At 29.8% G+C, this 72089-nt stretch overlaps 5 protein-coding genes across 5 annotated transcripts; 2 read left to right on the forward strand and 3 right to left on the reverse strand.

Moving 5' to 3' along the window:
- Positions 1-4339: 4339 nt before the first annotated feature.
- On the reverse strand, positions 4340-14164 carry LOC135958831 (aminoacylase-1B). Its single transcript, XM_065509744.1, has 6 exons — positions 13835-14164; positions 7612-7956; positions 7398-7544; positions 4911-5194; positions 4702-4835; positions 4340-4632 (listed from the first exon to the last, which is right to left on the reverse strand). The coding sequence occupies exons 1-6, from the start codon at positions 13920-13922 to the stop codon at positions 4428-4430; spliced, it is 1203 nt and encodes a 400-aa protein (XP_065365816.1). The 5' UTR covers positions 13923-14164; the 3' UTR covers positions 4340-4427.
- An 18235-nt stretch (positions 14165-32399) lies between these two features.
- LOC135958183 (aminoacylase-1-like) lies at positions 32400-42276 on the forward strand. The gene is made up of 7 exons (XM_065509061.1): positions 32400-32454; positions 32730-32822; positions 39582-39926; positions 40922-41068; positions 41369-41652; positions 41731-41867; positions 41940-42276. Exons 2-7 carry the CDS (start codon positions 32738-32740, stop codon positions 42142-42144), a joined length of 1203 nt encoding a protein of 400 aa, XP_065365133.1. The 5' UTR covers positions 32400-32454; positions 32730-32737; the 3' UTR covers positions 42145-42276.
- A 4802-nt stretch (positions 42277-47078) lies between these two features.
- LOC135956779 (band 7 protein AGAP004871-like) lies at positions 47079-48454 on the forward strand. Its single transcript, XM_065507351.1, has 6 exons — positions 47079-47173; positions 47235-47382; positions 47445-47810; positions 47870-48035; positions 48096-48231; positions 48313-48454. Exons 1-6 carry the CDS (start codon positions 47107-47109, stop codon positions 48405-48407), a joined length of 978 nt encoding a protein of 325 aa, XP_065363423.1. The 5' UTR covers positions 47079-47106; the 3' UTR covers positions 48408-48454.
- LOC135956778 (aminoacylase-1-like) lies at positions 48429-54956 on the reverse strand. Its single transcript, XM_065507350.1, has 4 exons — positions 54827-54956; positions 54026-54520; positions 48728-49145; positions 48429-48661 (listed from the first exon to the last, which is right to left on the reverse strand). The coding sequence occupies exons 1-4, from the start codon at positions 54909-54911 to the stop codon at positions 48457-48459; spliced, it is 1203 nt and encodes a 400-aa protein (XP_065363422.1). The 5' UTR covers positions 54912-54956; the 3' UTR covers positions 48429-48456.
- Positions 54957-56652: 1696 nt separating this feature from the next.
- LOC135958610 (aminoacylase-1-like) lies at positions 56653-58080 on the reverse strand. The gene is made up of 4 exons (XM_065509506.1): positions 57996-58080; positions 57427-57921; positions 56932-57349; positions 56653-56857 (listed from the first exon to the last, which is right to left on the reverse strand). Exons 1-4 carry the CDS (start codon positions 58078-58080, stop codon positions 56653-56655), a joined length of 1203 nt encoding a protein of 400 aa, XP_065365578.1.
- Positions 58081-72089: the final 14009 nt, after the last annotated feature.

Raw genomic sequence — 72089 nt, forward strand, 5'->3', positions numbered from 1 at the left:
AATTTGAATCCGCATAAAAAAATCCCCATAAAACGAGACCTGAGTGTATATGAGATTTTTTGTTAACGTGTTAAGCACAAATTTTATAGAATCCATGTACTTAGGCCCTAATTTTGTAAATCACTTTACAAAGTGATATTTATATGAAAAGCAAAAACAAAATTTCAAAAATTTTAAAAATTTGTTTTTGTTTTATATACAAATTCTTAACAGAACAAACGCACCAAAATTCAAACGTTGATTTGCCTTTCATAATTTGAAAATTTTGTATATAAAACAAAAACAAATTTTTAAAATTTTTGAAATTTTGTTTCTGCTTTCCATATAAATATCACTTTGGTGACGTGATTTACAAAATTAGGGCCTTAGTAAACAAATTAAAAAACTTTTGCTAACTTGATTGTTTCTGGATGATTTCAACCCTTATATTATAAAAATACAAAAAAACAATTTGTCAAAAAATGCAAAAAAATACCTTTTTTCTAGAATCTAGAGCTTTTTGCAGCTTTAACGTTTAATGTTGTCATACTGCGTGTTATCAACATTGTTGATAAGTAGAAGTTTTTAATGTTGGAAATGTTTATAAACATGATGAATGTTGCAAGCAGTCGTTACAGACCGTTAAATTCAAATTGATAGTGGAATTTCGTAAGTATAAAATTGAATTTAACAGTCTGTAAGGATTGCTTGCGGAATTCATCATGTTTATAAACATTTCCATCAGTAGAAACTTCTACTTATCAATAATATCGATAACACGCAGTTATTAGCATTATTTGTAAGTATAGCATCATTAAATGTTAAAGCTGCTAACATTAACATTGAAGCTGCTAAAAGCTTTAGAAATAGAACATTATAGTTTTTATCCGTTAAGATAATTCATGGAACAGCTGGAAGATGGCTGTTCCATGAATTATCTTAACGTATAAATAGTGGCAGCAGTTGCAGTCAGGTTTTAGGTTGTCACAACCGCTGTTAAAATTAACATCAACTGCATTATCAGTATATTCATTACATTATAAAGTGTGTAATTTAAGGGTGTATATTAATGTGAATTATAAACGTGTATCTGTATACAGACACTAAGTGACTATTTAAACTGTTGTTACAGTTTTAAACTACTATTCTGCTATTATTTGCAATCAAAAGTATCCGGTTTATTTAAAGGAAATAAAAAAGTGTTTACAAAAGGCAAAAACGTAACAATATATTTGAAGTTTTTTTAATATTCTTCGATATATTAGAAATTGTTACTAAATTTTTATTAAATGAATATCCTCCTATGGCCTCCTCTAAATAGTATATGTGTTACTAGCTGACCCGGTGCGCTTCGCCACCCCAATTAGAAGAAAGAAATAGTACTATTAAGTCTCCCTTTGTGAATCTAATTGTAAATGTAAAATTTCATATTACTGGGTCCATTATTATAGAAAATGCAAAAGAAAGTTACCACTAAAATCATTCACATTCATGTGTGCCTAATTTTATATGTTTAAGTTTATTACTATCAAATATTCAAAAAGTACCATTGCAATAAACAAATAGTTCAATTGATTATCACTATTGAATTCGCATTCACTAAACCATAACCCGTCAAGTTCGAAAATTAAATTTATATAGTATTTCCTATATTATCAATTAATTTTGTTTCTATAAAAATTAATATTTAATAAATTATCACAAAACCAAAACTGATCGGTTTTCAATTTTTAAAACCAAATATTATTATAGAAAACTCAAAAAAGTACCCATGAGAATAAAGAAAAAGTACCATGAAGTATGTCCTTGAATTTTAACTCACTTGGGACCATAAATTCAAAAAGTACCATTAGAATATATAAAAAGTACCAAAAAGCCCCCACTTGTGGTTTTCCACTCACTCGGGTCCATATAAGCTTAATTTCATGTTTTTAGGTTCATTGGTGAAGAAATTACAAAAAGTATCATTTGAATTATGAAAAAGTACCAAAAAGTCTTCCCCTAGAATTCTCACTGACTTAGGACCATGTATGCTTAATTTCATGTTTATAGGTACATTGTTATAGAAAATAGTTCTGTTATCGCATTTTGGTACCTAAATATTATCCCCTATTCCTAACACTAACTTCACTCAGATGCATATCAGCTAACTTTAATGTCGATAAGTGAAATAGTTTAAAATATTAAAAAAGTACCATTAGGATAAAAGTACCAATTTCCCTTTTCCTCCTTGAACACCGCTCAAATTTGAAATTTAAAAATATTTCATTTTGCCAAAATTGTTTATGCTACAGACATGTCTCAAACGATTAAAATCTGTATTAAAGTGCCCAAGAAAAAATATGTTTTAAACAAGTAAGAGTGCTATATTCGGCTATGCCGAATCTATATATATACCCTTCACCTTTGTTGTGGATGCATTATTATTTTTTATAATTAGTATATATATATATATATATATGTATGTACATTGCCCACTTTCAGCGTACAGCATCCTAAATTTATCAAGAACACAAAAAACAACAACAACGCCAAACGAAACAAAACACCAAAAGAAAAAAAAACAAAATACGCAAGGCAATGAAACCAACACACATCCAAACATACGTTTAATTGTATAAAAAACAACAGCAACGCTAAAAGAAACAAAACACAAAAGAAAAACAAAAAAACGCAAAGCATGCACATCCAAACATACGATTTGTTGTTTTTTTGTCAAAAAAACCAACACACAACCAAACTAAACTTTAGTTGTATAAAAAACAACAACAACGCCAAAAGAAACAAAACACAAAAAAAACAAAATACACAAAGCTTGCACATCCAAGCATACGTTTTGTTGTTTTTTTTGTCAAAGCATGCAATACATTGTGTTTTTTGATGAAATTTTCAGAGGTTGTCTCGGATTTTTGCTCATATCTCCGTTATTTATGGACGGATTTTGCTGATTTTAAATAGCAAAATTCTCGAAAGTATGTCTGACAGAATTGTTGAAGATTTGGATCCCGGAGATATCTGGGGCCTTCAGAAAATTGATTTCAACAGACAGACATACAGACGGACAGACAGACGGACAGACAGACAGACAGACAGACAGACAGACAGACAGACAGACAGACAGACAGACAGACAGACAGACAGACAGACAGACAGACAGACAGACAGACAGACAGACAGACAGACAGACAGACAGACAGACAGACAGACAGACAGACAGACAGACAGACAGACAGACAGACAGACAGACAGACAGACAGACAGACAGACAGACAGACAGACAGACAGACAGACAGGACGGACATGGCTTAATCGACTCCGCTATCTATAAGGATCCAGAATATATATACTTTATAGGGTCGGAAATGAAAAATGTAGAAATTACAAACGGAATGACAAACTTATATGTATATACCCTTCTCACGAAGCTGAAGGGTATAAAAAAGTACCAAACTGTTTACCCGGATTTGGCCCAATATAAACCAACCGAGTTCCAAATAACAACCTATTAGTTAATTTTTGTATGAATCCAGGAACCAATGTTAAAAAAATTATTGAAATTGGCTTAATAATTTCAAATAAAATGTATTTTCCCGATTTTATCCTCTTTTTGGAACATTTTTTATCCCCATTGCGTGGTAAAATTTTATTCAAATAAATTTCTGTATCGTGGTGGAATAAAATATTCGTATGTCTATAACAAATTATAGAAAAACTTATTTTATGAAAAAGTACCAAAAATAAACACAATTTTTATCCCTTAAGGGTTCGAATTTCCAAAAAGTACCAAACTTATACTTTTTATTTTTTGATATGTAAAAAATACGATTTAAAATTTGTTTATTGGTTTAAAAGATACATAGGGTGCCAGAAAAGTACAAAATACAGTTTCTACCCGTTTTCTCCCCTAAAAGGTTCGAATTTCGAAAAAGTACGAAACACCTGTCAGCTTATTTTTTAAATGGAGTAACATGCAATTTTAAATTTTTTTGTATCTTTATTAGTTTTGAAAATATAAGGTTAACGAATTTACCCGTTTTTAACCTTTTTACTCCCTAATCGTTCGAATTTCCAAAAATCCCTTCTTATCATTTTGGGGTGGGATTAACTCACAGTTAAAATTTCGTGATTCTAGCTTCAGGGCTTCTAGCTGTTTGGGCTGTATAGATTACTCTTTTATATGTATAGATTAACCATACAGTGGCTTATAATTGAGTAAATTTTTTAGATAGTAAAGATGACTTTTTTGAGATATCCTTTGTTCATGGAAATTTTTTTTGGTTTTTCATGTCCTGTGTTCAAAAGAAAAGTATATTGAAACTAGTTGAATTTGAATGATTTCTGTATACTAATTTTTAACAAATTTGGAAGGGGTAAAGTCTTATTTGTTTTATTTTAAAAAACTAGTTTTAAAAACTGTACAACATTGCATAAAACACTTTAAACTAAAATCAGGCATTTGCCAAATTTGAAATAATTTTCTTATAAATTTCAATGCCCTGCAAATACGTATCAGTGCGTATGAATTCGTCGTGGTCGTGCAACAATACTGGAGTATTATTCATTGGTGAAAAGCCTAAAGCAGGAATACCAACTTGGCGTATGTAACGACTATCAGTGCCACCAGTAAATATTTGACGTTCAATCTTGAGACCCCTAAAATGTAAATAAAATGATACGTGTATTCATTTTAAACGGAATTAGTACCATGGAAGGTTTGCTTACATTTCATCGGTGGCTTTTTTGAAGGCCACCCAATATGGATTACTATTATCGGTAGCAGTAGGCGCGACACGGGGACGTTGCTGGTCGTAGGTAATTTCTATATCTCCACCAGCTTCCTTGCACCACTGGTGCAGCTGTAAAATGTTCATAATTTATGTTAACTATGTTGCGTATTAATAATTATATATGTTTTTGTTTTTTTTGCTTACCTTGGCTTCAAATTTCTTATGATCAACATTTAAATCTAAGCGAACATCAAAGCACAACATCATTTTTGGCGGTATAACGTTACTTTGTACGCCACCTGAAATTTTGGTTAGATTAATGGTTGTTACATCTCCGATTGTTAGTTGTGGATTATTTTCCAAGCGACGGACCTGCTCTTCACGCATTAACATCATTTTATGTAAAATATAATTGAGTTTTTCACCAGCCGTATTTTTTAGCAACAATGAACCATGACCCGCATTGCCATTGATGTGAAAATACACACCTAATCAAAGTAAATGATTGAAAAAATAATAAATTATTATTTAATAAAATATATCCTTCTTCATAAATGAGATTATACTAAAACTGAATGGCAAATCTGTAAAATTTAAACTAAAGATGACAAACGTGTAATTTTATCTATACATATAAAAGAGTTACGTTACTGACTGAATGACTGACTGATTCATCATCGCACAGCCTAAACGACTGAAGCTAGAATCATGAAATTTTAACTGTGGGTTCCTTTCTCCCCAAAACAATCCACTAAGAAGGGAGTAAAAAGGGTAAATTCGGTAACCTTATATCTTCAAAATTAATAAAGATACAAAAAAACTTAAAATTGCATGTTACTCCATTTAAAAAATAAGCTGGCAGGTGTTTCGTACTTTTTCTTTTTCTTAAATTCGAATCTTTTAGAGGAGAAAACGGGTAAAAACAGTATTTTTTTCATTTTTTGGCACCCTATGAATCTTTTAAACCAATAAACATAGAAACAAATTTTAAATCGTATTTTTTACTTATCAAAAAATTAAAAATATAAATTTGGTACTTTTTGGAAATTCGAACCCTTAAGGGATAAAAATTGTGTTTATTTTTGGTACTTTTTCATAAAATAAGTTTTTCTATAATTTGACATAGACATACGAATATTTTACTATTAGCTCCCACCACGATGCAGAAATTTATTTGAATAAAATAAAAAAAGGGGATAAAATCGGGAACATACATTTTATTTGAAATTATTAAGCCAATTTCAATAATTTTTTAACATTGGTTCCTGAATTTATACAAAAATTAACTAACATGTTGTTATTTGGAACTCGGTTGGTTTATATTGGGCCAAATCCGGATAAACAGTTTGGTACTTTTTTTAAAACCTATTTTTCCTTGGGCACATTAACACAGATTTTAATCGTTTGAGACATGTCTGTAACATAAACAATTTTGGCAAAATGAAATATTTTTAAATTTCAAATTTGAGCGGTGTTCAAGGAGGAAAAGGGAAATTGGTACTTTTCTCCAAATGGTACTTTTTTAATATTTTAAATTATTAAAGTTTGCTGATATGCATCTGAGTGAAGTTAGTGTTAGGAATAGGGGATAATATTTAGGTACCAAAATGTGAGAACTGAACGATTTTCTATAACAATGGACTTAGAAACATGAAATTAAGCATACATACATGGTCCTAAGTCATTGACAATTCTAGGGGGAGACTTTTTGGTACTTTTTCTTAATTCAAATGGTACTTTTTGTAATTTCTTCACCAATGAACCTAGAAACATGAAATAAAGATTATATGGAACCGAGTGTGTTTTTGGTACTTTTTGTATATTCTAATGGTACTTTCTTGAATTTTCTATAACAATGGACTTAGAAACATGAAATTAAGCATATATGGTCCTACGTGAGTGAAAATTCAAGGGGATACTACTTCAAGGTACTTTTTCTTTAATCTAATGGTACTTTTTGTAATTTCTTCACCAATGAACCTAAAAACATGAAATTAAGCTTATATGGACCCGAGTGAGTGGGAAACCACAAGTGGGTCTTTTTGGTACTTTTTATATATTCTAATGGTACTTTTTTAATTTTTGGTAATAATAATGGTCATAGAAATATGAAATTAGGAGTATATGGTCCCAAGTGAGTTAAAATTCAAGGGCATACTTCATGGTACTTTTTCTTTATTCTCATGGGTACTTTTTGAATTTTCTATAATAATGGACCTAGAGTTTCCAAAAAAAGGGAGGAATTTGAAAACCGCGGTTTCGGTTTTATAAAATTTTAAATTTGTGATAATTTATTAAATATTAAGTGTTATAGAAACAAAATTAGTTGATAATATAGGAAATACTATAAATTTAAAATTCGAACTTGACGGGTTATGGTTTAGTGAATGCGAATTCAAAAGTGATAATCAATGGTACTATTTTTTTATTGCAATGGTACTTTTTGAATATTTTATAATAATAAACCTAAATATTTAAAATTAGGCACACATGATTCTGAATAAATTTGAATTCACAAAAGGTGTCTTTAGTGGTAAGTTTCTTTTGCATTTTCTATAATAATGGACCCAGAAATATGAAATTAGGCCTTTACAATTATATTCACAAAGGGAGACTTAATAGTACTATTTCTTTATTCTAATTGGGGTGGCGAAACGCACCGGGTCAGCTAGTTTGCTTATAAATACTTACGCCATACACTACGTTCAGCATAAAACACTGGGTAGACATCAGTGGGTGATGCTAAACCTTCATCCAAAGAGAAACCAATATTTAGTGATTTAAAATCACATGTTTCAACAAATGGCCTCATGCCGAGACCACCACCCATTTCCTCATCTATAGAAAAAATACACATTTATGTTATCAAGGATAAATATAAATTAAAATTATTATTTTAATTTACCTGGTACAAATGAACAATATATAGTTCGCTTAAATTGTACGCCACTTCGTTTCAGTGCACGCAAAGCTCCCAAATATTGCATGCCAACACATTTCATATCCTGTGTACCACGTGCATAAATACGACCCTCTTCATCAATATCAGCTCCAAATGGCGGATGTGTCCAGTTTTCAGGAAATACCGGTACGACATCCATGTGCGAGTTGAGCAATATTCCGGGCAAACTTAAATCTGTGCCAGCCCATGTTAGTATGACAATAGGATTTTCTTCATTTACTGGACAATAGACACGCATGGGCATGCCCAGCAATTGAGATTGTTTTCTTAAAAATTCCACACACGGTTCTTAAACAAATAGAAATTTTAAAGTTTTCTTATTTAGTACAAATTCAAAGAGTCGAGGTTAGATAGCTTAATATTCTATAATTTTAGAATGCTCTAGAGCAAAGTGTCCCGACTTAAGAAGAAATGTGTGAAAAATACTCTTATTGATTTAATCAGTTCTGTCAAAGAATTTTAACGAAAGTGGAAATAATCGTATGTTTCAATTCGTAATATTTTGGGTTTGCTTCTTCAGATTTCATAATAAAACTTCACATACCTTAAGGCATCTCGATAAAGTCAATGTTTGGTGTGGATTTTGAGAACGACATTGGCCAGGCCATCAACGGCCTATAAATCGCGGGTCGGGATTTCGGGAAAAGTAGCAGTTATTACAAAACTGTTTGAAAATACAAGGAATCAAATTCATTTGATTTTAATTGTAAAATAACAGATTTTGTCTATTTAAATACAAATTGAATTACATAGTTATTTGTAATTAAATGGACAAAATCTGTTCTTTTAGTATTTAAATTATGTCTATTAATTTGATTCCTTCTAAATAACTATTTAGAGAAGCAGAATACATGCAGTAATTGTTTCTGCTTTTATCTGAAGTAATTTAGGGTCATAATAAAAACTAGCATGTCAATAAATTCATAATTGGGTCATATCTCCCATATAAGGCTCACTTTCGAAAAATACTTTAAAGCTAATAAATATTTTAAAATTGTAGTAATTATTATAAATTCTGCGTAACTTAGATTCACATTAGTATAATTTAAAACAAGTAAGAGAGCTATGTTTGGATGTGCCAAATCTTATATACCCTTCACCAAATTATACTTCAAAATACAAATTTTAAATATTTTTAGGTAAACAAAATTTTTTTTTCCAAAGTAGTTTTTTTCCATTTTTTGTTTTGAATTGTTATTTTAAAATATTTTTTTTTAAATTTTAATTTTTTTAAACTTTGATTTTTTAATTTTTTGGTGAAAAAAAATTGGGTTACATAATATTTTTTCCAATTTTGACCCATTGTAGGTCCAACTTACTATGGTCTTATATACGTCTTATAAAGGTCTTTGAAATATCTATCATTAGATATTCATAGTGTCTATATTAATGATTTAGTAATCCAGATATAGTTAAAAAATCGAGGTTGTCCTAGTTTTTAACTCATATCTTAGACATTTGTGGACCGATTTTGCTGATTTTAAATAGGAAACTTCTCGAAAGCATGTCTGACAGAATTATTGAAGATTTGGATCCCGAAGATATCTGGGATCTTCAGAAAATTGATTTCAACAGACAAACAGACGGACATGGCTTAATCGACTCCACTATATATAAGGATCCAGACTATAGATACTTTATAGGGTCGGAAAATTATATTGTGGAAATTACAAACGGAATGACAAACTTATATATACCATTCTCACGAAGGTGAAGGGTATAAAAATGTGTACATAAAATAAATTTTTGTTAAATGTTTCGTATATACTTTAAGGAGTGAGAAATAAATATTTCTTTCATAAGCTTTGTGTTTCAAAACAATTTTAAGTTGCGCCTTAAGGCATGTGAAGTTTTTTCAGCAGAACGTTTTTACGAAAGCTGAAGAAGCAAAACCAAAACGTTACGAATTGGAATCTACGATTATTTTCAATTTCGTAAAATTTCTGTGACAGACCTGTAGATATAAATTTTATATATTTTTTAACTTCAATAATAAGTTTGTATGCATTTTAAAATAATTTCAATATAGTTTCCGAATATAAGGTTTGTAAAATATGCACGAATATTCGAATTTAAAAATGCTCTAAAAAGAAGAAAATAAATTAATAATAAAAAAATAACATTTTTAAAAACCATTAATTAAATCAAACTATTTATTACATTATATAATTTAAATGATATTTATAACATAAACAAATTGTATAATGTAATAAATAGTTTTAATTTTAAAGTAAAGTTTCTTCTTTTTAAGCATTTTTATTTAAAAATGTTTTCTATTATTAATAAATTTTTTAAGGCAGAAACTTGATAATTTAATAACGATAAAAAATAACCAGAGATTGAGAAAATGGGGGTAAGAATGATATATTAATCGCAATTAAAAATTTAATGCATTCGTAATAACATTATCTTAAATACAACTAAAAAAATCGAAAATATTCATAAAACTGTTTACTTTTATTTTATGATTTTTTTAATTTCAAAACAACTCACGAATTTTCAATCTTATCAATTGAGAACAGTAATATATCTACATATAAGATTAAAAATTGTTTACAATTGAATGCATCCTAGCAACAAGAAAGAAAGTATAGTCGGTCAAGCCCGAAATATAACCATATACGGACACTAGTGGCCGAATTACCACATTCGTGACTGAATGAGCTTTCGATATCGGAATTTTAATAAAATGTACTGAATTTCCTACTCGATATCGAATGCCATAATCTCAAATAAGAAAATTACGATCAGTTTTACTCGATATTGAATGTGGTAATTCGGTCCCAATACGTGATAAAAGTCCAAAAAAAAGACCCGTGTCTCCCAGTTTTGCCCAAAGTCATGCTCTTTTTTTAACGGCCCCCAAAGATTTGGGGCTTCGGTGTAATTTTTGCAAAAAAAAGTGATAATTTTCTCAGGCTCATATCTTGCAAACAGTTTTGATTTACTCTCTGAGGCAAAGTTGTAGTCCTTGTCATAAAGAACAAAAATTGTGAAAACTGTGTTATTATAAACTAAAGCATACTTTTAGGCAGCTTTAAAAAATTTATTTCGATTTTTTTAAATTTTTGTTCTTTATGAAAAGGGCTACCATAGACAATAACTAGATAGGTAACTGAGAGCCAAAAACCTAAGTCTGTTGTCAAAAACCTAATTCATGAGAATGTATTGCATGTATTTTGTTATTGTAACACCCGTATGTGTGAAAAGAGAGTAATTTTTCCATATATATTACTCTCTCCTTCCGTTCTATGTGTTTATTCTATGAGGGCTACAACTTTGCCTCAGAGAGTAAATCAAAATTCCAATTTGGTTTTTTAGGGTCAATTACAGACCGATTGTCATGAAATTAGGTCACATGATTCAATTCTATTTGAAACTTGTTTTAGTTAAATTTAATTTGGATTGCAATATTTTTCAGAGATTTATGCTCGCTTTTTGAAAGTGAACCTTGTATGGGAACTGTGACTAATTAGGGACCGATGAAATTAGATCCCGTGATTTATTTTGATATGAAATTTATTTCTGTTAAATTGTATTTGCATACCAATATATTTAAAGGTTTATGCTCGTTAATGTGACTTATATGGGATCTATGATCAATTATGGATTGATACCCAAAAATTGTTTAAATATGATTTCTTTTTATACCCTTCAACTTCGAGAGAAGGGTAAGTTTGACATTCCGTTTGTAATTTCCACAATATAATTAACCTATAAAGTATATATATATATTCTGGATCCTTATAGAGTGCTCCAAAAAAATAAAATTGCGAATTTTGACCGTCCCCCCCTCTAGAATTATTCTATGTATTGTAGAAACACATTGTGTAAAATATTAGGATGATAGGATAACGTTAACTGGTGGCGCAACGACGCTGAATTTTTGAGGTGCATTTACAATGGGAAAATATGCATTTTTTTCAGTTTTTGTAAAAATTTTGCCATTAAATAATGACTTTTACAATTTAATTTAAAAGAATCGAAATGTGTACGTAATTGTCGTTACAATAAGATATAAAAGACAAAAATTGGTGAAAAAATGTTAAAGTTATTAAAAAATCGCCAGGCCATTAACGTGCCTCAGGCCACTAGAACAAGAAATGTAGGAACAAAATTAACATATTTTGAGAAATATTAAAATAAAAGCTTATTTTTACTTAAAATATATCCATATTTGCTTGTATATGAGTTTTTGTCCTCGTAGGATACCGTTAACCTATTCGCAGGTATGACCAAAAAAATTAAATTTTTTTAACGGCAGTTTCAAAACTCCAATTTCAAATTTTTAAAAATTTTGTTAAACAAATTTCAGAATTTTTTGATCATCACATGGGGATTTATTGACAACATAATAGGGAATAAAAATGTGAAAAAAGTATGTCAATACCTCCTATAGTTTTTCCGTACCTGCGATATAAATTTTGCGATTTTTGAGAAAAACTAATTTTTTGGCCATATTTTGGGGAATGACCAGAATTTCCTTACTGTAATGATTTTTAAGTAAAAGCTATTCAGAATAATATAGTCCAGCTAATTTTAAATATAGTCTGAAAGTTTTACTAAAATCGGAAAACTTTAACCCTTAAATCGTGAAGGTCAAAGGTCAATTTTTTCAATATTTGGAATTTCTCATGGAAAGATAGCGAAATATTATATATTTTTGGGCCGATTTTGATGAAACTTAAGAAAAATATAAAATGAAGTCTAGTATTCACAATAACAGTACAAAAATGGAAATTAACCCTTAATAGCAATTGGGGTCCAAATGACCCTCAACTTTTAAAATCACGAAAAACACATTCATTTTGACCCCATGTACTCTTAAGGGTTAATTTCCATTTTTGTACTGTTATTGTGAATACTAGACTTCATTTTATATTTTTCTTAAGTTTCATCAAAATCGGCCCAAAAATATATATTATTTCGCTATCTTTCCATGAGAAATTTCAAATTTTGAAAAAATTTACCTCTGACCTTCACGATTTAAGGGTTAAAGTTTTCCGATTTTAGTAAAACTTTCAGACTATATTTAAAATTACCTGGACTATATTATTCTGAATAGCTTTTACTTAAAAATTCTGAAATTTGTTTAACAAAATTTTTAAAAATTTGAAATTGGAGTTTTGAAACTGCCGTTAAAAAAATTTAATTTTTTTGGTCATACCTGCGAATAGGTTAACTGTATCCTACGAGGACAAAAACTCATATACAAGTAAATATGGATATATTTTAAGTAAAAATAAGCTTTTATTTTAATATTTCTCAAAATATGTTAATTTTGTTCATAAATTTCTTGTTCTAGTGGCCTGAGACACGTTAATGGCCTGGCGATTTTTTAATAACTTTAACATTTTTTCACCAATTTTTGTCTTTTATATCTTATTATAACGACAATTACGTACACATTTCGATTCTTTTAAATTAAATTGTAAAAGTCATTATTTAATGGCAACATTTTTACAAAAACTGAAAAAATTGCATATTTTCCCCTTGTAAATGCACCTCAAAACTTCAGCGTCGTTGCGCCACCAGTTAACGTTATCCTATCATCCTAATATTTTACACAACGTGTTTCTACAATACATAGAACAATTCTAGAGGGGGGGACGACCTGTACCTAGAAAGTTTTTTTCGTCCATACAATCTTGGAGCACTCTATTATACATACATAGCGGAGTCGATTAAGCCATGTCCGCCTGTCTGTTGAAAACAATTTTCTGAAGACCCCAGATATCTTCGCGATCCAAATCTTGAATAATTCTGTCAGACATGCTTTCGAGAAGTTTCCTATTTAAAATCAGCAAAATCGGTCCACAAATGGCTGAGATATGAGTAAAAAACCAGGACAACCTTGATTTTTGACCTATATCTGGATTACTATGTCATTAATATAGACAATATGGATATCTAATGATAGATATTTCATTATACCTCCTAAAGTGATTTTAAATCGATCGGTAACTGTTGGACTAATATTTTTTTTTTAGTAGGGTATAATGAATATAAGTATAACTGGTAATAATAATCATATGTACATTTATTTATTTATCTATGTATGTCACCGTAATGATTTAACACTAACAAATTGCACAAGATAACAAAATTGTTGATATACGACTATTTTTCACTTAATTATAATGATGTGCGGAAAGTTCCCACTTACTGTAATCGGGCTGTGGATGAACACTGGGTATACGCAAATATTCACAAAAATATTGTATTTCTTCATTGTTTTGCCAATCTTGAGCCATGTTTCTTTCCCCTGTACGATCAAAATTATAACTGTTACAGATGATCTGTTGCTTTGTTTTGTTTATTTTATTATTGTTATTAAATATGTATTATGTACTACTAATTCGATCGATCACTTAATGTTTTTATATAGAGATAGATATTTTTTTATTTAGCTGGTGGTTTTTGTTTTTTTTTTTATTTTGTTATTTTCTGTACGTCCGATCGTTTTGATAATCTCACTTGCACTAATGATCGACACTCAGTGTGGTCGCGTAGTAAGTACTCGTTGTATAAGTAAGGGAAGTTCACTTTGTACACTCAAACAGTTTCAAAACTCAAAAAATATAGTTTGCTATAACAATAAATCTAACTAGTATTAAAATAATTTTCATATACAGCTTAATCATGAATAAAAAATCCGCGAGAGTTTTTCCCCTTTCCCCGTTTACCATTTTTCCTATTCAAATTCAGTGTTAAAAATGGGAAAAAAAAACTGCCGCGGATTTTTTATTCATGATTGGGCTGATAATATTTTTAATGGAAAACGACAATTTTCATTTCAACTACGTATGTATTTGAACAGCTAAGTGTGTATGTAGGTACGAAGCCAGGCCACAAAATTTATTTCAATATTATATTTATGCAATCCTTTAAAACAATGACCATTACCACATTATGGTCATTGTTTTAAAAATATTTTTTTTACTGAGACATTTTTTCAAGTAGGAAAACATGAAATAGACGCAGGAAATCTAATGAAAGTACATATTTTATAAGGCAGCAATTTGTGAAATTTTGTCAAGTTAAACTATTGATCGATTCATTCAAGGCGAATTTATACAAGGTGGAGTCAGTTGTTTGACTGATAACTTTTTTTCGCTTTTTGGTTCTAACAGATGTCAAAGCTTGTTTTTATATTTAAATATCTACATATTCCAAGCTTATTAACAAAATATTTATTTTTTACATGTTGTTTTTGTAGAACGGTCACCACCTTGTGTGAATTCGCCTTGGATTTATTCTAATATTTTACGACTCGGCTTAACCGACTCTTAGGAATTAGGCGAAGTTATCTGCTGGTTGGTTACGATAACACAATAAATATAGCATACAGAGTAGTATTATTTTAGGACATTTTTGGCTAGAAAAGCTATAAAAAATCATTGTGAAATATTAGGACATTATGACAATATGACATGATAAGAGACCTAGTGAATTGATCAATTATATAATACAATTATTATTATAAAATTTACGTAAAAAAAAACCAAAATTTCCGTCATGTACAATTTTATAATATTTATGAACATGTTCAGGGCACACTTAGAAAGGTGACTGCGATGAAACAGATGATTATTTTTTTATTCTGTTTGAATTGTCAATTCACTTGTGGTTGTTGTGGCGAAAAATACAACAAACCCAAAAGCAAAAACAACAACAGGCAACTTTGACAGTTCACCTATTTTTTAACAAAAACAAAGTACCTGTTGTTTTTGTATTGTTGTAGTGATGCAGTCACCTTACTAAGTGTGCCCTGACCATGTTCTTATTCTGAATGAAAAAAGTTTGTGAAAACGATTAATAATATTTAATACAAAATTCATTCCAATTATGAATTTCTTTTTTCTGTGTATATTGAGTCTCAAATAAGGGATAACATTAAATTTTCTTCTTTTCAAAAAGCCATCTGATCACGTTATTCATTAGTTTTGCAAGTATTTTGAGAAATCTTTTGATATCAAAACAAATGTATTAATATAGTGATTTTATTGTGTTTTATTTGACACATTTTTTGTATTTGTTTAACAAATGCAACAGCTTTTTTAAAATGAGTTTATTTAAAAACAAGTAAGAGTGCTATATTCGGCTGTGCCGAATCTTATATACCCTTCACCAAATTATACTTCAAAATTTTAAATATTTTTAGGTAACAAAATTTAATTTTTTTCCAGTTGTTTTTTGAATTTTTTGAAAAAAAAAAATTTTCGATTGTTATTTTAAATTTAATTATTTTTTTTTTTAAATTTTAAAAATTTTTTAATTTTAAAAATTTTTTTTTTTTAAATTTTAAAATTTTTTTTTGTTTTTTCAATTTTTTTTTTTTTTTTAAAAAATTCGGGTTCAAAATTTTTTTTCCCGATTTTGACCCATTGTAGGTCCAACTTACTATGGTCTTATATACGTCGTTGCAAATGTCTTTGAAATATCTATCATTAGATATCCATATTGTCTATATTAATGTCTTAGTAATCCAGATATAGGTAAAAAATAGGTCAAAAATAGAGGTTGTCTTGGTTTTTTCCTCATATCTCAGCCATTTGTGGACCGATTTTGCTGATTTTAAATAGCAAAATTCTCGAAAGCATGTCTGACCGAATTATTGAAGATTTGGATCCCGAAGATATCTGGGGTCTTCAGAAAACTGATTTCAACAGACAGACAGACAGACAGACGGACAGACAGACAGACAGACAGACAGACAGACAGACAGACGGACATGGCTTAATCGACTCCGCTATCTATAAGGATCCAGAATATATATACTTTATAGGGTCGGAAATGAAAAATGTAGAAATTACAAACGGAATGACAAACTTATATATACCCTTCTCACGAAGCTGAAGGGTATAACAAGTAAGAGAGCTATATTCGGCTGTGCCGAATCTTATATACCCTTCACCAAATTATACATGAAAATACAAATTTTAAATATTTTTAGGTAAACAAAATTTTTTTCCCAAGTTTTTTTAATTTTTTGGAAAAATTTTTTTTCCAATTGTTATTTTAATTAATTTTTTTTTTATTTTTAATTTAATTTTTTTTTTAAATATAAATTTTTTTTTAAAACTTGAAAAAAAATTTGATTTTGACCCATTTGTAGGTCCAACTTACTATGGTCTTATATATGTCGTTGCAAAAGTCTTTGAAATATCTATCATTAGATATCCATATCAGAGATGTCCAAAGCTAAAACTGTGTTTGTGTTGGTGAGCGAAAAAGAGATCCACTGAAAGAAAAGTTTAGTGAACTAAATAAAAGATGCCAATATTTGTTTGTTAATAATAATCAAGTCAACAAATTGTCGGCTATATATTATCATAGCTCAGTAATGGAGATTTCGATATTAATCATTTTCGACAAATTTGTAATTTTTGTTTCTTATTTTATTACGTTGTTTTGATTAAAATCATTTCAAATCTGAAAAAAATTGTTCGCAGAAGTAAATTAAGTTGAAAAACCAGACAAATCTGCAATAATTTTTTAAAGTTCGAAATATATTAAACAATCCAAATATTTCTTTCAGTGATCATGAACAAAAATTTAAAATAAAATAAAAAATAGTAATACAATCGCTTAGCTTGCATAATTGTGCTATGAAATGGGCTTCTCTGATCCATATTGCCTATATTAATGTCTTAGTAATCCAGATATAGGTCAAAAATCGAGGTTGTCCTTGTTTTTTCCTTATATTTCAGCCATTTGTGTACCGATTTTGCTGATTTTAAATACCAAACTTCTCGAAAGCATGTCTGACAGAATTATTGAAGATATTGAACCCGAAGATATCTGGGGTCTTCAGAAAATTGATTTCAACAGACTGTCAGACATGGCTTAATCGACTCCGCTATCTATAAGGATCCAGAATATATATACTTTATAGGGTCCGAAAATTATATTGTGGAAATTACAAACGGAATGACAAACTTATATATACCCTTATCGCGAAGGTGAAGGGTATAAAAAAAGAACTCAAAACAAAGCAGAGTCGTAATATTTTTATACATAGTTGGGGGCATAGATGACAACTAGATAGTTAACTGGAAGCCCGTATGTGTGAAAAGAGGATAATTTTTTCATTGATATTTCTCTCTCCGTTCAATGTGTCTATTCTATGGTTGGGGGATTCAAACGCACCGCTATTAAGTCATATTGTCCTAATAAATTATGGTAGTTTAAACAAGTTTTTGTTGTGTTTCAAACAAAAAAGTTCTAAACTAATAAGAATTTTTAAGCTATGTATGTACATTATTGATATAACTTTTGACATTTTTTGCAAATTAGCATTTTATAGTCGAATAGAGCATTAAAAAATATGAAAAACCACGGTATTATTTTTTCGCGGTTGTTAAAAAAGTTCACGCACCAAACGCAATAAAGTTTTTCATTCAATATTTTAATATAAAGTGAGAAGAGATTGATTTTGGTTTTTTATTATTTAAATTTGTTAAAATTGCCATACTTATGGACCGAATGGACTCGAATTTTTTTTGTTAGTTTGACAACTAAATCGCCAATAATATACAAAGATGTCAGAGCAATATCAATTATGGATCGAAAAATAAACGATTTTCAATTTAAAAATTTTAAAAATTGTAGATTTTTGCTGTTTTTTTGGCGACAAGGTGACTTACCTCTTTCTTTGTTAAAAAAAACTTTCTTTAAGAACCTATAACAATTGTATATGTTTCTGTAAAGTATCTTTACGGAAAACATTTTGATATAAAAAACATGTCCTATTTTTCGACTATACCCCCAACGCCCATCGGAATTTGACCTATTTTTTTTATCAAAATATCAAATAACATGATCTATAGTCCCAAAGCTGGGATCAGAAAACGGAAAGCAGCTTTGGCAACCTCGATGTGTTTCCTATTTAACCATAAAGTATTTTCCCAGCCCCGATGGAAATATGGGGCCCTATTGGCAAAATTGTAAAAATACCATTTTTGGGAATTGCGGAATTCTCTTTGACCGTCCTTCCAAAATATTGCACTTTTAAAGCGGATGCCATTTCGTCCAACAAAAGTACAATTTGAGCAAATTTTAATAAATAAAAAACCAACATCAATCTCTTCATACTTTATATTAATGTACTAGCTGATCCTGCAAACGTTGTTCTGCCATACAAATTATTTCTAGTGAATATTTTGGTTGTTAAATAAAAAATAGCGAATGTATTCTAAGTGAAGTTGGCATTATAGGTATTTTTGATGCCAAATGAAGAGAAATACAATGGGTTGATAGGGACATCCTAATGTCCTAGCGGTATGATATATAATATTCTCGTATAAAAAATTTCATAAAAATAGTTAAATATTGATATTTGGATATTGCTCATACAAAATACTCGGCTAAAAAACGGAATGGTGAGGTATTTTTTAATGCCAAATAAACAAAATGCGAAAAAAAAGCTTTTGGCCAAAAAATGGTAAAAATAAATTCTGGATAAGGTCACCCTAATGACCTAGCGGTATGAAATATACTTTACGACCTATTCTCATACCTACCAAACATACATACCAAATTTCATAAAAATCGGTTGAGCCGTTTCGGAGGAGTTCAAACACTAACATTGTGACACGAGATTTTTATATATTAGAAAGAAGATTTATGAAATTGAAGCAAATTTACAAATAAAAAACTTAAGTCATTTCATCATTTCAACTAAAACTGCAGTTTATCTTAACAGAATGCTACTGTTATTTACATCATTTATTTTAAATTTTCCTATCATACTGCATTTACAGAATATAAAAATTTTGACTCGTTCAATTTTTATATAAGAAAAGGTAAGCAAAAATTAAAAAAAAAAATAATAAGGTCGTATTTGAAAATCTGAATTTGTAATGCTATGAATAAAAAACCATCGAACAAAATGGCAATGTTGTTTTAATAACCATTTAGAAAATTTAATTAGCTATCTAATCCATGTAATCAGGTTCAATTCTGTTAAGAACTGCTTGAGATGTGAGAGTGCACCAAAATTCTTGGTTTTTAGAGTAATTTCGAAAAATGTGTAAAAACTGAGACGGTCTAATGTATATTCTGGGTCCTTGTGAAATTCTAAGACGATATATGTAGCTATGTCTGTCCGTCTGTCTGTTGAATACAGTTTGAGCAGTCATAAATATGTTGATTATACGCCAATCCTTACAAAATTGTGCACAAATTAGTTTTAAGTACTCTGAAATTATACTTTAAAGTATGGCGAAAATCTGGCAACAGTTTTCCCTAGTCCCCATACAAGGCCCCCCTCAGAAAATGAGTTGAACATTTATAATTGTCTTATAAAAATCAATATCGTGATACAATTGGACATAAACAAATTGTATATGAAACCCAAATCGTTTTAATAACTTTTGTGAGGATCAGTACATAATTGACCCTACCCCTATATCAGAAAAATATTTTATTTTCACATATTGATGGTGGTGGGTAAACAAGATTCGGCACAGCCGAATATAACACTCTTACTTGCTTTATACTTATTTATTATGTAGCCTCAAAAGTGAGTATAAACCAGTGAATTTTTTGATTTTTTTAAGATCATAAAAATCATTATATTCCGACTTAAATCTTTTTTTTTCGCAACAGAATCTATTATTCAACTCAATCTCCAACAAACAGAAACTTTTAAATTTGAATCGATGGATAGATTTTAGGATTTTCATTATCTCAAAAAAAAAATCAAATAATTTTTGGTGTTTACCAACTTTTGAGGCTCACTGTATTTTTGACTCATTCCTCTTTGATACTCATTTCTTATATGAGTATTATTTTAAAAACCTTTGTCCAATTATCAGGGTCTAAAATTAATTTATTTAAAAATCGCAAATAATTTAATACAATAATCTATACCTATGTTCTTAAAATATTTAAAGTAATGACTGCAGTTGTTCTTGATATTAGTTTAATATGAACTTAAGAATTATGATCAATTTAATATTTTATTAAAAAATTCCAACGGTATTTTTTTAAATTGTTTTTCATACATAACCAGTTTTGTTCAATATGTTTTACCTCTTGCTTATTACATGCTATTTATTGTTATATTCTCATTTTCTTACTTTTTAAATACAAAAATATTTATCATTTTGATTTTTTTTTGTTAAATCAGAGTTGCAACTTTTCGTATCATATATTTTTTATTTTTGTTTTCTTTATAGTAATAGTGTAGAATAAATTTTATTCCAATATATTTTAACCGACATCTTCCAAAAATTCCTCTTTCATAAAAGTTTTCCCGTTTACTTTGTAGTCAAATAAACTTAATTGTACACATTCCTCATTTAGGTAATAAAGATGATTAAAAAACTTAGATACTATAGCTTTTTCAGCTACCGGATCATTTATCTTCTTATGTTTTTTAAGTTTTCTCAATTTTATCCCGATCGAACCAGCAGTTTAGAAATGCCAGATTTATTTCCAAACGGACTAACGGAATTTAGTGCATATTTAATAAAGTGTTACTAAATTTTTTGGTTAAATTTAAACAAAACAATACTATCTTCTTTAAACTATATTAAATTAAACTATATTAAAGATAATATAGTTTAAAGAAGATAGTATTGTTTTGTTTAAATTTAACCAAAAAATTTAGTAACACTTTATTAAATATGCACTAAATTCCGTTAGTCCGTTTGGAAATAAATCTGGCATTTCTAAACTGCTGGTTCGATCGGGATAAAATTGACGTGGGCGTAGACAAGGAGCATTCGAGTATAAGTTATTAAAATTGAACCTACAAATGCTCAAGTGGTGGCGCTATTAGGGTCTCAAAGTAGGGTACATTCGAAAACTTACTATTCAAACAAAAAGCTTGAAACACTTGCCCTGATCATTACATTTGGGTACATAATTCTATGTTATAGACTTTGTAAACACTTTTATTATTGGCCTCCTATGTGTATTTTTCAGTTTGTAAGCTAATATTTATATAAGACAATACAAATTGTAGATACGAGATCGAAGATTACGTGTGAATTATGTATAATATTTATCCCAGCAGTTAAGCAAGTGGTCAATGTATCCCTTGTCACTAATCTAACCTCTGACCTCTTTGCGGAGAGAAGTCAATTAGTTATTTTATACAGCCCATGGAATCTAGCGTGAAGAAAATTGCCACTTAAGTGTCTCTAAGTAATCTAGAGTGCAGTTACTTTTAATTTATTTTTATAAATGGGTCATGCTTAGGACATGCACGTGTTAAAATAATTAGTTGTCACCCTAAATGATAAGTAAAATCACTAAGTTCGGTACAGTCTCCTAGAACTGCTGAGTTTTTATTATTATTTAGTATGTGGGTTACTAATAAATTGAATTGTAAATATTTCTAGTATTTTTATTCTAGCCTACTCCAAGTTGTTTATTTATAAATATTGCTTTTGATTATTTCAAAACATAAACATAAAATGTAAAGTGTTTTGATAGTTTCTTCTTAGTTTGTAACCGCCTACTCAAGGCGAATCTAATAAGGTGACCTCACGAGAACAGCTGATTACAGAACTAGCACGCGATAATGTCAAACTGCATATATAAAAAATATTCGCCGGAACGCCATTATGTCAAACTCCATATATAAAAAATAAATGAATTCGCCTGTATTTATTTCAATTCGCCACTGCTGTCACCTTGTTAAATACGCCTTGCGCCTACTAATAAAATATTGTTTGTTTAAAATTTTCATATAAAATGTCTTACATGTAGCTCACTGTAGTGTACCAAATGTGTGTGCATTATGCACACACATTTGAGCCATCATAAAAGACTACAAATCTGGAAAACAATTGTGTAGTGTCAAATATACCCTACTGAAAAAAATGATAGGACTTCTGTTTGTAGGCCTTCTAAAATGAATACTTATACATTCTAAAATATCCGATATTCATTCCACTCTGTCTGCTCTTAGAAGATGTTCAGGAAGACCCCTTCTAATAAAAAGTGATTAAATGAAAATAGTCTACATCAAAAAAATAAAATACTCTGCATCTCTTTGATTAACTCACTTTTTCAATTGTACAACCATAAATAGTTTGTTGACTTTTTATTTCCCCTTCCCAAGTAGTCCTACCAGCAGCCCATCATAAGAAGGCCTTCTCTCAGCCCTCTAAAAGCAGCGAGTATGTAAGGCCTTGGCTGATGATTATTTAGGGGACTGAACTTCGAGGGGAGGGATTTGGGGATTTTAAATGTTTACTGTTAATTTAAAACAAATACTTCAACTATTTCTTTTTATATTTAGAAAATGTCACAAGTGATCTGGAAAGCCTGCAAACATACTCAATGCTTACTTCAATGTCAAACAAACAAAAATTTCATTCTCATCTCATTTTACTCATTCCTAATAGATTATTTTACCTTCATAAGGTCTTCAAATTCACTGACGTTAACGATCTTCGGGTCAAATTTGTCACAAATAGAAAATATTTTTTTTTTAGAAAAAAAACCTAACGTAGTTGTTGACATTTGAAATTAAATTAATGTTATAAAATATCACAAATATCAACCACTCATTTTTATAAAAAATGCAATTTTAATTTCAAAATGGGTAACATTTTACCCGAAGATCTTATGAGGGATAAGAAAAACATAGCTTTGGTAATTACCCGGGGAATCCCGAGTATAATGTTCAGCAAGTATGATGAAAAGAGACAGATATATATTAGAGCTACCAAAGATATATTGTAGTGCTTCCAAAGCTCTGAAAAAATGTAACTAAATTGTACGTAACAAAAGACCTTAAGTCCAAACAATTTTATAGATATTTTTTTTGCCAATTTGTTTTTCTAAAAACGTAACATAGTTATTGACATTTGAAATGAAATAAAATTCATAAAATATCAAAAATATCAACCATTCACTTTTATAAAAAATTAAATATTGTTACGTTTTAACCTTTTCAAAACGTTTGTTTATTTTCTTTAAATAAACCGGATACTTTTGATTGCAAATAAAAGCCGTTTAGTAGTTTAAAAATTGTAACAACTCTTTATTTATTTAAAATGTACAACAACCACAGAATTAAATAGTCACTCAATGTTTTTTATACACGTTTATAAATTCGCAGAAATACAGACACACTTTATAATGTACACGAATTCACTTGAAAAATACAACACACTTTAAGGCACTCAGTTGATGTTTATTCGAAAAGCGTCTCTGATAAACTCACTCACGACTGCAACCTCTGCCACTATCTGCACTCTAGATTGCTCTTTAACTGTCTAGAGCTTTCTAATACATACGCCATCTGTGGTGTACTTTCTACAATGTTCTTTAACTGAATATTCAAATTCGAATATACGGTCGAAGCAAGTTAATAATGCCCACAGATATGTTACAGTTTGCTATTTGAAAGCATTATGTTACTTTTAAATCAGCCGTTAAAATCGTTATATTTGAATTCAAGTACAATTTCGTAACAATATTAATTTCAAAATGGGTCAAATTTGAACCGAAGACCTTGTGAAGGATAAAATAAGTAATGAAAATGGTTTTAACCACTATTATTTTAATAAATAAAACTTTTTTCTTCTTATTTCTAAGCGTTTTAATATTTTTCCAAAAAACCGGTTAACCGGTTATTATAAAAAAACCGAAACCGGTTTATATTAAATGCATTTTTTCGAAGAAACCGAAAACCAGTTTCTAAAAAATGTCGAATAATCGATCACCCTAGTATATAAGATAAGAATATAGCTCTCTTACTTGTTTCATATAATTTTCTACTGAGTGTACCTTATATTGTTGTGTTATGGGTTTTTGTTTTTATGAACTTTATCATTTTATTTGTAATGTGATAGGACACAAAACACATGTAATGAGAACATTATCCGCCATCTAAAAACCAAAAGCTGCAATTTAGAGTAATTGCAAAATGTTCTTAAATTTCTTTCAACTCAATTGAACTATCAGTATTATCGAGATGGCACTGTACATATGAACTAACTACAATAGTGAGTACATATGTAATTATATATTTAGTAGACTTAAAATGTAATAAATTTTGTTGCAGAATATAATAAAATATGCATATTAGTATAAACAAAAACAAGCAATTTAGATAAAACAAAAGATAAAAATAAAAACAAACTTAGGAATGTCATCTAAAGTTCTAATTGGATAAGATATCCCTCAAAGTTACTTGTCATTGAGGGCCTGATAACTAATTTTTAATTTCATTCAACGAATATCTATGAATAGGTTTTAGTCTTAGATGCTTCAACGGGTGAAGAAAAAAACAGGATTCTATGATCACAAGTCCAAACATATGTTCATAGTGAGTCCTCAGAGAGAATATCTCTTCTCCTAACTTCCGATGCAGTAAACCTCCAATGTAGTGCTGATGATTCCTTTCTTAGACATGCTGTTCTTGTTCTTCTTCACATACATTGCTTTGTCAATTTATTAATTTCACCATCATTAGTGGATTCATCTCCATTAAATCAACCGCAGATTTAGAATTGGGAAAGTTCAATTAAACAATTTAAAGAAATTAACAACGTGCCTCTTGGTTCTTATTGCAATTTTGATTCGCTTTTTAAAAAAGGGTGTTTTTCAGTTATAACTTTTTTATTTACATTTATAATTTTCTTTTGGTTTTAAATTCCGGTTTAAAATCCTGATCGTCTTCTTTGTATGTATTTCTTTGAAAAATGTAGGGAGCAAACCATTGGTTCAATAAGCTATTCTTCTTCAGCGATTTTACAATATTTTAACCACTCATTACGTATATATGGAAGGTTGGGTATTTTAAAAAACTTGATGTTAAATTTGTTTGATAAATGCTTCCAGCTTTTGCAATCCGGAAAAAGACAGCTCATGTTGCTTCCAATTAATTTTTGTTTACTTGATATTTCAGTAACAGGACTGCAATAATTAAAAACACCAAAATATTGCTTTAAAAAATATGAAAAATAAAGATGAGTAGTCTCAATGAAAATGGTTCTAACCAAATATGGTGCCAAATCACCGCATTCGAAATCGAGTACTTTGTCATCGAAATGTAGTTAACGTGGATCACGGCAGACGTTATCGAAACGTATTTACTCGAAGTTGTACTCGATTGGTAATCTCAAAATAAGTGTAAAAAATATACATATTTATACCCTTCACCTTCGTGAGAAGGGTATATAAGTTTGTCATTCCGTTTGTAATTTCTACATTTTTCATTTCCGACCCTGTAAAGTATATATATTCTGGATCCTTATAGATTAAGACATGTCCGTCTGTCTGTCTGTCTGTTGAAATCAATTTTCTGAAGACCCCAGATATCTTCGGGATCCAAATATTCAATAATTCTGTCAGACATGCTTTCAAGAATTTTAAATCAGCAAAATCGGTCCATAAATGGCTGAGATATGAGAAAAAGACCAAGACATCCTCGATTTTTGACCTATTTTTGACCTATATCTGGATTACTAAGACATTAATATAGACAATATGGATATCTAATGATAGATATTTCAAAGACATTTGCAACGACGTATATTAGACCATAGTAAGATGGACCTACAATGGGTCAAAATCGGAAAAAAAATTTCAACCCGAATTTTTTTTTTCACAAAAAAAAATATTTAAAAAACAAAAAAAAAATTTTAAAATTTAAAAAAAAAAAATTTAAAATTAAAAAAAAAAAATTTTAAATTTAAATTTAAAATTCGGCACAGCCGAATATAGCACTCTTACTTGTTTATTTTAAAATTGTAAAATTTTGGGCCACAATTAGTTTTGTATTTTGTTTACATACGTTTTTCAATACTTTGTGCTAATCAAAGTAAAAAACATTCTGAAATTTGTCACTGGCCGATGATGAGGAATACAAAAAAAAAACATTTGGATCCATTTTTATTAAAAGTTTTCTGCATTTTTTTTTCACAATTTAACAATTTATCACAAATTTATTTATTTTGTTTTCCTTTTTTGTTTTGTTTTTTTTATTGTCTTATGCTTCAGCAATGTAAAAAATAGTAGTAGGTAATATAAATTACGATCAACTACCGTGATCCAAAACATTGCGGCCATCGAAATTTTTTTCTACACGAACGTGCACTCGATATCGAATGCCGTGATTTTGCCCATGAATTCTCTCAGTCCAGAGTAGTTGAAAATTGTAGGAATGTTATTTCTTATTTCAGAAACGCGACATAACCCTCGCACAAGAATAAATAAAATATTTTTTTATTTTATTTATGTTTGAAGTCAATAAAGGCAAAAATGGGATACATTTTTATACCCAACATCTATCCCTAGTCCCCACAAAAGGTCTGCCTCAGAAAATGACTTGAACATTCATAACTGACTTATAATAATTAATATCGTGATGAAGTTGGATAAAAACAAGTTTTTTATGAACCTAAATCATTCCACCAACTTTTGTGAGGATCGGAAAAATATTTTATTGTTAGTAAATAATTTTGATGGTGGGTATACAAGATTCGGTATAGCCGAATATAACACTCTTACTTGTTTTGTTTGAGTTTTTTCTAGTTTCTCTGTGCGTCGCAATATTTTCCAAAAAAATTTTAAGAAAAGCTTAGTGATACACAGTGGAGTAGTATTGAAAGATGCCAAAATCCTGCCCTCAGGACCGTTACGGGCTATCTACATATGTCCTCGGAACACCACCTTCTCGAGGAAAACAAGATCTTGTCGGCCAAGAAAAACAACAGCTTGATTTCTCGCCAGTTCCTTCTGTAATGTCATCTGAGGAACCACCCCAACTTCTATATAGCGAAGTTATAGTCCCCCGAGGCATGTCAGGAAAGATATTAGCATATACAAAATTGATATAAGTGGATATGTACATGATCCGGTTGATCAAGCGTAGTATATTCATAGAGATGCTTGAAGGCCGCCCACCGCCTATTTCAGAAACAGAACAAAAGTTGTTCGGAAAACAAGAGTTGTTCTGGCACAACTGAGATTTGGTGCCGCATAGACCGTGCCGTTCCTAACATATGACCAGCCTGTGTGGCGTTACATCTTGACCTTGATCTCAACGATGCAGAATCCTAAACGAAATTATGATTAACAGTAGTTGCACTGAAAGGGTTTTTTTACATCTAAATAAAGATTTATTGAACATGTTAAGTTTCCACTAAATGATTGAAGAACTAAAAATCAGATCTGATAAGTAAATTTTTTTTTAATTAAGTAGTACATATTTGTTTGTTATTAAACGCTTCAGACGTATAGCATAAAAACTTTTCCATTTCATTTCACTTCACTTTTACTAAAACTAATCGCTTTAATCTAATCTAGTAATGCACATTTATGTAGCATAGCCAAAGGTTTTATCAAATTTGGATTTGCATTTATTATACCCTTAACCTTCGTGAGAATGGTATACATATATAAGTTTGTCATTCCGTTTGTAATTTCCACAATATATTTTTCCGACGCTATGTATATTCTAGATCCTTATAGATAGCGGAGTCGATTAAGCCATGTTCGTCCGTCCGTCCGTCCGTCCGTCCGTCTGTCTGTCGGTCTGTCTGTTGAAATCAATTTTCTGAAGACCCCAGAATCTTCGGGAACAAATAACAGTTCAACAATTTTTTTACAAAAAATTAAAAAAACAACTTTGGAAATACAAAAAATAAATTTTGTTTACCTAAAAATATTTAAAAATTGTAATTTGATGCATAATTTGGTGAAGGGTATATAAGGTTCGGCACAGCCGAATATAGCTCTCTTACTTGTTGTTTAAATAATTTTGTCACAACATTAACGACACCTGAATAGCGATTGTTATTGTTGACTGTTAATCACAACGAATAATGATTTTCAAAAAAGCTACATAGAATGGAAACATTTTAACATTAAAATTTTTCCATACAAAATGCTTCTCTTTTTATGGTAAATGAGATTATTTTCTTAATGATAATTTACATACACTGACATAAGTAAAAGTCTTCATAGTTTTTATCTAAATGACCACCTATAAGAATTCATACACAAAATATTATAGATAATAAGTATTAGGGTAGCATTAAGTTTTATAAAATAAATCTACTACATTAAAATTAAGTGAGTGTTGCTTTTTTTAGTATCAAACTTTTGAAAATCAATGGATTCTAGAATATTAAATCCGCAGTCAAAGATATGAATATTTTGGTGAATGACACTGGAATTGCTTTCAGTCCCATGCACTATAGGTAATTTTACCCATTTTTGAGGCAAAAAGTCATGTTTTGCACTTTCAGGAATGACTTTTTTGTTGTTGGTATTTGATAAAGAATACATTAAAGCAAATAACGGAATGTTTTGTTTTTGTAAAAAATTAACGGCGACCGCTTAGCAAGTGGTCAAAGTCATTGTTTGTGAGAAAAGTGTTGAAAGCTGTATATACAGTATAATTTGGTCGAATTTTTAAGTTTATATAAGTAGTTCAAACACAAAAATTAATTTAAATTAAATATGGAAAACAAAAGTGATAGCAAGACTCCTTTCACACTAAGAAATTTAGTTGCGCTAGTCTCTTGTGTTTGTAAATGCCAGAGGTAATGTCGGGTTAAGGAGAAGAAAATTTTGCATGCTATTTTGTTGTTGGGCAAGAGACTTGCGCAACTAAATTGCCTAGTGCGAAAGGGGTCTAAGTGTTTAATATTAAGAAAAATATTTTGTAAAAAAAATACATATTTTTGGCGAAAAAACTCATACTTCTGACATAACCTTTAATTTTATAATTTTTTCTGAAAAACTAATTTTGGATAAGCTTTTAAAAAGTTGGCCGAATTTTGGTTTAAACAAACAGAAACGTGTTAAATGAAGAATTTTGAGTTTAATTTGCCAATTTCATGTTGCACTTTTTTTTGCTCTTTTTGAGAAATATAATTTTTCGTAGGCAGCCTCCGCTTGCAAAATAGCGAACTTGCGGATGTTTGGTTGCATAAACAAAGGAAAGAGGAGAAGAATGCTGCAGTTTACAATTTTGTTGTTGCTAAAGTTGAATTCGGCAATGTTTTGAATGAGGAATAGGCTTATGTGAAGGAAAAATTTGCGAATTGTTTGTAAGAATATCTCAGTTAGATGGAAGAGTTCCCGCAATATTGGATCCGCCATTTTAAATTTGAAAAATTTTACATCAGATTTGAAATCAGAAGCCCTGAAGACCCCCATATACCAATTTTCATGTAAATCAGAAGACATTTAAAATTTTACGCCGCCGTATTGGATCCGCCATTTTAAATTTGAAAAATTTTACATCAGATTTAAAATTGGCAACCTTCCTTGTTCAGTGACTCCTTATAGTTTTGGCCACAAAAATGGGTGAAATTACCTAATATATCTAATACAAAGAACATACATAAATAATACAAATTTTCAACACATTTGATTTGTTAGAGAAAAACTATACATCCCTGTTGCAGAATCCCATTCCTAACGTAAGTAAAACCAATTAATTCAATTGAAATCATTTATAAAAGCTAATAACTACCTTTCACGAACATAGTGTGTGACAGAACATATAAATTATATGCTACATCAAACACTTTGGAACGATGTGTACCACGTCATTCCAACTGCCGTTCGACGATGGTTTTATAAATTTATTATCTATTTTTCACAGACTTTCCTTAAGTTGGTCCCGTCATTGTCCTAAGAATATTACATTATGTCTCCCGTATGAAATCAATGTATGTATTGTAATGTATCCTTAACGCAACGCAACAACTGAACTTTTTATTTGACGCTTTATTTATTTATTGAATCTGCCTTTTATAGGCGTAACAATATGTATTTAAATCTTATGACTAAAATTAAAACTAGTTGCTCTCCAACAAGAGATCCTCATGGTTACCTGGCACTCAGCGAGGTGGTAGATCTGCTCTACGGAGCCTGGGTCGAGTTTGGATCTGCACTTTCTTGAACTCTATCACTTCCAAAGCTGCGTTTCCGCATACACCGTAATCGGCACCGAAAACGAAATTCCATACATTTGCACCGAAAAAAAGTTCGTTTCAGAAATCGGCAACGAAACCTGTCATTTGCGGCCGGAACGAAAACAACTTCAATGAAATTATTTTAATTACTTTTTATTTCAAATTTAAAGAAAATCAAAATGAATAAAAAAAATAAATTTTCTTTATTGGAAGATGAAAAAATAATAGATTTTGTCAAAAATAATGAAATGCTATTTAATGTGCGACATCCAAAATTAAAAATAATTTCGTTTCTGTTTTATGCCGCAACGCACCCAACTGTCCATCTGTCTGTTGAAATCAATTTTCTGAAGACCCCAGATATCTTCGGGATCCAAATCTTCAATAATTTTGTAAGACATGCTTTCGAGAAGTTTCCTATTTAAAATCAGCAAAATCGGTCCACAAATGGCTGAGATATGAGGAAAAAACCAGGACAACCTCGATTTTGACCTATTTCTGTATTACTAAATTTTTTTAACCAAATTTTTTCACGAAAAAAAATGAAAAAACCCAAAATTTTTTTTTAAAATTTAAAGTTAAAAAAAAAATTCAAAAAACAATTCGAAAAAAAAAATTCCAAAAAATTAAAAAAACAACTTTGGAAACAAAAAATAAATTTTGTTTACCTAAAAATATTTAAAATTTGTATTTTGAAGTATAATTTGGTGAAGGGTATATAAGATTCGGCACAGCCGAATATAGCTCTCTTACTTGTTTCAAGTTCAATTTATTTTTAATTACTATATTAACATCCTCAGAACCAACATCGAATTGGGCTGCATTAGCCATTGTTGAAACTGGCAATTGTTCCAGCTCGAACTCATTTGCCGTGGAATCGGGTTGATATACTTCACTTAAATATTCAGCAAATACTGTTGCTTTTTCTATATCACTTCGTGTCCAGGTTCCGTTAGCTTTTCTTAAAGCAGTGATGTTCATCCCATACAACAATTGTTTAAAAAATGTACACACATTTGTTATGCTCTTTTAAAGAGCGTAACAAGTGTCTCATTTTTTACAGAAATTCATTAAGCATGGTTGTTGGTTGGTTTTTGGATGAAGCATAGCAAACAGACGCGTTTAATAAATTGGTTATATCTGGCAAAAATTCTAAATCTAAACATTCTTTATTTTGTTCTTATTTTAAGTGTTTGACATTATGTTTGCTGGGAGCTCTCTCATCAATACATCCTCATTTTTATTTTTGAACATCACTGTCTTAAAGCCCTTTGTGCCTCTACCGATGGCTTAATGTTCCTCACTGCCTTCCAAAGAGAGATATTTGTGTATTTTGTAATGAAGGGCTCTTTTCAGTTTTCGTAATGCTGTGTACAGGCTCTACTTTGCTCTATTATGTTGTCATTCTCTTCTGATTCTTCTCTTTTCGACAATTAGTCTTTCAATATCCGAATTTGAAGTAGGCGTATTAGTTGTTGGAGGGATTTGGCACATAGAGAGTTTCAGAGCCGAAAATTAAGTCTTCCTCACACCGTCGATTAGGATTTGTGTGAATATGACAACTGATACATATATTTTTTGGATGTCTAACAATTGTTCTAGGGTTGAAATTCAAAGTTATGTTTTAGCTCTACATTAAACAAACAATTAAAATTTACATGTAAATTTAGTAGAGCCACCCTAATTAACAACACACTTGCAAATATATGCATATGTATTTGTTGGAATATTTTTTTTTTATTGAAGAGTTGTTGTGTTTGCAGCCACAAAGAGACCAAACAATCAAATGCAAACACACTCTTAATATGTTTAAAAAGCCAGCGATAAAGAGTAAACAATTTCAGTGTGCATTAAGAAGCCGATCCACAAAGTAATATCTGAAGTGAGTGTCCTAGTTTTTTTTCGATTAGTTAGTTGTTGTTTTCCGAAAAAACAGAAAACAGCTGATTCCATGCAATAAAACAGAAAATAAATTTAATTAAAACAAAAATATCCAAACAAATCTTAACATACAACATACTCGTATGTACTACATAATATATGTAATATTGAAAGTAAAAGTCTTATTAAATTAATTGCAAAATAATTGTGTGTTGTGTAGAAAGAAAATTTATTACAATTGTTTAATAGCTAAAAGTATCATCTCAAAATTTACAGAAAACAAAATGAGTGCTTGGGAAAACAATGAAGAAATCAAAATATTTCGGGAATATTTACGCATTCCCAGTGTTCATCCAAATGTTGATTATGGTAAGTTTTGGTTTTATTCAAATATGTACAAATATGTACGAGTATTTTAAACAGTCATTTTGACCACAGTGCATTTATTACTTGGGTGTTTTTTTTTTATTTCAATTTGCGAGATATGCACCTAATTGACGAATAGTAATTGAATTGTCAATTAAGTTACAATTGATGTGTTTCCGTACTTAATCAGAGTTGTTTGTATTTCCTGTCCATTTTCATAATAGTTTGTAAATATAAGAAGTGTGGAAAGACAATTTGTTATAATTAAAATGTATACAATTTAGAAAAAGCAATTACCCAACCACATTCTCTAAATGGAAAAGAAATATATATTTTTATACCCTTCACCTTCGTGAGAAGGGTATATATAAGTTTGTCATTCCGTTTGTAATTTCCACAATATAATTTTCCGACCCTATAAAGTATTTATATTCTGGATCCTAATAGATAGCGGAGTCGATTAAGCCATGTCCGTCTGTCTGTTGAAATTAATTTTCTGAAGACCCCAGATATCTTCGGGATCCAAATCTTCCATAATTCTGTCAGACATGCTTTCGAGAAGTTTCCTATTAAAAATCAACAAATGGCCGAGATATGAAGAAAAAACCAGGACAACCTCAATTTTTGACCTATATCTGGATTATAGACAATCTAATGACAATCTAATGATAGATATTTCAAAGACCTTTGCAATGACGTATATGAGACCATAGTATGCATAGTACAATGTTTGAAAATCGGAAAAAATATTTTTTAACACGATTTTTTTTTCACCAAAAAAAAAAATTTAAAGAACAAAAAAATTTTTTTTTCAATTTCAAAAATTTTAAAATTTAAAAAAAAAATTAAAAAATTTAAAATAACAATTTTGAATTTTTTTTCCAAAACATTAAAAAAACAACTTTGGAAAAAAAATAAATTTTTTTTACCTAAAAATAATTAAAATTTGTATTTTGAAGTATAATTTGTTTTTAATTTAATTTAATTTAAACACGAATTAGAAATTTCAAAGAATAACCAGCAAAAACTCTACTTCCAGTTTATTACTATGTTAATTTATATTTATTTGTGATAATAACCAGTTGGTAATGTCCAATAAATCTAGGTTCGAATTTCGTAACAACCAAGCATTTGTTTCTTGTACGTACATAAAAATCGATTATAAAATACCTTATTGCTTGACAATTTATATTGGATTCGTTTTGCGACATCCCGAATTAAAATAAGAACTTTTTCTACACCATTTCCAATTGTAGTTCAGAAGTTTCTAGTTGTATTTGAGAAATTTCAAATTCCATTTCAGAAGTTTCTAGTTTTAGATATGTTTAAATTTCTAATTGATTTTAAGAAATTTTCATTTGTATTTCTATTAGAAATTTCTGAAATACAATTGGAAATGCTGTAGATTAATTGTAAGCCGTGTTTCACTAAATTCCTATTACTTTTTTTTTCAGTAAATTGTTAAGTGATGTTTTTGCTGGGATGTGGGGTTCAATGTCAAAACTTAAATTAGATTATATCTACTGACTAATTGAGCTAATATAAAATCATCTTTCATACCACATTTAACATTAATATTTGTTTACTACTTTTTTTGTATCTGCATGACCATTAAAATATTTTACTTTTGTTTTCAAAAAAACTTTCTTAAATTCTCTTAAGAATTTTAGCTAAAATTAACATGGCATGTAAGAATATCATCAGTTTAAAATACAAGTTATTTTTAAATTTCTTCGTCATAAGGTGAAATGGTTTATATTCCAATATAATAATGACTCGTTTGTACAATATACATATATCGTTAGCTTAGTAAGCAAATGTGTTAAGTCCACTTTTTATGAAGATTATTTGCTTAAAAACATTTGTAATTATTTAGTGTTTTTCTCGTTTTTATACGTCGGAGCCAAATGGAATTGAGTATAACTACATTATTTAATAGCTAAATAATTATTTTAATTACACTGTCCAACAAATTGAGACTTTTTGATTGGAACAGAATAGCGACCCTATAATTCTGAAAGAGATTTGTCGAGTAGATAATTTTAGAAGAATAAACTTCTAGTCCACTTGGCCTGAATTCTTTGGTGACCCCCACTAAAATTTTCCGGCAAAAATTTTCGTCGAATATTTTAATCCTTAAATGTCCTTTTTGAAAGGGATTTTATTTATTTTCTCCAAAAAAGGTTCAAATTTACCCCTAAGGAGAGGAGCTAGAGGGTTAAAATCTTTCACAAAAATTATCCCCATAAAATTCCACAATATAACTCTGACAATAAGAATTCTCTTAGACATTAACTTACAACATTTTTTTTTAGTTAGTATACTGCTCCCTTCCATCAAAACTTTGTGAAAAAAAATTCCGACCAGGTGGACTACAAGTTTATTCTACAGCAGTTATCTACTCAACATGCCCTTTCAGAATTATATGCTCGCTATTCCACTCTTGTTGGACAGTGTTATTAGTTTATACATTTCATTTGTAACCAAAAAACGTAAATCATAATTTTCTTGAGGAAATATTGGAGCTATTTTACTTTTGTTTTCAAAATTTTTTATCATCTCGACTATTGATATCGAAAACGTTGCTCCATTGCATTTGGAGAGTAATATCGGTGAAAATAGAGATTTTATAAATCAGGGATGCGAAAGATGATACGATCGTAATTTTGTTTATTATATACTAATAATGAAAAGTACCATGTTAATGCCAAGACTCATTTGATACTTTCCAAACATCTTCAGTATTTTATGTAAGAAGACTAATTTAGGATAGGTTTTTTACAATTACGTCTCGTAACTATGTTACCATATGGTTAAAACCATAGACTAAAATAACATACATAGAAGCATTACTGAGAGACTAAAAACTTAAGTCAAAAACGTAAGTCTTGTAACTTGTTGCGTCAGCCATAAAATTCGGGAGAAAATAAAACAATGGATTTTAAAATGATGTTAGTGTCTCCTGCTAAATTATTGAAAAGAAACTTAGAACTTTTGCATTCTAAGCTAACGATATATAATATAAACAAATACATACGTATCCATATATTCTTGTCAAAAAGCGGCGTCTTTGTCTACTATAATAAAAATATTGAATTTCTGGTCTAGTATTTGTTTACAACGTACAAATATTAAGGTGGCTCATATTGTATGCAACCAACTGAAATCTCGCAATTCAAAAAACAACTAAAAGAACACAGTGAACGAACAAAATATGCAGTGGTTCTCATGTAGCAATTAGGGTTTGTTGAAATCTATAGAGTACGGAAATGCTTTTATATTTGGCAAATGGCTGAGTTATGGTAGTCAGGTGCGCCCCAACTAAAGCAAAATGTTATCATCTATTTAAAAAAAAAAAAAAACAAATACGCAAAAATTAGCATAACTCATTAATTTTTAAATTTAAGTATTTTGGAAAGTTAAATTTGTATATATTTTTTTACTAAAACAGCTTCACGTTCACCTTAAAGCATGAATAAAAAAATTAAACGACCCTATCACAGCCATTTTCGAAGTCTCTTTCATTTGAAAGGTAAACATATATCTTTTAAATAAAAGAAACAATTTTAAAATCAATTTCAAAACAACATACTAATGTTTTAAATTTACAACTTAAAGCTGGGTTTCCGCATACACCGTAATCGGCGCTGATAAGGAAAACTGAAAAACGTTGGTGTTCGTCACCATCTCGTTTCTGAATTGTTTTCGTTTCAGTTGGGTGCAATGCGGCATAAAACAGAAACGAAATTATTTTTTAATTTTGGATGTCGCACATTAAATAGAATTTTATTATTTTTGACAAAATCTATTATTTTTTCATCTTCCAATAAAGAAAATTTATTTTTTTTTATTTATTTTGATTTTGTTTTAATTTGAAATAAAAAAATAATTAAAATAATTTCGTTCCTACAGCACCGAAAACAACCAACTTGAATTTGTTTTCGTTCCGGCCCCAAATGACAGGTTTTTCGTTACTGATCGGTGCCGTTTCGTTCCTAATTTTCGTTGTCGATTTCTGAAGAACTTTTTTTCGATACAAATGAATGGAATTTCGTTTTCGGTGCCGAACGGTGTATGCGGAAACGTAGCTTTAAAGAATAACATTATTTCCATACATTTGCTAATAAAAAAAATTACTAAACGAAGTGATCGAGATAAACTAGAAGTATTTCCGAACTGTATGGACTCCAATAAAATAGAATTGCTATATGAGAATCCTTCCATATTTTAGGTGTAGCATAGAGATATTAAACGGAATTTATAATTTAGTTCGAAAGACAATATGTTTAAATAATTAGCAAAAAATGTGTGATAAATTGAGGCTAATAATTATAATCAGATCACTTTCCAATTGCTTGCTAAAGATCATTAAAAATTCCATTTTCTTTAAAACCCTATTTTAAGAACCACCCAAATATTTTGTAATACAAACAACCTATTCCTTCCTCTCAATTATACATTTTAATTCTTACCACATTTAACAACAACCCATTGCTTTAAGAACTTCCTTGACCTTTGGCATGCACTGCAAGAATTTTTATTTTTTTTTTAAAAAAACATTTGTGTGAATGTGTGTAAGGATATGGATATATGTACAACAAACTTACATACATGTTCGTATCTATGCATGTTTGTATTTGTATCTGTAGAATAGGTTTGTCCATATGTTCTTTAAAAAAAAAATAATATACACTTAATAACAAAATCAATGCAACCTCCATCCACATTGTGTTTGTGAAAATCCAAAACAAATTTATACTCAAAGTTTGACTGGCTGGCAGCAAAAAATTTTAAAGCCAGCAGCAGTGGTGTCAAGAATACACATAGTTTTGGCAAATATTTGGCAAACATAGCTTATTTAATCAAAAAATTAAAAAAAAACTAACTGTGATATCTGATCAGGTGAGAAATTGTTCATTAATTATATTTCTACTTTTCACTACAATAAGTCCTATATTAGGACTCATAATATTCATCTTAATAAGTATTAGGATCCATATTTGACTCAAGGTCCGATATAAGCCATGCTGTCCAAATGGTCCTTAAAGTTTATTATATAATTGAACTACATTATTGTAACACTTGTCACATGATCAGGATCTGTAATCCTATTTACCAACACCTGACTACTCACAATATTAATGCAAAGTTAGTGAAATAATCTCATCATTCTATCAATGATGATAAAAGGCCAGTGAAAGCAATATGTTACGTAGTAAGTCTTAAGGTAGGATCACACGATTGCCGCAATGCACCAATTATTGGTCTATTTTATACGTCAATCGTGTGATTTCACAACTTATTGGCTCATATGTCAAACCACAACAATATTGTGCTTATTTGGCCCAATCAAATGCAACCCTGGTGCGGCAATCATGTGAATGCTTGATAGGCAACATGCACCAATAAAAATGTTAAAAATACACCAATATTTATTGTGTTCTAGTGCGGCAATCAAAGAAGACAATTAGCGCCAATATTAATTTTTGTAAATGAAATATTGTTTTTGTGAGCCACTCTCTGACCCACATACATCTTTTAACATTTCTTTATTAATTTTTTTATATGATAATTAAGGCCGACGCAATTTTCTTTTTTTATTTAACAAATAATTTTTTCAAAAATAGATTGTTTTTACATTTATGTAAACAAAACAAAATTTAAAATCTAGCACAACAGCTGTTTCTCTGAGTTGCCGTAAACTAGAACAATCGTGTGACTGAAATGCGACAATTATTGCCACTAAATCGCTTTGCGCCAATTTACGACAATCAAATTTATATAAAATGAAGCAATCATGTGACTGCAGAGAATTTGATTGGGACAATTTCTTTATTGGGCCCCAATTCAGCACAATAAAAATTGTATTAAATTGGTTCATTGCGGCAATCGTGTGATCCTACCTTTAGTAATGTCAGTTATTCGAGTGATCGATTAAACGTTAATATGACGCTATTTGAAATCATAAACCTATTCAATAGACTTCGTCCTTGTACCAAACCAAAAACAGAACAAAGATAATGAGATGATTATATTTAAAATTGCGACAAGCTTTTCGAGTTTTAGTTAAATTTAATTATGTTGTGATCTTGAGATCTTAATCCTAAACCAATGAAAAATAAGTAAGAGAGCTATATTCGGCTGTGCCGAATCTTATATACCATTCACCAAATTATACTGCAAAATAAAAATTTTAAATATTTTTAGGTAAAGAAAATTTATTTCTTTTTCCAAAGTTGTTTTTTTTTAATTTTTTGGAAAAAAAAAATTTTCGAATTCTTATTTTAAATTTTTTTTTTTTTTTGGAGAAAAAAAAATCCGGCTTAAAATATATTTTTTCAGATTTTGACCCATTGTAGGTACAAAAAAATGTCAATAGATTAAACTTTAATCTATTGACATTTTTTTAGACAAGTGTTTCATGCTTAATTTTAACACTAAATGGACTTTTTAAAATAATAAATACAAAAATGAAAGTATTATAATTTACAGTCTTCCAACGATCTAACCATTTTATAATAAAGTAATCATGGTGTATTAAATAAGGTTAAGTTACGAACACAGCTGATTATTATTTGTTTGATTACTTATGTGGTTTTTGCGATTGTCAAACACTCTTCTTATTTTTGGTAACATTAAAAAATTTTTATTTAAATTGAAAAAATTAAAATGAAACCAAAATCACTTGTACCTTTTTAATGTAAATTTAAAAACTGTCATTATATAAATAGCGTTTAACATGGATACATATTTTATTTTCAGAGCCCTGCGTTCAATTCCTTAAAAAACAAGCTACCGATCTAGGTCTGCCAATAACTTTATATTATCCAGCCAAGAAAACTTTACCCATTGTCGTAATAACATGGCAAGGTACCCAGCCTCAATTGCCCTCAGTGATATTGAATTCGCACATGGATGTTGTACCGGTATTTGCTGACAAGTGGAAACATCAACCATTTGGCGCCGAAATGGATAATGAGGGTCGTATCTTCGCTCGTGGCTCACAAGACATGAAATGCGTAGGAATGCAATATTTGGCAGCCATACGAGCATTGAAAAAGAATGGAACCACCATGAAGAGAACAGTCCATGTAATGTTTGTACCAGGTATGTACAGTGAGCCGTCATAAGCCATAAATTCAATCTTTCAAAATAGAGTAGATAAACATTGAAAAATCTTTGAAATTTTTATATGTTTTTACTTTCCTAAACTAATCTTTATTACTTTAAGGTTTGATAAGATCTATTGCAAGTTTTTTTGGTTTACGTTGCTTATTTTATTATTGGGTTTGAGATTATTATTTTAAAGTTTATTTAAATTAATTTGTTTAAATACTTTTGTTTGTTGAGTATAAAAACTTAGATTATAAATGTATTAACTTATTATTAAGGTTGTGTAACAGTTAAAACACTTAAAACCGCTTTAGACTAATTCGGTTTACGAGTCACTTTATGGACAGTAGCATCAAAACTATAAAAAGTGTGATTTTAGTCTGCTTTTACACAGGGCAAGTTTTCTTGCCGCAAGTCTTAGTTTATAGGAGAGAGAGGCAAGAAGAAAGAAGAGTGGTGTACACTTGCAAGTCTCTTTAATTCTCTTTTGTTTTCTCATTTTCACTATGGCGTCTATTAGGTATTGACATACAAAATTGAACACAGACTTGCTGTGTGTAAACAAACGAGCAACACTTGCAAGTCTCTTTAATTCTCTTTTGTTTTCTCATTTTCACTATGGCGTCTATTAGGTATTGACATACAAAATTGAACACAGACTTGCTGTGTGTAAACAAACGAGCAAGTTTAAAAAGGAATCGAAGAGACTTGCTTCAAGTAAACTTGCTGTGTGTAAAAGAAGAATCAGATTTTCTATAGAAAGTATTATCATGTAAAACAGAACATTATCTATAGAAAATACTTTTAATTTTCTATTGAAAATACTGTTATACACAAACTTTTAACAAATGCTTAAATGATGGAATCGATACAAACAGGAGTGAAAAATATCTTTTATTTTAATAGGAATCGCACTAACAATTACTGTATATTAAGCCGACGATATTCATATTTAAGCTTGATTTTTATATTTTTATTTCACTTTATAGATGAAGAAATTGGCGGACATTTAGGAATGGAGGCCTTTGTTAAGACTGATGATTTCAAAAAACTGAATGTTGGCTTTTCCTTGGATGAGGGTATCGCTTCCGAAAATGATATTTTCAAAGTATATTACGCCGAAAGATCCATATGGCGTGAGTATTTCAACTTACATACCCAAATAAGCACCGAAGCCCCACAAATTCAAGCACTTGAACATTTTGTTGGAATTTGACTTGATAACTTTAATATTTTTCAAACAAAAAACATATGTCTTGAATTTATGTTTCCATTTTACTGGAGAATGCTATTGAAATAAAGTGTTATACAACTGTTATTCAATTGCTTGACTATAATTCAAGGCTTGAATTACACTTGCTTTCAACTTGAATTCCAGTAAAAATGCTTATATTGCATGAAAACAAAAACTAACAATTAATTGTTTTTTTTTTAAGAAATCCACTTCAAAATTAGCGGCCAAGCTGGACATGGTTCGTTGCTGTTAAAGAACACTGTTGGTGAAAAGTTGCATTCTATCTTGAACAAAATGATGGAATTTAGAGAACATGAATCGAAACGTTTGGAAAGTAATCCTAATTTAACTATTGGAGATGTAACTACAGTCAATTTAACTACCTTGAGTGGTGGTGTTCAAAGTAATGTTATTCCGCCATTCATGCAAATGGGTTTCGATATAAGACTTGCCATTACCGTAGATCATGCCGAATTTGAAAAACAGGTAAATATCTAGATACGCTACCAATTTATTACAGTGTTTACTTCTACATATATATTGTAACTATATTTTATTGTTTAGGTACGTCAATGGTGCGTCGAAGCTGGCGGTGATATTGAACTAGAATTTGAGCAAAAGGAACCCAAAGTTGAACCCACTAAAATCGATAGCTCAAATCCTTACTGGGTAGCATTCCAGAATTGTCTTGTCAAAGATTTGTAAGTCTCAGCATGTTCTAAATATGTATTATTTAAATAACCAACTCTATTTAATGTGTCTTCTCTCAACAGAGGTTTAAAACTTACTACATTGGTCTTCCCTGGTGGCACTGACAGTCGTCATACCCGTCACGTTGGCGTTCCTGCCATTGGTTTCTCTCCCATGAACAACACTCCTGTACTGTTGCACGATCACGATGAATTTTTAAAGGCTGATACGTATTTGAAGGGTATTGAGATCTACAAGAAACTTATTCCTGCCGTATTGAATGCCTAAATTTTACTTGTTTTTAATATGATTGTTATATTATTGATAATTGATGATTGATTATGGAATATAATTAAATTTAAAATAAATTTTTGAAGATTTGTTTTAAAAACGTATCTCAATTTTAAAATGTACTTAAAATTTATTTTATTTGAATGTAAAATTGAAGGAAACTTATTAATTGGTATATATCACCGAAACTACTTAATTGGATGGTCAATGGCGAGTCACTGTACACTGCACTCCAGAAAAAAATGTTAACTGTTCAAAATACAGAGTGAATCTTTGACAAAATTAATGAAATTGTAAATAAACAAAATTTTTAATTTCAGAAAACAATGATTACACCATAGGGTAACATAGAGGCGAGACGTAATTGTCAAAAACCTAAGTCTGTTGTCAAAAACCTATCTCTTGCGACAACAAAATACATGATAGTCAATGTATTTTGTTGTTGTATCAGACATTAGTTTTGTTGTAATTTTGATTGACAAATCGGAGTGTCTCGTCTCTATGTATAATTCCCTATGGATTACACTGTGCACGAAGTTGACACTTTTTTTCTGTCAAGAAGGGCACCCAGTGGCTTAAACTAATTCGGGTACGCTGAATTCAGTTGTGCTAATCGTTTTTTTAGGTTAGCTCGTATTTTCGAGATATTCCGTTATTTCGAAAAGGGAGGAGGCTGCACAACATATATTCGCCTAACTCAAAAACTGTTTAGTTTCTTGAATAAAATAAAAAAAAACGAAATTCCGCAATAAAATTACCTTTAAGAAAGGCGTAACATGTTTTTAATCTTCGCATTCGTTTTAGAAATATAACTTTTTTTGGCAAAAAAAAAATAATTTTGTAGCAAAGTTTTTGTTTTTTAAAACGGCATTAAAAATTGGAAAATGAAGCTACGTTGTTAATCTGTCTGTCTGTTGAAATCAACTTTCCGAAGCCCCCAAATAACTTACTTACAGAGAAAATCGGACAACCTCGATTTTTGACCTATATCTGGATTACTAAATCATTAATATAGACATTAGATTAACTCGATTATTTCTTTTCACGAAAAGTTTTTTTTTAGCTAAATATTAAAAAAAAAATAAAAACAAAAAAAAAATTTTTAATTTTAAAAAAAAAAATAAAATTTAAAAGATTTAAAAAAACAATTCCAAAATTTTTTTTTCTTCCAAAAAATTAAATAAACAACTTTGGAAAAAAAAAATTTTGTTCACCTAAAAATATTTAAAATTTGTATTTTGAAGTATAATTTGGTGAAGGGTATATAAGATTCGGCACAGCCGAATATAGCTCTCTTACTTGGTTTTTAATAATATTTTCTAATCATTTAGGTTATTGGAAACATATAGGATTTGGCACCAGAGATTCTGAAGCTAAACCAGATTTTCTTAAAAGCATGTCAGAATTGATAAGAATTTATTATCGTGATTCTGTTCATGATCAGCCACCTGGACCGAGGAGTTTAATGGCAGCCACTTTTTGTTGGCTGTGTTACGAAATACATTTAAAAACTAACAGTTATATATTGTATAATTCTCCTTTTTAATTTGTTAAATCTAAATTAGGACAAAAGACAGTAAAATTTTCCAATAAAAAATTATCGAAAGAGTACCTACGAAATATCTTTAGAAGAAGTTTTATTGTTAAGTATCTAAATTATAGATGTTGTGACATGTTTTTTAAAATCATAATTTTATTTTTATCGAACAATCCTATGGATATAATCGAATCGGTTTTTACCATTTAAAAACTGTGGGTTATATTTAGAGTTTTTCACGGGAATTCTGCAATATTTTCAATACCGAAATCCCGGGAAATTGTGCGAGATTTCCCGGGAATTATTTTCCTTACTTTTATTTGATGTTTTTTGAACTTGACTTTCTCTAAAAGTTGCTTAAAGCTTCAAAACAAATGCAGAAGATTCATACAACAACAAAAATTTAACCCAAAAAGACCAATAACATGTTCATTATTCAAATTATTCCAAAAATTCGTGAATGTTCAGGGCTGGCACAGAAATCTATTCCTATCGAAAGTGGAATTATTTTAGTATTTAGTTTTTTCACAAAGAGTAAAACAAAATTCAATTTAACCAACTTCGGTTAAATTGAATTTTGTTTAATATTGTTGGGTTTTCTTCAAGTTTTAATTAACATCTTTACTTAATTTTTGATTTAATAAGCAAAACACTGCCAATTCAAAATTAAAAAAATATAGAATATTTATTTTTTGCGAGTCTAACGAAGGTAGAACAAAATATAATGGAAATTAAAGCCATTCCGACACAAATGACAAATTGTGACAGGTTTGTTTATAACCAAAATTAGAAATCGAGTCAGTTTATTTCTTTATATTGTTACGTTTTAACCTTTTCAAAACGCTGGTTTATTTCCTTTAAATAAACCGGATACTTTTGATTGCAAATAAAAGCCGCCTAGTAGTTTGAAAATTGCAACAACTCTTTATTAATTTAAAAATGTACAACAACAACAGAATTAAATAGTCACTCAATGTTTTTTATACACGTTTGCAAATTCGCAGAAATACAGACACAATTTATAATGTACACGAATTTACTTGAAAAACACAACACACTTTAAGGCACTCAGTTGATGTTTAATCGAAAAGCGTCTCTGATAAACTCACTCACGACTGCTTTTATTTAATAATGCCCACAGATATGTTACAGTTTGCTATTACAGCACTGTTATTTGAAAGCATTATGCTACTTTTAAATCAGCCCTTAAAATCGTTATATTTGAATTCAAGTACAATTTCGTAAAAAATTTTATTGGATTTTTTATGTGTATCCAATTGCATTTTAAAACCAAAGAAATTTTTTTTAAATTTTTAACGAAATTCTTAAAATTGAATAATTTGTTTTATGCGGGAATTTCCGGGATCCCGGAAAATTTCAAAATTAATCCCGATTTCCCGGGAAATGAAAATGTGCGGGAAAAGAAAAACTCTAGTTATATCCTTTAAATAAACCTAAATCTTTTGATTGCAAATAAAAATTGTAACAACTCTTTATTTATTTACATATATTTACACAACAATTTAAACAGTCATTCTGTTTTAATACACATACTTTAAAAAAACAGTTGATGTTTATTCAAACATGGCCTATGACAATCTACTGACTACAACCTCTGCCAATTATACACAGCGCCATCTTCCTTCGAGTAGCTTCATGAATGATCTTTACGGACAAACTAAAATGTTCAAATTCTAAACCTTTTAGCAGCTTCAATGTCAATGTTGCCATACTTACAAACCAAATACTGCCACCTATGTTTAAAAAAAGACATACATAATTGGTCAATTCACAAGGTCTCTTATCAGGTCTCTGCGTCGAATACAGAGTACTATTATTTTAGGACATTTTTTGCTAGAAAAACAATAAAAACCATTGTGATATATTAGGACATTATGACAATATGACATGATAAGACACCTTGTGAATTGGCCAAATATGTATGTATGTTATCACAAAATTTAGCATAAGTCTTTAATCTTTAAATCAATGTCTAAACAACATAGTTATGATTTTTTGAACTTATAACTTTAAGAATATTGTTATTTCACAAAATTTCATTAAAGTACTAAACGAAGTGATCTAGAAAAACTATAAGTATTTCCGAACTCTACGGACTTCAAAAAAATGCAATCGATTTAAGTGTAGAATAGTGTTATTATTTGACTCGAAAATTCGGCCTCAATATCTACAAACTTTTGTCGTAGATAATGGTATAATTAGTAGAGTCCATTGGACTCCGTTCCGATAAAACTATAATATTGTTGGATCTCGTACTCGTACTATTGGAATATTACTGGATCCAATCTGTGGCATTGATATATATACATATGTATCTAATAAGCTTACTAAGTTTCAGATACATTCGATTTTTCATCCAATATGTATCTGTATATACTCACAAATATAGAGACTATAAATTGGTAGTAAATAATATTGAATCTTTACTACGGAAATACTGTATGATATTCAAAATATTATAGTCAAATATAACATTCTTACCTAATTTTATAATGTCTGTATAGTAGACTGATCAGTTTTTAATTCGTTGGCCAATTCAGTTTGTTTAATGGAACATGAGAATTAATGTTCCATTCGGGAAAATTAACTTCAAATGGGTTTAAATTAGAGTGTCCAAAAAAACCGCCAAATTTAAAAAACTGGTTTCCGGTTTAACCGAAAAAGTATCAACCTAACCCCCAGTAACACGAAGTCTGGTTATGTTTTAACTAACAGTATACTGACAGTTTTCATACAAAAATAATTTTAACCGACAGTATAACTATTAGTTAAGGCATAACCAGACTTCGTGTTAATGGGGGTAACTATGAAAGAAATATTAAAGTTAATTTTTGTTAAAGTCGACTTTATTTTAAAATAGAACTTTTGTTTTTATTTGAAAAAAGCATCAAAACTTTTTCCAACATATACATTCAAATAATTGAAAATATTTTCCAATGAATGTAAATAAAAGCAAGTAAGGCTGTGCAGAATCTTATATACCCGTCACCAAATTATACTTCAAAATAAAAATTTTAAATATTTTTAGGTACAATATTTATTTTTTTTTCCAAAGTTTTTTTTTAATTTTTTGGAAATTAAATTTTTATTTTTTAAATTTTAAATATTTTTTTTTTTTCGGGTTAAAAATATTTTTTCCAATTTTGACCCATTGTAGGTCCAACATACTATGGTCTTATATACGTCGTTGAAAAGGTCTTTGAAATATCTATCATTAGATATCCATATTGTCTATATGGTTGACTTATGGTGTTTTCTTTTCTGACACAAAATGTTGCCTTACAAAGATGAAAAAACCGGTTGACCGGTTTTCGGTTTTGGATGCTCTAATATGTATTTAAAAACTGACAAACACAATTATTTTTATATTTTTTTTGTTTTATTTACATATTTTTGGATACATGAAAAACATGGAAGCAACAGAATTGCCCAACGTATTAAAAACTGAACAGTCCACTATACATACAGGTAAGTGGAAGTCCATTAACTACCCACAAATAGATATCTGCTAATAATTTAACCCAATTAGGCGGAACCACATATAAAACCGTTGAATATTTTATTATATTTCTATCGTACTTACTTTTTATACTCACATTTCCCATTGCGATAATATTTTGCCTAAAAACCGCAACAGTTTTCGAACGCATTATTGTCTTTAGATTGGGTAAAATAAGGTAAATTATTATCAATCTGAGTATCTGAGTATGTTTCTCTCGAGACTGAAAACTAATTTCAGACAAGGTGATGTTATGGGGCCGGGTTTAGTATTTATGCTACCCTGTATAGATGAATATGTTAAAGTCGATTTACGTACCCGGTCTTTTGATGTTAATCCCCAAGAAATTATTACAAAAGATTCTGTTTCAATACAAGTGGATGCAGTCGTCTATTATAGCATACGAAATCCTTTAGATTCGGTTGTAAATATCTCAAATGTTCGCGTATCTACCAAATTATTAGCACAAGCCACTCTCCGTACTGTTGTGGGTACAAAAGACTTGATGGAGCTATTAACTTCGAAGGAGGCATTGTCAAAAACTGTGGAACAAATTTTGGATGCAGCCACCGAAAAATGGGGTGTTAAGGTGGAACGTATTGAAATGTCAGTTGATATGAGATAATTCGTAATTCATATAAGATAATTTTTTTATCTGAAAACAGAAAGCAAATTCATCTGCCAAAAAACATGCAAAGAGCTATGGCTGCCGAACAAGAGGCCGAACGTGAAGCACAAGCAAAGTTAACCGCTGCTCATGGTGAACTGGATGCCTCGATCAATTTGAAAGCGGCTTCGGATATTATGAAATCTAATCCAATTTCTCTTCAAGTAACTTTTTACTTTATCTAATTTAATTAAATTGTTAAGGTTTTGTAATTTTGCCAACAGCTTCGCTATTTGCAAACATTAAATTCAATATCGGCTGAAAATAATCATACTGTTATATTTCCATTTCCTATGGAAGTAATGAGAAAAATTATGACGCATTTACGTGGTAAACTTGTTACAGGAAGTGGAGCTGGAGGTAAGTTGGAGCTGAAAGAATTCTGTTAAATCATATAAAGAATATTCATCCAAATTCCAATAATATTTTATAATCTTCTAGAAAATTGCTGCAATGATCCGCAATGTTGTTTGCCTGCAACTAAAATCAACAAAAAACTTCAAACAAAAATAGAGCAATTCGATGGTGGAGTTTAAAAATTTATTTATTTAATCGTATCAAATAATATTTTAAGTTTATCAAAATTTACATATTTAATAACTCCTTAAGAATTTCCTTATAAATTTCTATGCCATGCAAGTAAACATCCGCCTTCAGATATTCATCGTGATCATGCATCAATGTTGGAGTATTGTTCATGGGAGAGAAGCCAAGGGAAGGTATACCAATATCACGCAAAAACTGACTATCAGTGCCACCCGTGAAAACATGAGCTTCCAAAACTAGATTCCTACAAAAAAATAATAAAAATTTTGCAATAAAAAACGTTTTAAAAATATTTCAGTTTTATACTTACATTTTATTGAACACTTTTTGCATGCCACACCAATATGGATTGGTTTGATCAACTTTTGTAGGTGGAGCCGTATCACATCTAAAAATCCATTCCCATTCTATATCACCACCTGCTTCACAGCACCATTTTTGCAACAGTTTTTCGAATTTCTTGAGATCCTCATCAACAGCAATGCGCATATCAAAACACGCTTCCAATTGCGAAGGTACAACATTCGACTGTACGCCCCCTTTGATTATAGTCAGGTTAATGCTAGTCACATCACCCATTTTTAATGTGGGATCGGCTTCCATACGTTTGACCTCTGCCGATCGAAAAGTTGCAACTTTATTTAAAAAGTGTACAAGTTTTTCACCTGCTGTATTTTTTAAAAACAACGATCCATGACCAGCAGATCCATTAAATATAAAATTAATTTCTGTAAAGAAACAAGTAAGAGAACTATATTCGACTGTGCCGAATCTTATATACCCTTCACCAAATTATACTTCAAAATAAAAATTTTAAATATTTGTAGGTAAACAAAATTTATTTTTTTTTCCAAAGTTGTTTTTTTAATTTTTTGGAAAAAAAGTTTTTTCGAATTGTTTTTTTAAATTAATTTTTTTTCCGTTTTTGACCCATTGTAGGTCCAACTTACTGTCGTCTTATATACGTCGTTGCAAAGGTCTTTTGAAATATCTATCATTAGATATCCATAGTGTCTATATTAATGACTTAAGGCAGGGTCACACATGGCAAATATTTGACGAAAAACACGTAACCACTACATAAAATATATTTGAATCCATTTATTTATTTCAAAAACGTATTTTACTTAGGATGATTCAAAACAAAACAATTAGTTTTATTTTTGTTGATGCTGTTTGATCATACAAAACACTTGTAAGAGTAAACACGTCAAACAAATTTGTGCAAAAAAAAGTGGTTACGCTTTTTTGAGTATATATTTGCCATATGTGACCCTACCTTTAGTAATTATATAGGTCAAAAATCGAGGTTGTCCTGGTTTTTTCCTTATATCTCAGCCATTTGAGGACCGATTTTCTCGATTTTATAGCAACCGAGCCGGAAGAATTCCGGAGATATTGATGTATGAATTGTGTATGTAAGTTATTTGGGGACTTCGGAAAGTTGATTTCAACAGACAGACGGACATGGCATAATCGACTCCGTTATCTATAAGGATCCAGAATATATATACTTTATAGGGTTGGAAAATTATATTGGGAAAATTACAAACGGAATGACAAAACTTTATATACCCTTCTCTGTGGTCAAAATTTGGTGAAATTCTACTTCCACAAAGTAGGTCAAAAGATCAATTGAAATATTACTTTTGTTCTAGATGGCTACTAACACAAACATTTTAAACTCAATTATTTCGGGTTGTCATAGAATCCAATCATTGTCGGAATCGGTTTTGAAAACGACAGAAAAGGTACATTTGACTTATAAAATCCAATGTAATTTGTTGTTTAATCGATAAAGATAGATAATAAAACTGATAACTTTCGATTTCACGAGATCAATGTACTTTATATGACCGATTCTGACAATGATTGGATTCTATGACAACCCCGATTGCTTTATTAAGGGGACGAATATAAACATCAACAAACGTCATTACGAATGAAATAAAGTAGAAAACATAGAACTGAACCTTAAGAATGTAATCGATTGGTGGGAACTCATCTACTCGTACATTATGATTCCTCAATTCAAAAACACTCCACTACTTACACAGCCATAACTTTACTTTCACCAAAGGCATGAATTGATCGACTTTAACATTCCAAATATCATGCTAACAGACATTCCATAGACTGTATTTTACCAAACAACTGAAAATACATATTTGAAATCTGCATTTACCATTCTATACTACAGAAAAAGTACACAAATAGACCTAATTTGACATTTTCAGATATTTCAGAGTTATATTACAATAAAACACGTAGACAGACCATGGAACGCTATACTCCTCAGGAACGTCGAATACTCGTGACTATGTTTTACATAATAATTCTTCAATTTGCGACGATCCATTATATCCACTCCATGGGACCTACAAATGCTCCAGGGCATGTACAATTCGACATGAACAATTTTTAAACACGTGCCATTTTTTGGTTTCCCAAAAAATAGCACATGCTTGCGTTTACTGATTTTGCGAAATTATTTCGCAAATATTTCATTCGAAATATTTTATATGTAGTTTGACAGCATTTCGGACGAAATTTTGAACTTAGCTTACGTTATAAAATCCATAATATTAGAGTATTCTTGGCAATTGTTCAATCAATCAAAAACTCGATTTTGAATTTTTGTGTAGTTACGTCCGCTTTTTATTTAACGCGATTTTTAGGTCCCAATTTCTTTTTTGTTAAGTGACTGATGTATTGTTTTACGCGAAATAAAAAGTCATTGGCCCCACAAAAGCCTACCTGTATAATGAATTTGTAGTTTTTGAAAAGCTTAATTCACAACAAATATTTTAAATGAAAAAAAATTTATGTTTTTTGATACCGAGGGGACCAGGTCCATTCAAAAAATGCCTATTTTTTATGTAAAATTCAACTTTAGGGCAAAAATTCTCAAATCGCATAGTCGATATCAAAATATAGAAATCTATTTTAGATGGCCCAATATGTTCTAAACTATTTTGTATAGGGTTCCGATAACCCCGCCCCTGATGGAAATTATAGCAAAAAAACAAAAATATCCCATTCCAAGTTATAGGCATTTCAAAATTAAAATTTTAAAATTTCATCCGCTTTTTAAAAAAATATAGGGCGTACCTTTTTTTTTAGTTACAAAGCTAAATTAAAAAAAAAAATAATATACAAAAGATTTCAGAGCAATATCAATTATGAATCCAAAAATAAACGATTTTCAATTTAAAAATTAAAAAAAATGGAACATTACACTCTGATTATTTTACACTTTTAAAGAACAAAAACAAGAAAAAAATTGTATTTTTTGTGGAATTTTTGCGAAAAGGTGACTTATAAGAATTATATGTTTTTCTGTAAAGTATCTTTTCGGAGAACATTTTGGTATAAAAAAATGTTCTATTTTTCGAATATATCGGCTTACACCCTTCGGAAATTGATCTATTTTTTATCAAAAGGAAATGTGGATCCTATAGGCAAAATTGAAAAAAAATACAATTTTTGGAAATTTCGCTCCAATTTTTAGGAATTGCGGGATTCCCTTTGACCTTTTGACAAGTTATTTTACACCTTGTTATTTAGAATGACATACAATTTAAAAAACGTTGAATATTTCTTTGAGTTTTGTAAATAAATAACGATTTTATTACATGTTACATATTTATTGAGTTTCTAAAATTAAAATTTGTATCAAAATTGTAATAGGATTGCAAATATTAGACCAAATTTGATCCACATTTATTCCGAACTAATCTTTTTAGTTTGGATAAGTTAATTTTTGGTCTTACATACAATTCAAGTCAATATCTCAATTAGATTCAAAAATACGCCACTTTTAAAACTCAGCCTTTCAAAAATATTGCATTTGTAGAGCCCATTTTAATAACTTAAACTCGAATACGTCAAATTTTATTCTAATCGGACCAGCCGTTTAGAAATGTCAGATTTATTTCCAAATTTTTTTTTAAATTTGTACTTAAAAATTCTGAAGTACAATTACACCATTTCCAATTATATTTCAGAATTTTCTAATTGAATTTCAGATATTTTCAAATATATGTATTTCAGAATTTTCTAATTGAATATCAGAAACTTCCATTTGTATTTCAGAAATGTCCAATTGTATTTCAGAATTTTATAATTGAATTTCAGAATTTTGTAAATTTCTGAAATACATTTAGAAAATTCTGAAATAGCATTAGAAGTTTCTGAAATATACATGGAAAATTCTGAAATATAATTGGAATATTCTGAAATTCAAATAGAAAATTCTCACTTTCTCATTTTGTCGCCATATTAACTATCTGACGTTTGTTGGAATTATGAAAAATCATGTTACCATAGGTTTTATATAAATCCAGTTTTTTGTTTTTATTTTATGTATTTTTATTTGAAACAATAACACAAATCAAAAATTATGAAAACGTTAAAATTGTTCATTTATATTTAAAACAATTGTTTTTCAATGTCATCAAGAACAACATAAAATTTAAGCTAATAATATCCCGTAATATTGAACTCCGAAATTAAATTCTGTGAGAACATAATCAGTGAGCGTACACAAGAAAGCCGAAGAAACTTTTAATTTCCTACATTTATTTCCGAAATATCAAAATGAGTTTAATAATTCCACATACCAATCCTCAATGGACGCTACATATAATGTAGCCGGTGAATCTTGATATCTGTTTCCGACGTCTCAAGAATGTCTTATATTTAATATGTTGTGTTTCGCCTTCACCCATATAAACCGTTACGCCAAAATCCATCAATGAAAATTTCCAAGACTTAGCAAACTATTCTTGAAGGTTGTGCCAAGAGTAATTTTGAAAACCAATCCGCTTAATCATCATCATCTTGGAAATCTTTGTTTTACATAATAAGAAATTTTATATTGGCAAATAAAGCAAAATGTGTATCTTATATAATTTTCCTATATATGTATGTATGTATATCGTGGTTCTTGAAGACATTCAATGGTACAAGGTTTTGAACATGTATCGCTAGAATTTCTGCTTCTAGTATTTTTACAAGCATTTTACAACGAAAGAACTATGTTACAACGAAAAAACTATGTATTTTATGTTTATTATATAATTTCCACATTCAAAATAATAATCTCCAAGAAATAGTTTCCCTATTTCGATATCTGGCAACGATTTTCTTTCTTGTTTACAAAAATCAAATTTCAAATAATTTCGATATACTTCAAAAATATTTTTGTGAGAGAGAAGTGGAGCAACCTTGTATAGTTAAATCATGGAAAATTCTGATATACATATAATTGGAAATTTCTGTTTGAATTTTTTTTCTAGTTTCTGCTCTTTTTTATATGTACTAATTTTTTATACTAATACACTCTCACCACTTAGGTTTTTGACAACTGAGTTAGGTCTTTAAAGGCAGAGTTTTCGTATTTTCTACGTATTTACAGGCGACAATACTGAGTATTGATATTTGTGAAAAACTCAAGTATGATAGTACAATTTCATCGACTAATCAAAAATTGTGTTAGATATTCTAAAAATACAACTGATTTTCTGATTTACGTCAGTATTCAAAAGTTCAAATTTGTAATATTTGCTAGAATAGTGTTTTTATTAGTTTCAATATTTATACTCACGCCATATACTCCTCTCCGCATAGTGTGCTACAAATTTCTCATCATCTGTGGCCGAACCTTCATCCAAAGCAAATCCTACATTCAAATCACGAAAATCTTTGGTTTTACTAAATGTTTGCATGCCATATTCTCCACCAATCTCCTCATCTGGTACAAACATTACATGGAGAGTACGTTTAATTTGAATGTTTGATTTCTTTAGTGAACGTATAGCTGCAAAATATTGCATGCCAATACATTTACAATCCTGAGAACCTCTGGCAAAAATTCTACCCTCGACATCGATGTCAGCTCCAAATGGAGAATGGGTCCATTTGTCTACGAAAACGGGTACTACATCCATGTGAGAATTTACTAATATCGTTGGCAATTCTGGATTAGCACCTATCCAGGAGGCAATAAATAGGGGAGTTTTTAAATTGCCACCAACATGATGAATTTTATATGGCAATTGCAAAGATTCAGCTTGTTTGATTAGAAATTTGATGCATGGTTCTGTAAGGATTAAATACTTTTTATAAATAAATTTAAACAAATTTTGATAATTTTTTACTTTCCTTTTAACAAATACTAAATTAATTATACAGGTTTTAATTATCAAAATATTTGAACAATATTAACGTACATTTAGATCAAACGCATCTTATAGAAATTTATTATTCTAATTATGAATTGCTTTATTGTTTATATTTTAGCATACATAGTCAAGTGCATAAAAGAATACAAATTAAATAAAGATAATGTAGTATTTACACAAAAAATTAAAATGTAGATAAAACAAAAATTATGATTACTCCTCACCGTAATCCACGTTCGGGTGAACACTAGGAATTCTTAAATATTCCTGAAATAGTTTAATTTCTTCATTATCTTTCCAAGAGTCCATTTTCTTATGCAGTAAACAAATCACAAACGAATGCACTATTCTGGAAGTTTTTTTTGTATTTATATATCAACTTTGTAGAGTAGACTAAAATTAAACTTCTTATCATGAGCTATTTAAACATTTCTCTGGAGACAGCGAATTATGAAGAGAAAAGAGCAAGCTCTATATGATAGAAAAATTGTATTTACAAATGTATAATTCTACTTGTATGTATTGCATATACAGTAAACGAAATTTATATAGTTGCAGTCATAGAGAAAATATACATACATAGAGTGGAAACTAGAAAAAACTCAAACAAACAAATTACTCAAAAAGTTACACATACGAGTATTGATTTTGTTTTCACATAGTTTTTTTTTACTAATACATTCTCAATCCCGCAATTCCTAAAAAAGTATTGAAAAATTCCAAAAATGGGATATTTTCATTTTTTTGCTATAATATCGGAACCCTATACAAAATAGTTTAGAACATATTGGGCCATCTAAAATAGATTACTATATTTTGATATCGACTATGAGATTTGAGAATTTTTGCCCTAAAATTGAATTTTACATACAAAATAGGCGTTTTTTGAATGGACCTGATCCCCTCGTTATCAAAAATGATCAATTTTTTTTTTCATTTAAAATATTTGATGTAAAGTTAGTTTTTCAAAAAGAACAAATTAATTATACATCCTCTTAGAAATTTTTTTAGATAACTTAAAAAGAATAAAAGTACTTTTATCCCAAAAAAATTGCCTTTTTTTAAATTCAAATGCATGTAACTTTGGACCGAGTCATGATTTTTAAACAATTCTTTCTTTATTTGATATACACATTTGTTGTTAAACCTATAAAAGAAAAATGGAGAAAATCGGGAAATTTTTGGAACCGCGATCATCAAAAAACTGGAGTAGGGTGGGTAAAAATGATGAAAATTTAATTTTCAAATGCGAATATCTCCTAAGCTATAAGAGATAATTGATGAGGTTTTATGTAGAGCTCGACGAGAAGATTTCATATACGTAATTTTTTTGAAATCGGAACACAAACGAAGAAATAGAATCATTTTTAAAATTGAACATACCCGAGGTGCCCTACTTTGGGGACCCCTGGCCCCGCTCCTGGTGCGACCATGAGGTCCAAGTTCAAAACTTAAACTCGACAACACTTCCTCTTTGCGCATGTGAAATTTCATTCAAATTGGATTAAGCGTTTAGAAGTTACAGATTTATTTCCCTCTTTTTTTTTCTCATACCACTGTGCGCCCCCTTAAAGTCGCATTCAAATATCCAAGATCTGAACGCTTATTTGGTGTTTACTACCTTTTTTTCTCGATTTTAAATAGCAAACGAGTCGGAAGAATTACGGAGATATTGATGTATGAATCGTGTATGTTATGTTATTTGGGAGCTTTGGAAAGTTGATTTCAACAGACAGACGGTTGGACGGACAGACGGACATGGCTTAATCGTTATTTTCGGTCTCTGGTTTGAAAACTATATTCCTAAAAGTGTTCAACTATTATTGTCTATTTTTACAATCTTATTCCTATTCAAAAAACCAATACAATTTAAAAAGTTTGTAATTTAATGTTTAAAAAATGTAAACTTGATAAGAATTTAAATTGACTTCACCAATGAACAGATAACGTTAAGGGTAAAATTGTGGTTTGTAATTATATAAATACATATGTATATTTTTACCACAATAAAGTAAATAATAATAATACAACAATTATTTGCTAAAAAGTTTTATAAATTCAATAACTCCTTTAAAATTTGACTATAGATTTCAATGCCACGTAAATAAATGTCAGCTTTAATATTCTCATCATGATCGTGAATCAGTTTTGGCGTATTATTCATGGGAGAGAAGCCAATTGAGGGTACTCCAAGTTCACGCAAAAACTGAATATCAGTACCGCCCATACAAACATGAGCTTCCAATACTAGATTCCTGCAATATAATAAGTAATAACAATCATTAAAAACTAAATTTAATTATACAAAAATGCTTAAAGAATTTCTTACATTTTATTAAAAGTATGTTGAATAGCAACCCAAAACGGATTGGTTTGGTCAACTTTCGTGGGTGGAGCCGTATCACATCTAAAAATCCATTCCCATTCAATGTCACCACCAACTTCAGCGCACCATTTTTGCAAAAGTTGTTCAAATTCCTTGAGATCTACATCAACCGCAATGCGGATATCGAAACAGGCCTCCAATTGGTTAGGTATAATATTGGGTAGAACGCCTCCTTTCAACATGGTCAAGTTTATACTTGTCACATCACCCCCTTTCAAGTCTGAATTTGTTTTCAAACGTTTCGTTTCGGCTGAGCGAAATGATATAATTTTATTTAGGAAATTAGCTAATTTTTCACCAGACGTATTATCCATCAAAATTGAACCATGTCCGGCAGGTCCATTGAATTTAAAATTAATTTCTGTATATAATAAGAGTATAAGTAAACATTTTAATGGTATTGCTATTCAAATCAATAGGTTCAAATCTAAGACTTACGCCATATGCTTCTTTCCGCATAATATGCGACAAATTCGTCATTATCTGCTGCTGAGCCTTCATCCAAAGCGAATCCAACATTTAAATCGCGAAAATCTTTACTTCTACTGAATTTGTACATGCCATATTCTCCACTAGTCTCTTCGTCTGGCACAAAGAGAACGTGGAGGGTTCGTTTGATTTGAATATTTGATTTCTTTAGAGAACGTATGGCGGCAAAATATTGCATACCAACACATTTACAATCCTGAGCACCTCTGGCAAATATTCTTCCCTCAGCATCAATGTCCGCAGCAAATGGAGGATGTGTCCATTTGTCTTCAAAGACAGGCACTACATCCATGTGAGAATTTACTAAAATCGATGGTAATTCTGGATTACTACCGATCCAGGAGGCAATAAATATGGGCGTTTTTAAGCTCTCATCAAAGTGAATGATTTTATAGGGCAGTTGTAAGGATTCAGCTTGTCTGCTAAGAAACTTGATGCATGGTTCTTTAACAGTTGAATAGTTAATTGAATATATATTAAAAATATGACTATTATTTATTTCTATTACTCTTCCATACCATAATCTATATTTGGATGAACACTAGGAATTCTTAAATATTCCTGAAACAATTTTATTTCTTCATTATTTTTCAAATTCTCCATTTTATTTCCTAGTTAGAAGTTTTTTTCTTTTATAACTTTTAGATTGACTTGGTAATATAAACTGAAACATTTAGCTATTTATCATGGACTATTTATGTAATTGTTGAAAAGGGAAAAGAATATTTGTAATAGATTAATTTTATTCGTGTACAACGTACGAAGAATCATTCATATGAATGTTGAATGTAATCAAAATAAAAGCCACATTCGCATAATCGTAACATAAATGTATTGTAAAGTTCTGTTAAACTTAGTAAAATGGAAAATAACATTAATAAGAAAACGCTTTCGAAATACAATTATCAGATTTACAACCGACCACATTTTTTAAAGCTAAACAATTGAAAAATTAGCAGTCCTATTAAAAAAAAAATTCCTCGGGAAATTTTCCTCTTTTCCCATTCTTTTTATTATGATTTAAAATTTCCGTAGGATTTTTCCACTTTTTCATAACTCTAAAAAGGGAAAAAATTCGCCGGGATAAAAGCAGTGTTTAAAAAACTAGACTACAAATAGCAGTAGCAAACAAAAAACACAAGTAGTCTAGTTAAAAAATTAATAAAAACTCGGAGTCAATCAATTCCCAGCTAGCATTTTCAATCGTCGAAGAGTCCACTGGGAATATCATGAAATGCGTTTTTGATCGTCGATGAGCGCATTTTTTAATCACAAAAGATCCTTGCACGGGAGTATCTGTTTCAGCAGTTGATTCTTCTGTGAGATTCTTCCACAACACAGCGAAAGACGCTAACATTAATCGTAGAGAGAATCGTTTGAGATTTGTGTAGAGATTATCTAAAGAGTTGGTATTTAATAAAGCATGAGACTCATGTAGGCATTATCTTACAACTCGTGAAATGCTCAGCCGTATATTCTTATAAGATTAAAATCATCGAATAGATTTTAATCTTAGTTTATAATTTCACAAAGCAATTTATTTTAACATACCGGTTTCGGTTTTTTAATAATAACCGGTTAACCGCTTTTTTTTTGATTAAAAGAAGAAAAAAAGGTTTATTAAAATAATAGTTATTAAAATGAAAATAGTTCATGGAAAAACATAAAAGAAAAAAGAGATCATATAATTATGATAAAGAATAAACAGGTATTCTAATAACAAAAAATTATTTAATTTTGATTACTTTTTTAATTTTTACAGGTCTTACGGTCCAATTTGACCAATTTTGAAATTAAAATTTATTTTTTTCTAAAAGTGAGTAGTTTTTCATATTTTTTGACTTTTTTAGGTTTAAAAAAAATTGTCCAAAAAAAATTTGGAAGATCGTTAACTTCAGTAAATTTAAGCCCTTATGAAGGTTAAAATAATCTCTTGAGAATAAAACACAGTTTAAACGATTTGGAGAATATCTATTTTTTTGAAGTTAAAGTTTTGAATACACTAAAACTCAAACTTTTAGAAAAAACCGGTTTCTTCGATATTCGAAATGTGAGCTTTTCAAAAAAACCGAAAACGACTTAACCAAATAAACCGGTTATTAAAAACCGGGACGATCACCCTAGTACATACATATGTGTTATGAATATGAGAAAAAGTGGTAAAAAAAAATCAACAGTTCTTTCGAGTTTTTCCCCAAGCTATAGGGATGTCATTCAAAAATTTAAGTATTTAGGTAAAATATATGAAACAGGGGTTAAAATTTTTTCTTTTAGGTAAAAAAAAGTACAAATTAACACCAAGTGCAACATTTGTTGTCATTGACGAAGGAGAATCCGGAAATTTCCAAGGTTCTGACAAAGATCTGAAGATGTGTACACTAGGTCCACCAAATAAAAACAGCACTGAATGGAAAAAAATCTATTTGCATTAAAAAATTAACAATAAAATAAATTAATTTATTTAAATTATAGGTATGCAGTGACCAAACACAAAATTCCAGCTGAAAGCAATACAAAATTTGCTCTCCAGCTGTAGGTCCAAACAATAATAGTTTTAACCAACAGAACAATCTATATTAGGTGGAAATAACTTCGGCCTGGGGTTGCCAAAATTTCGAAGATTTCCAGCAAAAAAAAACATTCTTCATTTTCCTTCTGTTGTTCGAGGCATTTTTATTCAGACCAGACAAAGATGAGCTTCCAAGATGCCCACCACTTGTGCAAAAACTTTACTGAAAATGGACTGTGCCAAAGTTCTTACGCAAGCATAAGGCCGCACTGAACATTTCAATTCTAATATTACGGCCGTATTTTCTAAATACCGGCGACAAAATTAAAAAAAAAAAAATGCTTTTGTTTTCATAAAATATCAGAACCAAAACAGCTGATGCAGTTTTCCCTCTTCCTTATAGGGCTGTATACAACTATACCATTCGGAACTATAATTCGGAGTTAAAAATGTCAGCCATTCATTCCATAAATCCATTCCAACATCTAGTTATATAGCTTCATTTAAAGGCCCCAGCAGTTAAGTAGTAGTCAATGTATCCCTTATATCCTTATAGACAGTAATTGTCAGTAATGTCTGATCACTTGGCAGACTCCAAATATATACTTTGGGTTCGGGACTGTCTCCTAGAACTACTGAATTTAGCTGGACAGTGATTTTCGACACTTTCATACATGTGAAGACAAATACAGTTGCCAATAAATAGTTCTAGAAAAATTTACTAGATGGTGGTAAAATTTGTATACCACCCTTCACCTTCGTGAGAAGGGTATATATAAGTTTGTCATTCCGTTTGTAATTTCCACAATATAATTTTCGGACCCTATAAAGTATATATGTATATTCTGGATCGATTAAGCCAGATACCTTCGGGATAGAAAATTTGTATTTTGAAGTAGAATTTGGTGAAGGGTATATAAGATTCGGCACAGCCGAATATAGCTCTCTTACATGTTTTAACTTATTTTATGTATGTATGTATATTTGTAAAAGAAAATAGTACCCATTAATGTGTATCAGTTTCGTAAAAAATATAAGTTTTTATAAATAAAGTTGTAGAGACAAAAATTTATTGTAATTATAAATGCTTTCAAACCGCAAATTTACTTAAAAATAGCAATTGCAGACATTTTTATTATACAATTTGTTGCAATTTTCTTATATTTGTGGCTTTTTGGAAACATCATTCTTTTTCGCTAACATTTACAAAATAAACTTTTACTTGCAGTGTAAACAAACACTCAAGCAACTTGTAGGCATTTCGATGTATTTTCGATAATAATACTTATTCTCAAATTTCATCAATTTACTTGCATTTGTAAAGGCAGGTTAAATATAATTAATTCATCGTTGAATTAATTTATTGAATTATATATTAAATTTTTTGATTAATTCAAATTTAATGAAAATATTTTTATTTTATTGTTTTTAATCATTTACAAAATGATTTGACAAAAATTGCCTTTTTCTAATAGATTTGTTTGTTTGTTTGTTTTCCTTTAAGTTAAATTTGGCCTAAAAATACCGCCATCAGCAAATCTGGCTTACGCCCTTTAAGAGTCTCCTCCAGGAATTACCACATCGACTTATACCTTCGTATAGGAAGCCGGAATTCTCGAACTCAACTCCTGAGTTTTATGGTCTCCACCAAAATCCAATATGAGTTTTGTTTGGTACTCCACCAGTGTTCCAAATTGAGTTTTGTTTGGTACTCCACCACGACAAATTATAGGTTATAAATTATAACCAAAACGAATGCATGTGGTTAATGTGAAAACTTCGAAGAACCGTAACGCGGTACAGTTAGACGACGCCAACCATCAACCAATGCGAGTGAAACGCAATCCCTCGAAGGCAGCGAAAAAAGGACGGCCTGATTGCCCTTAAACGATAATGGCAATGACGCGCGAGTTCTTCCTCCACCCAGAGCTGAATTACGAATGTCTAATAGATTTGAATTTAAGACAAACTTAATCAAGACGAATTTACTTTACAGGTGGCGTTAACAGCACAGCTGATCTATTTTTTTTCTTCGCCTTGGGGTCGACTTGTCAAAAGTTGTATACAGGCGAATTTGTTCTATGTCAAAAGTTGTTTTTAGTTTACATTTTCAATTTCAAAAAATGTTACTTTAAAAATTAAATTATTTGAAATTTGTTTTTGTGAAAATAAAATAAAATCAACTATTGCTGCATATGCAAAAAAAAAAAAACCGGGAAACGGTAGCTTCTTTCGCGTTCCAAGTGATGACCGCCGGCTTAAGTGGAGCAAAATTTGCAGTCTGGACTTCTCCCGACAAGCTATAGTTTGCTCGGACCACTTTGCGTTTCGCAGGCCTTAGGCACATCCTCTTTGGAGGCACATCTTGTTGAAGCTGCCCGCCTGGAGTTCTCTTATTTTGCACCGCATACCATTTTTAAAATACTATAACAAGGCTTAATTACATTTTTATTTTTTACTAAATTTATTATTTTTGTTTGTTTTCACAAATTTTTGATTGTTTGACACATTTGCCCCTCAAGCAACAATAAAACACAATGTTGTTTTTGCTATGTTGTACTTGTTGTAATATCAACGCCACCTGTACAATAAATTCGCCTTGAACTTAATCATTCAATAAATTTTATTAATCTTTTGTGTAATGGATTGAATTCAAGATAATGTTAATGATTCAATAAAGAATAAATTATATAAATAATGAATTCTCAAATGAATTCAATACATTTGAAGTACAAAGGAATTAAGCCTACGAATTAAATCATAATGATTTCATTAACGGAATTTTGATTTCTAAAATGGAATTAAGAACTTATTCTTTCGAATCTTCAAACTATACAAATTCGGTTGCGAATTAGGCAAATGTTTTTTTAGTAGTTATATTTATTATATCCATATCCATGAGGAATAAGGGTTTATATGTATAAGTTTGTCATATCATTTGTAATTTCTACAATATCAATTTTCGATCCTCATTGATAGGTTCCCGGATAATCCTCATGAGGTTTAAATACATATGTTAGATAGTCATTATAAATTTGGTATTGAAAAACAGCCAAATTCAAATATGTATGTATATCATTTTTTATCTAAAATTTTTATACAAAAATTAACTTTGATAATTGCCTTTAACATAAAATCGGGTTTCGAAAAAAATTGACTTAATTAGTTATTTCTAGCTAATATCCAAAACAAATGTTGAGGTTTACTAGACTGCGTTCATCCACACAAATTGTGTGAAATATAATATTGTGGTTCTTAATAATTAGATAGTTTTAATTTATAATTTACCACAACAGTACAATGCACTTTAATTTATCAAAAAAACAAGCGATAAACCTTATCACAACGAAATTAAATTTTTAGTTTTAAATAACGACCAAAAATATTGTTGCACATTTGTTTCAATTACTTTTTATCATTTAATTAACACTATTTGTGGTACTTTCTCTTTAATATTATTTTTTGTATATAAACGGTCTTTCATTAAGCGATATTATCTTCATATTCAGCAAGCCGCATTATTTTGCACTTTAAAGATTTATTGTTACAAATAATCTCTCGATTTTTTAAAAATGTAGAAAGAGTACTCGGCGCTATATTAAATTGTTTAGCAATTTCTTGCTTAGATTTTTCACCACAATCAACGGCATCAATTATGGAAATCTTTTCACCTATAGAAATTGATTTACGCTTTAATGAACTCATTTTGACAAGAATCTAAACAAAACTGACTAGATTTGTGACGTATTAGTTAGGTGTCCACTTTCAGCACACTTTGATAACGCAACTTTGCTTAAAATTGTATTTTGCTTTTGTCTGACTTCGTTATACATAGGCTTTTGAATGAATACTTCGCTATATAGAGGCTTTACATTGGCAGTTGCAAACATACATATTTAGACTTCATTGTTTTTGTAACGGGACTCACTTTACTTTACATTTAATTTTTCTTCGTTATAGAGAGGCTTTTGAACGAATACTTCGCTATATAGAGGTTTTATGGCTCGGAATTTCTTCGTTATAACTATAGTGCATTTTTGCATGAAAAACTTAGCAATAAAGATGTTTTTTCAAGGGACTCAGAAAACAATTCGTTATATTGAGTTTTTCGTTATAACGAGGTTCGTTATATCGAAGTTTTACTGTATCTTTCCAATAATTAAAAGAAAATGGAAAAATTAAATCAATTACATAGTTTCTTTAAAAAGTTTTAAAATGCAATTTATTAAATTTTGTGGTTTCTTAATTTTATTCAATAAAATGTTTGAATAAAACTTCGTGCACCGCGGCTTCGCTGGGTGTCGCGCATCCGAAATGTCTAATTTTCCATGACTCTGGCGCATAAATCAGGCTGAATTTGACCGATTGCATGGGTTATGCTGGCTTTAAGAGTCACTGTGATTTGTGTCTTATTCGTATAAGTCATAAGATGTGTGGCACGTAGCGCCGTTGAAGGTGATCACCCGGCCAAAAAACTGAAATTTTGGTGAGACCTACGTTTGCACCCAATTTATTGAGTTTATGAAGAAATCGTACAAACTAATTATAAAACATTATTTTATTCTTTCTTCATATTTGGAATAACCCTCAAATTTCTAATGACTGAAGAATTTATGGTAGGTATTCATCTGTTTACTCATTATTTGAAGCGTTTGAATACGAATTTTTAATAAAATTTTTAAAGATAATCTACATTTTTCGCTTAAACTAAAAATTGTGTTTCTCACTTATTGTTTATTTGATATATAATCTAGGTTTAACTGAGCATCATTGGTGAGTTCATCCTAAGTATAAAATGTCAAAATACAAACAGCTGAAAAAATAAAATAAACAATTCAACAATTGAAAAGAAATTTACGACATTTTAACAAACATTTAAAAAAATGGATTATTCTAGTGGTGATGAGGATTTAAGTGATTCAAACACATAATAACTTTAATTATGTCAATTGTTAGAAAGATACGAACAACAAGGACACGCCCAAATCATTTCTGCATTTATACCGAAGCACAGTGGCCGAAATACCCAATCTAGCGTCGCTTTAGCGAAATTTTAAAATTCACTTTTGAAAACTTAAACCTCTACGGATTTTTTCTTGTTTTGTTCCTAATATTCGCACAGTTGTAAGCGTTCAAACTTAACACATGTTTCAGCAAGTGCAATAATTATTTTTTGCTCTTTTCAACAAAATTGACAGCAAAAAATTAAATATTTAATTTTTTAATAAGATTTGTGATTTCATTTTAATTAAAGGGTATGTATTAAACAAAAATAATTAGTTTGAGTTCTGTGATTGTATGTTTTAATGCTTAACAGTGGAACAAATGTCCTTTGTGAAAGGGTTTTTAGATAGGTTTTTAGTTTTTAGATTTTGTGTGGAATAAAAGTAGGGTGGATTCGACCGGACTCGGTTAACTGTTTACATAGTTTGTTTAAATGGGTTGTTATCTATGTCAAGTTCAAATATAGGCTGCAAGTTTTTGCTAAGTCTAAAAATTTGGTACATAGATTTTCTGAAACAAACAAAGATCTTATGCCGAGTTTTATTAAAATCGGCCATGCCCACCGCATACCACCCATGCAATTCAAATCGATTTTTTCGCAGAAATTTGGTACATACATTTTCGGAAACAAACAAAGATCGCATGCCGAGTTTCAATAAAATCGGTCACGCCCACCACCCACAATGACCTGGTATCTCCGGAACCATTTGGTCCAGTAATCCAAAAGTTTGTATATGTCTTAACCATGTAGAATACAATATTTATACCGAAAAATTTAAAATTTAATGAATTGAATATATTTAACTACTATATACATATTGTTACGTTTTAACCTTTTCAAAACGCTGGTTTACTTCCTTTAAATAAACCGGATACTTTTGATTGCAAATAAAAGCCGTTTAGTAGTTTAAAAATTGTAACAACTCTTTATTTCTTTAAAATGTACAACAGAATTAAATAGCCACTCAATGTTTTTTTTATACACGTTTATAAATTCTCAGAATAACAGACACAATTTATAACGTACACGAATTTACTTGAAAAACACAACACACTTTAAGGCACTTAGATGATGTTTATTCGAAAAGCGACTCTGATAAACTCACTAACGACTGCAACCTCTGCCACTATTTATAACACTGCATTACCATCTAGAAAGCTCTTTAACTGTCAAAGTTCGAATATTCTAGATCATACGCCATCTGTGGTGTACTTTCTACAATGTTCTTTAACTGATTATTCGAACTCGAATACAGCGTTGCCAACTTACAATCAAATCAACTGAAAGCTTTTATTTAACAATGCCCACAGATATGTTACAGTTTTACAGCACTGTTACTTGAAAGCATTATGCTACTTTTAAATCAGCCGTTAAAATCGTTATATTTGAATTCAAGTACAATTTCGTAACAATATAAATTAAAAAAAAATTCTTTCATAGATTTCGCTTAACAAAACAATCCACGTATAATGATTTAGAACTAATTGGACCACACATTAAAAAACCAACGAATTGGTAATTGTATTTTTAATTATGTTTACCAAATCTATTAACTGAATTTTGCAGGAATAATGCGTTATCAGAAGAGCAGATGCTTTTAATAACTTCAAGGTTATATGCAACTGGGGAATATTGATGACAATTGGTGACTTAAATGGAGTAACAAAATCAACAATTTCCAAAGTAGTTACTCGTGTGTCCCACTATATTGCGATGTTAAAGGACCAATATATTGTATTTCCACAATTTGATGTTGAGCTTCAAAATGCAAAAATAGAATTTTAGCAAATCGCAAAATTTCCAAAAGTGAATGCTTCTATAGACTGCACAAATATAAAAATTTCTTCCCTAGGTTTTTATTAAACTTTCAACAATTATATTCCAAAATTTAAAATTGTTTCTTTTAAGGAGGGATTTTTATCTTTGAATGTGCAGACAACGTGCGATGCAAATCTTAAAATTACAAATATTGTGGCTCGTTGGCAAGGTTCAGCACATGATGCGAATATTTTTAGAAACTCCAACATTTATTCCAGATTTGAAAATGGAGAGTTTGGCGATGGCTTAATATTAGGCGACGGTTATCCCAAAAAAGTTGTGCAACTGTAGTTGTGGACTATAAGCGAATTTGGACTATAAGCGAATTTCTTTTTAAGCTACTTTATGGATTATAACTGAATCCTGATACACATTTTGGACTATATACAAATTATGTACTTTCTGCAATAAAACCACTTCTTTTTAAACAAAATAAAAGTTTATTTTGATTAAAATAAAATTATTTATTGTAATTAAATGCTTTAAAAGCTTATGTAATAAAAAACAAAAGAACTTAAAGTATGAGTCTACCTATTTGAAGGGAATCACAATGGACCACAAGGTCTCCGAGTGGAAGTGCACATAGTGTACACCCCTTCCTAACCTAACCGAACCTAAAGTATGAGATCCATTTTAAGTCTTTGGATGACTAAATCAAACACAAGATAGATATCAATTTCTAAATGAAATATAAATTATGAATTGTTGAACGCTTTTAAAAGAATTCTGTAGTTTGGTAAGGGTGTAACGTGTTCTTTTCAAATAATGCTGCCCTAAAACCCCGAAGATATGCTACACGTTTCACCCTCAATTTTATCAAAGAGTTAGAAATGCAGCACTTTGTATACAGTGAATGTCACTTAAAATCGTACACCATCGTAGTAAAATTTTATTCATTAGTTTTAGAAAGTTGATGTTTTGGAAATATTTTAAAATGCTATTTTTATATTGTGTGTGCTATTACCTATCAGAAAATATGGTATAATTTTAATTGCCCTTATCTACAAATAAAAAAATTGGGTAACACTGTCAGTGCCCAGAATATCAACGCTTCATTTAAAATCGCACCAGCCACTAAAAATAGCAAAGGATACCCTACAAAGTATTAGGATTATTTAATATTAATATTTTTTTTAATTTTTAAAGTTTTAATTATAATTTAATATAAGTGTACGAATTTAAGTGAAATATGAATTTTGTGATGTTGTTTAATTTTCATCAATATTTTTTTAAGGAATTGAGGTTTTGTTAACTTTTTTGTTGAAATACATATTTTTTGCTCCAATAAATAAAAATTACTTTTAATTTTTTATATATTTACCTATTATTGCCTGTATAATTTCATAATATTTAAAAAAAATATGTTGTACGATTTTGAGTGACACTCACTGTACATATTTTTACAACATTTAGAAGATACATAAAAGAAAATTGCAAAAGAAAACGCCATTAATAATAATTCAATTCTAACAATTGCAAATTGTAATTTTTAAAGTTCCTTAGGATACGTCGGTTTGATTTGTTTTGCTTCTATTTCCAACTTATTTAATTTAATTGTTTGTACCAAATCTATAATTTGACACAGAAAAAAATTACGGCAAATCAATTGTCATATTAATTATCATTTTCGTCAATACAATTATTTTTATACCCTTCAGCTTCGTGAGAAGGGTATATATAAGTTTGTCATTCCGTTTGTAATTTCTACATTTTTCATTTCCGTCCCTATAAAGTATATATATTCTGGATCCTTATAGATAGCGGAGTCGATTAAGCCATGTCCGTCTGTCTGTCTGTTGAAATCAATTTTCTGAAGGCCCCAGATATCTCCGGGATCCAAATCTTCAACAATTCTGTCAGACATACTTTCGAGAATTTTGCTATTTAAAATCAGCAAAATCCGTCCATAAATAACGGAGATATGAGCAAAAATCCGAGACAACCTCTGAAAATTTCATCAAAAAATACAATGTATTGCATGCTTTGACAAAAAAACAACAAAACGTATGTTTTTGGATGTGCATGCTTTTCGTATTTTGTTTTTTTTTGTGTTTTGTTTCTTTTGGCGTTGTTGTTGTTTTTTATACAACTAAACTTTTGTTTGGTTGTGTGGGTTTTTTTGACAAAAAAAACAACAAAACGTATGTGTGGATGTGCATGCTTTGCGTATTTTGTTTTTCTTTTGTGTTTTGTTTCTTTTGGCGTTGTTGTTGTTTTTTATACAATTAAACGTATGTTTGGATGTGTGTTGGTTTCATTGCCTTGCGTATTTTGTTTTTTCTTTTGGTGTTTTGTTTCGTTTGGCGTTGTTGTTTTTTGTGTTCTTGATAAATTTAGAATGCTGTACGCTGAAAGTGGGCAATGTACATACATATATACTAATTATAAAAAATAATAATGCATCCACAACAAAGGTGAAGGGTATATAAGATTCGGCATAGTCGAATATAGCACTCTTACTTGTTTTAATTGAAAAGGCACCAACAACCGATTTTGTAGATACAAAAATATTTTTGTTTCTTAAAATTGTTAACACTCAACAATATGTTTTAACCATGATATAAAAAAATTACTAGGTAGTTTCATTTATAATTTTTTGACAAGAAAGGGGAATACTCCGAGAAATTTTCAATAAACTATGTGTAGTATGTAGCAATTCTCACTACTGTGTAATTTATCTTTTAAATAAATCAAAAACGGTTTTTGTTAGGTTGTACTTACTTTATATAAATAATTAAGGCAGAATTACCCAACCGCAACGTACTGTAACCGTAAGAAAACGTGTCAGCTGATCGTTTTTGATTAAGGGAAAACAATACAAATGGTTACCGAAATTAAATGTAACGTAGCTGCAACGTCCCAACCTGTATAAAATAGAATTTCTTTACATTCTTACGTGACATTTTTATTTGTTTTTTTATTTATTAATTGTTGATTTCTGGATTTTAAAAATTATAATTTATAATTTATTTTAAAATATTGGCAATTGTTCTAAAAATTCTAATAAATATTGAAAATGGACGATGACAAATTAATATTATTAGTGCAGGCAAATGAATGTCTCTACAATAAATATTCCCCAGGCTACGAACTTTGTGAAAAAAAGAAAAATGTTTTGAAACAAATTTCCAAGGAGATGCAGATTCCAGGTAAGTTTGATACTTGTGTTATCATGTATATACATATCTTTATAAACATAATTATTTTATTTGGGCAGATGAAATGTGTATTAAAAGATGGGCTTGTCTGCGATACCGATATGCCCGTGAGAACAGACAAGGGAATTTACCTTCTGGCAGTGGTGCAAAGACTGAATCGTATTGGCCACTCATGCATACGATGGATTTTATAGCACCTCATATAATTCCTAGAGCGTATGTAAAAAAAATAGTTGCTAAACTTTTGCATTTAAAAATTTTATTGTTTCAGAACGCGTTGTTCAAAAAACTTTGTTGATGAAATTGAGTATCTCAACACAGAGAACATATCTTTCCAACAGTATACAGTGTCTCCAGTTCAAATTTCATCTCCATTTCTTGATGAATCTCAATCCCCAACATCACAATCATCAACATCTCAATCGTCTGCATCTCAGTTTTCTCCAATTACTCCAACAGTTCCGAAACGGAAGCGAAATAATCCGGGAACAGACGATGAAATCAGTTTTACCGGAGACATTGAGTTTTTTAAAAAACTTTGTGAAAAAAAAAGTAGAAAAAGTTATGTAATCTTTTTTTATGTGCTGAACACCCCATTTTCTTTTTTTGCACATTTGAATTAGTTTTAAATAGTTTAAGTTTTATATTTTAATAATTTTTTATTAAGTTATAACTTTTTTTTTATTTACACTTATAATTTTGTTTTGTTTTAAATTCCGGTTTAAAAACCTGGTTCGGAAAAATGTTTTTCCTAAGAAAAATCTTTTAACTATTATTTGGTCTAAATTGGTATTACTCATACTTAACAAATTTTTCATATAACATTGTTTGTTGAATAAAGAATTTCCATTTACATTTACAAATATAGAATTTAGATTTTCTAACTCGCCCAAAAAATCAGAATTTGGTTTGTATAACCCGCCCTCAGAAAGTAAGTTTACATACGTATAATTTTGATCTCTTTTATCTGATGTGATGTATCCGAATTGTTTCAACCCCATTTTTTGAAATAATATACCCAGCAAAGTTTTCTAAGCCATCAGACTCAATGTCATTTAAATGGTCAATATCTTCCCTAATGCGTTCTGTTTCTTGATGATCTGCAATCTATTAAAAAATTAATTTTATTTACAAAAAACATATTGAAATATTTGCCTCTCTTTCTTCTTCTGTGTTCATTGGAATTTCGTTAATTGCTCCAAAAATGCTTTGACTTAATGTCATATCCACATCAATATTTTGAAATTGAATCACTTCATCTTGTGAGTTTTCAACATTAGCGTCTGAACATAAAATATTTTATTTCTACCTGTAATTTTAGCATTATCGTAAAACATATAAAACATATTTGGAGAAACAAAACAAGTACGAAAAATCTATATTTTTTGCCAAATAACCATTTTTAAATAAAATATTTCAACCGTTTTTCCACACAAAACTAATTCTTTTGCATAAAAACCGGTTTTTACCAAAAAAAAAAGAGTTCTAAATAAAAAAAAATGAAGCGTTACATACCCAAAACATATGACCTAAATCGGTATTTAAACTCTAAAGGCGATGGATGGTCATGCAGACCTCCTTTTGCACGAATAGCACTAAACAAATTTTCAATACAATCTTGGTTGAGTTTTGGTCAGGATATAGTCCATTCCATAATTTTCGTGCAGATATTTGTGTAAAAGGGGCAGTGCATTGTTATTTTGAAGTATTCCACGTTGAAATGGAAGGAGATTTCCAGTCATGCGGAACGGGAACAAATTGTTGACAGTTTCGTTCATTTCTTCTACAACCTTATTTTGTGCAGGAAGGGATAGGCCATATGCTTTGCTTAGTATATGAGAATCCTTTTTCGGTGTTCTGGCATTGAATATATCAAACCAATCATTTATAGTTTGGAAAAGGCTGATGCTAATGTATGAGAAAATAGTTTGCTTGCTAGTTTTACTTTTTGTCTCGCTGTAATCCAAAGATCATTTTTTTAAATGATATATATATATGCATATATAAAATCAGGCTCGGATCCGGGGGGTTGTTTGTTTAAAACTAAAATTTGTTCTACATTTTTCTTTTTTTTAATTTTTATATGTAAACTTTTCGGTTTTAGGGGGGAAATTCCTATTTT

Source organism: Calliphora vicina, chromosome 4 (genome assembly GCF_958450345.1).
Source record: "Calliphora vicina chromosome 4, idCalVici1.1, whole genome shotgun sequence".
Classification (NCBI taxonomy): domain Eukaryota; kingdom Metazoa; phylum Arthropoda; class Insecta; order Diptera; family Calliphoridae; genus Calliphora; species Calliphora vicina.

Bases quoted from the DNA above. Each gene is read 5' to 3' on its own strand.
- LOC135956779 (XM_065507351.1), top strand. From the start codon at position 47,107: ATGAAAAACATGGAAGCAACAGAATTGCCCAACGTATTAAAAACTGAA. The intron at 47,174-47,234 runs GTAAGTGGAAGT...TAACCCAATTAG, and splicing joins ACAGTCCACTATACATACAG to GCGGAACCACATATAAAACC. The intron at 48,232-48,312 runs GTAAGTTGGAGC...ATAATCTTCTAG, and splicing joins TACAGGAAGTGGAGCTGGAG to AAAATTGCTGCAATGATCCG.
- LOC135958183 (XM_065509061.1), top strand. From the start codon at position 32,738: ATGAGTGCTTGGGAAAACAATGAAGAAATCAAAATATTTCGGGAATAT. The intron at 41,069-41,368 runs GTGAGTATTTCA...TTTTTTTTTAAG, and splicing joins CGCCGAAAGATCCATATGGC to AAATCCACTTCAAAATTAGC. The intron at 41,868-41,939 runs GTAAGTCTCAGC...TTCTCTCAACAG, and splicing joins AATTGTCTTGTCAAAGATTT to AGGTTTAAAACTTACTACAT.
- LOC135956778 (XM_065507350.1), bottom strand. From the start codon at position 54,911: ATGGACTCTTGGAAAGATAATGAAGAAATTAAACTATTTCAGGAATAT. The intron at 54,521-54,826 runs GTGAGGAGTAAT...TAATCCTTACAG, and splicing joins TCACCCGAACGTGGATTACG to AACCATGCATCAAATTTCTA. The intron at 48,662-48,727 runs GTAAGTATAAAA...ATTTTTTTGTAG, and splicing joins CAAAAAGTGTTCAATAAAAT to GAATCTAGTTTTGGAAGCTC.
- LOC135958831 (XM_065509744.1), bottom strand. From the start codon at position 13,922: ATGGCTCAAGATTGGCAAAACAATGAAGAAATACAATATTTTTGTGAA. The intron at 7,957-13,834 runs GTAAGTGGGAAC...TATTTGTTTAAG, and splicing joins TCATCCACAGCCCGATTACA to AACCGTGTGTGGAATTTTTA. The intron at 7,545-7,611 runs GTAAATTAAAAT...TTTTTTCTATAG, and splicing joins ATATTGTTCATTTGTACCAG to ATGAGGAAATGGGTGGTGGT.
- LOC135958610 (XM_065509506.1), bottom strand. From the start codon at position 58,080: ATGGAGAATTTGAAAAATAATGAAGAAATAAAATTGTTTCAGGAATAT. The intron at 57,350-57,426 runs GTAAGTCTTAGA...TATTATATACAG, and splicing joins TGCGGAAAGAAGCATATGGC to AAATTAATTTTAAATTCAAT. The intron at 56,858-56,931 runs GTAAGAAATTCT...ATTATATTGCAG, and splicing joins CAACATACTTTTAATAAAAT to GAATCTAGTATTGGAAGCTC.